This window comes from Malurus melanocephalus, unplaced genomic scaffold (assembly GCF_030028575.1).
Source record: "Malurus melanocephalus ecotype Western Australia unplaced genomic scaffold, MMel_1.1 scaffold_92, whole genome shotgun sequence".
NCBI lineage: Eukaryota > Metazoa > Chordata > Aves > Passeriformes > Maluridae > Malurus > Malurus melanocephalus.
The window spans coordinates 337054-405847 of NW_026623324.1; the positions used below are offsets into that span (position 1 = coordinate 337054).

General features: G+C 43.2%; 2 protein-coding genes across 5 annotated transcripts; one reads left to right on the forward strand and one right to left on the reverse strand.

Moving 5' to 3' along the window:
- Positions 1-17174: 17174 nt before the first annotated feature.
- Positions 17175-31660, forward strand: CCSAP (centriole, cilia and spindle associated protein). 3 transcript variants are annotated; one of them, XM_057368421.1, is made up of 3 exons: positions 17175-17551; positions 25828-26129; positions 27999-31660. In XM_057368421.1, exons 1-3 carry the CDS (start codon positions 17257-17259, stop codon positions 28170-28172), a joined length of 771 nt encoding a protein of 256 aa, XP_057224404.1. In that variant the 5' UTR covers positions 17175-17256; the 3' UTR covers positions 28173-31660. The 3 variants fall into 3 exon arrangements, with proteins under 3 accessions (XP_057224404.1, XP_057224405.1, XP_057224406.1); XM_057368422.1 differs by having other exon boundaries at positions 25834-26129; XM_057368423.1 differs by having other exon boundaries at positions 25840-26129.
- A 53-nt stretch (positions 31661-31713) lies between these two features.
- On the reverse strand, positions 31714-51580 carry RAB4A (RAB4A, member RAS oncogene family). 2 transcript variants are annotated; one of them, XM_057368426.1, is made up of 8 exons: positions 51424-51580; positions 43326-43406; positions 41995-42109; positions 40764-40826; positions 39427-39581; positions 38443-38538; positions 36330-36490; positions 31714-34532 (listed from the first exon to the last, which is right to left on the reverse strand). In XM_057368426.1, the coding sequence occupies exons 1-7, from the start codon at positions 51452-51454 to the stop codon at positions 36375-36377; spliced, it is 657 nt and encodes a 218-aa protein (XP_057224409.1). In that variant the 5' UTR covers positions 51455-51580; the 3' UTR covers positions 31714-34532; positions 36330-36374. The 2 variants fall into 2 exon arrangements, with proteins under 2 accessions (XP_057224409.1, XP_057224408.1); XM_057368425.1 differs by having other exon boundaries at positions 31714-35026.
- Between the last annotated feature and the right edge of the window lie 17214 nt (positions 51581-68794).

Here is a 68794-nt window from a genome sequence, read left to right on the forward strand (position 1 = left end):
TGACATCAGTACAGCCTCACTGTGTACTCAGTTGACTGTGTGTCTCCCGTGGGCATTTGGCCAATAATATTTATTCAATGAGATTTATTAAAGGGACAGAATAGAGGCCACTTTTCACAGGAAATGTCTATGCAAAAAAATTTCTATGGCAATCTTTATTTCTCAAAGTGAGGCATTAAAATGAAGCCCTTCAAAATTTCAAATGACTTTCTTTTATAAGCAAATTTGGTGCTGTTCCTATTTTCCTAATCCACAGAAAAAAAAATTGAATTGAACATTTCCTGTTACGGTTTATCTATTTATTTAATTGCTTTTCAAACAAACGGGCATTTTTCTTTAAAAAAAAAAATTAAAAATAAGGAGATATTGAGTTGTATAGATTTTCACAGTGCATCTCCTGGGGCTGGAAAATGGAGTGCAGAAGGGTGACCATAATCTATTTATCAGCCAATGGACAACTGCGGGCAGTGCTGGTGTGCAGGGCTCCCATGTGGGACAGATGCCAGTCAGGGTGGGCTGCTTTAGCAGCAGGACCTTTCAGAATATCCCCCAACCTTGAACACTTTCCTTGGCACTGGTGACAGCTTTGGGGATTCCCTTCAGACCCTCATGGCGAGATCATAATTTGAAGGGGCCAAAAGGTTCTGGCTTCAGGATTTGAGAAATAGTTGTATTTGCAGCTGGAAAAAGCTGTGTTTCTCATTTCTCCAGGATCTGAAAAATAAAGCAACTTCTGATTTCTGTGCAGCAGGGAAAGCTGGAGCGGGGCTGGCTCCCTCTAGGGCTGTGTGCTGTGTGTGATGGACAGATGTTGGAGAAACCTTTAATTGCCTTGCGTGTCTCCTTCTTCCCCCTCCGGGGCACCCTGTCAGCCTTGAAACCGCACTGCCCCGGGGCTGGGGCCGGCAGCACAAACCTCCCGCACTGCGCTGACCCCGGGCAGCTCATCCGCTGTGTGCAGGGAGCGCAGCCAAACCCCGGCTGGTCTCGGCTGCTCAAGGCCACGCTCTGAAAATAAAGCTGCAGCTTGGARGCTGCTCTGGCTGTTGATGTTCAGGGCGTGCCACAGGCAGCCCGGGAATGAGCSTCCATGTAAACCCACCTCGAGAGCTGCGTATATATAGATCCCTGGGAGCAGTTTCCTTCCTTGGCACATCACTCCCACCCATAACTCACGCCAAACAAACACTCCCTGCTCCCCTGTGCCCTCACTGCTTGGCTTCCAGCAGCTTCTCCTCTCCCTTCCAGGGTAAACAAGGCTTTAAAGTTGTGAAATCTACTGCTGGAGGAAGGCGAGAAAAGGGGAAAGATCGCCTTGTAAGAGGACTCTGACACRTGCTCAGAGAGGGGCAGCCCAAAGTCAGCATCAACAGGCATCAGCCCTTTACCCTGGCTCAGGAAGGGACCTGGGCTGTGTTTGCAATGGAGGTCATGCCCTGTAGCCCTTCTGGCTGGGTTGTCTGCTTTCCAAAACAGAAGTGCTGTAGGGCTCCAGGTACAGGTGTGTAAGGACACCTCTGTGAAGGTGTAGTTCTGTCCTTTTCCCAAGGGAAGGGCTGCCCCGGTGCCTGGTGCATGCAGGCAGGGACAAGGGTGCTCCCATAGGCAGAGCAAATATGGTCACAGAAGAGCCACCCTTCATCTCATATCCCTGGCTCCTCAAATCYCTTAGACACAGACATCATCTGAGGTGTTTGCKTGCAAAACAAAGTGAATTTACATTGCTGTTTGTGGTGGCCAGTGCTGAGCTCAGGTGCTGGTGTTGCATTGGGCAGGGGGCAGCCAGACAGCAGAGGAAGGGCTGGCAGCCAGAGCTGTGCAAGGGAGGGAGCAGACAATGACAGAACAGCCCTGCCCTTCCCAAAACTCCCCGTGGCTGCAGGGAGAAGGCTGCCTGCAGAGGGAAAAATGGGGGTCCATGCAAGCAGTAGGAGACCTGAAGTAGATCAACCCAAGAGAAGCTAACAAGGTTTGCCTGGATAACTGTATCTGCTTTTAAATTCCCTTTAGCAACGATAATTACCAAAAGATAGTTAAAATAACAGAAGCATAAGAGTCTAAACTGGCTTGAGTTTGGTAGCATCAGACAATGCTGTCACCGGGCTGCCTGCCTGCAGAGCACAGCCAAAGGGCACAGTGGGGAGCTCTGCCCATCCTGCACTGCATTCCATGCTGAAAATTAAGAGGTCCAGATGCTAAAGCTGTCTGCTGTCTTACCACAAGGCTTTTTGAGTAGTCTGTGGGGTTTGAGACACTTCTCCAAAGGAAGGGTATTTTCTCTGTATGGATTTGTTTTCCTAAAAACCCTTGTCCTCAAACCCAGAATAATAAAAATAATAAAATAAAAAAAAAAACCTAAAAAAACCCAACCAACCAAACAAAAAAACCTCCAAACCCCAAACTAAAAGCTACCAGATTCCCTTATCCCAATCATTTTGAAGTAGTGATGCTGTTATTCCTACCTAATCCCAGCAGCACTCCTGCAGGTGACAGGCCATGTTGCTGTGACTGCAGGAACGAAGCCCCTTACTTTGGAATGTTGGTTTTCTGTCTCTTTTCTCCTTTCCCATACAGAGTCTCCATCACAGTTTTCCTCTGTGACCATRAGCAAGTCAAAATTCATAGCTCTGTTTGCTGCCAGCGAAGTGGCTTTTCTATTTCCCATCTCAAATGAAGATAAAGAGRAATAGCTAATGCCCATGAAGGATTTTGAGATGTTGTCATAGAAGGTGTTTGGGGAATGTGGAATACTTATGATCCTAAATTTAGCTCTGAAAGTCATGCACCCAGGTTCCTGGCACAAATACCGGAGAAAGTATTGAAATCTGAACAATTTCCAATGGCAGCCACAAGCTGGAGGCTGCAGTAGCCACAGGTGGTTCTGGGAATCTCTGTCTGTGCCTCCTGAAAGTCCTTTGCCTTGCTGAGAGCCCAGACCTCCCACTTTCTCCCAAGCTGTTCCCACCAGCAGCCCAAAACACCAGCAGTTTCTGATCTTATTCTGAGAGGGATGTCTCCATATTGGGCCTCCAAGAGCCCTGTGTGATAAGATTATTCTTCAAACCTAATGCGAGTGGCAAATTTAGGAGAATTACAGTGTTCRAACCAGTCAGCTCAGGGAGAATATGAGAAATCTTTCTCAGGACAAATATTTTAGGAGAAACATGGGGATTGATTTTAGACCTTCTACTCTGAGATTTATTCCCTCTTTCCTTAATTTTTGCTTGTCCACTGAAGTCAGCCTAGTCTGGACAAGACTGGATGCTCAAGGTGTTATCATGCCTCTGTTCACATGTGATGTGTTAAATGCCAGACAGGTTAATAAMGAAGATTGGTTCTGCTTAGACAGCAAAATATGGCATTAAGAGRAACTTGGAGCTAAATTCCAAAGTCATCTTAAAAAAGGATGTAATTTAATCCTTGACGTGCTTAGCCTCGGCTGACACCTTATTTCATAATTTTATTTAGTACCTGCTGCACAGGTTCCTGGGAGAAAACAATTGTTTGACAGAAAAGTTGATGTAACTCCCATCACATCATCTTGGTCAGAATCCAGAAACCAGGTGTAGCTCTGCCCAAACTGGAGGTACTCGGTTCCCTCACCAGTTGCAGCTTCCCGTGGCTAGGGCTGCAGCAGGAGTGTGGGCAGCCTAGGGAGTGCACCTGCTGAATGTGCATCACAGTTTAAAAATAAAAACGGGAGAGAAAAGAACAACATGGAAAACATTGCAAGGTCAGCAGATGGCAGGGGGAGGGCTCATGCCTGGGCAGGGGGGTTTGGGCAAGGACAGGGCAAATATTGAGATGGAGGCACAGCCACATAAAGTGAAGGCATCTGGGATGTTCTGCAGCACAGAAGTAATGGAGAAAGCTCCCGGGGTGCTGAGGCGATATTACGCTCAGTGTTCATTTCTACTATTACGGTGGCTCTATTTCAGCACTGCAGCACATTTCTGCCCATGTAGCCAGCCTCAGATAYCCTCTGCTGCAGTGCAAACCTGCTGGGGTTGATTAGTCCACTGAAGCTGAGGGAGGAACAGCAGGTTTGGTTCATTTTTAAGTGCTTGGATGCTCAGRTCCCAGATTAAGAAACAAACCAATAGCAATAAAAGCAATCACATTCAGAAGCAGAAGGGAGGAAAAAGGAATAATTAATTTTGCTGCTGTGGCTCCAGAACCTGGCAYRGCTTGAGGCCATGGAATATGTGAGRTGTATGCATTTAATCAGTTKCCTGTTCTGTAGAGATTTTATTGCTCATTTCAGAATTCGCATCTATTTTTCTCTATTTTCTAGAAGAATCCACTGAAGAATCCACTGAACTAAGGAYAGTTTGAGCAAATGAGGGTATAGAAGAAAACTGAAGAGCAGTAACATCCAAGTGTAGACCACAGGTATTCTGCAGGAGTASTAGTTTTGACAAATTAGATACATAGGTGAAAAAAATACGTTAAAGGAGAAAATATTTTATGACWTAATGATCCTGCTGCTGACTTTGTGCTGGAAAAGAGTACTGATCTGCAGTACTGGAAGCAAGGGCAGGCTCAAGCTCCAAGGAGGTATTTTCCTTTCTGACTGTGGTTTATCTCTGAGCTGCACAACAGTAAGTGGCTTTGAARTAGTTTTGGAGAAAGTAACATAAATACACTGACTGCATATGGGAAGGGTGTTTTTTAACATGGTAACTGCAAGGAGGGTTTGGTATTGCTAAATGAATATTTAAAGTGAATGTCTGATAAGTTCTTCACTGGCAGTTTGACTYGTGAGTCATGTTGCACAGTCCCCAACCATGCCCCTCTCTATTTATAAAGTCATGCCTTGCTATATCTGGCTCGCTAAATAAGCCTTTCAAATGGTGGAGGGGATTCTAATGGCATATTATGGGAACCAGGGAACAATTCAGAGGAGTAAGGGAAGYCAGCACACAACAAATTGCTGCTTGTTGACTGCCTTCTGAAGAGCAGAGCAAATGTGCTGTTTGGTTTTCTCACCATGAAAAGGTCCAGGAGGTGAGGGCAGGTGGCTTCAGTCGGCTGGGCACAAGGATGAAGAGTAGAGTGAAGGTTCGTCTGAGGCGAGCCCCTGTGGGTGTTCCAGGACATGAGGAGGAGCAGGGAGCGAGAGCGGGGGGCTGGTTGCTCCAGGAATGCATGCCAAAAACCAAACAGCCAGGGGTTCTCTCCCTATGCACGGTGCCTGGAAGGAGGGCGTGAAGCTGCTGGAACTGCTCCCTGTCACAGCTAAGGAGTGGAGTCTCAGTGGGGGTCCCTGTCACACACGGGAGCTGTTTCCGGGTCACTGCTGGCCGGCTGGCTGTGGCTGTGGGGTGCCTCGGTGCTGACAGGGCTCAGACATGCGGGCCGGGGACAGGACACATCTCCAGAGCTGCATCCACATCTCCAGAGCTGCATCCTCCTCCTCAAGGCTCTGGCTGGAGCTGCAATAAAGTGTGTTTCGGAATGTTGGTAACATAATGGTTATCCAGTAGGTGCAGGACAGGGGAGATGAGGCAAAGGCATGTGGAATGCAGTGGAAATTGTACTGGGAAGCACAGCAGTGGTGCCAGTAAAGGCAGAAGGAAGAGTCCTGGCCTGTTTGGTCCATCTCTTCATCACACACCACAGGCAAGGAGGACAAACACATCCAAATTATTTTTAATGGACGGTTTGGATGAATGCATGATCTTATTTTTCCCTGTCAGTCATTTTTCCATGGTAGYCATCTGCAAATGACCCGGTAAATGAGGGACAAGGGCTGAATGTGGGACACACGTGCATRCCATGTCTGCCTTCAYAGRAGCAGAGYCCATCATGTGTAATGGTTACTTGGGAAGACAWATGCCATCACTCCAAATGTCCTCCCCTTTCTTATTCTTCCTCCCATTTTACATATTGATGYGATGCCATATGGTCTGAAATATCCCTTTGGCCAGTTTGGATCACCTGTCCCACCTGTGTCCCCTCCCAGCCTCCCGCATACCCCTAACATCCTCACAAGCATGGTGGTACAAAAAGCAGAAATTACCTTGGCTCTGTGTAAGCCCTATTCAGGAATAATAAAATAATCTCTGTATTATCAACTCTGTGTTCAGCACAAATCCAAAACACAGTCCCAYGCCAGCCTCTGTGAAGAAAATTAATTCTACCCCAGCCAAAACCAGCACACRTGGAAAGCAGACCGGTGGAGTTACAGCATCACCTTTTTCTGAGACTTCAGTTACTGCTCACCTCTTTCTCCTGCTTTTATTCCTGCTCACCTCTTTCTGTGTGCAAGAGCTAACTACTTTATGCTGGACATGATTTGGCTCTGAAGGACCCACAGGAAGGCAATTTCTTCCCTGTTTGGCTCAGCAGGGTTGGGCTGCCATAGTGTTCATTCACCTTTCTTGAGCTCCTTTCTCCACAGAGGTTTTGGGGYAGATTATGGATCTGAGCACCATGGGGACAGCACCTGGAAGCAGTCAGGGCTCTACAACCACAAATGAATTAGTATTTCATAGCCAGAGGAATACGTTTCTCTGGTCTTGCAGGGGGTGGGGAGCAGGAGTGTGGGGTTGGCAGGGATGCTCACAGAACTGTGGGAATGCCAGGAACACAAGCCAGAGTCCCAAACTCCTAGTCTCGTTTGCCAGGAACAAAGCCACCCCGTTAATCAGCTGCTGCTAGCAAATGCACTTCTCAGTGAGCTTCTCCAGGGAGCCTGGCTCGTGAAGCTTTTTTAATTCTTCTCCCCCAAGTTTCCTCACAATGCTCAGCATCTCTGATCCAGGGCAAGTGGCTGGTGCTGGTGCAGCATGTGAGTGTTGGTGCCAGGGCAGGATCTGACAAGCTCCACAAYCAGCTCCTTTTCTGCTCCAGAAACAGCCCCCTACACCACCCTTGGCCCCCTTAGTGGTTAAACCAGCACATAATTCTCCAGAAGCAGCCCAGCTGATGTTTACGGTGGTGTTCTGGACACGGATGGCTCACTTTGAGTGTCCCTTTGCAGGGGCAAGGGGGTGGGGGCACCATGGTGGAATTTTGCTGGGAGAGGTCTGGTTCACAGGAAGCTCAGGCTGGATTCACACCAGCAGGCTGGGAAGGTGAAAGYCAGTCACTGCTCTCCAGAGCCAGCAGGTTCCCTGTGCTGAGTGGTGATTCATTATAAACAATATATGCAGATGTCAGCGCTCTCTAGGGAACCAGCTCACAAGTGGTGCACAGGTCCTTTTCAAGAGCACCCATTTGTCAAAACCATTCTCAAGATAATTTCTRGTGCCTCAGAGGGATCGAGTGTTTCAAGCCTGGACTTCTTCCACTGGACACAGGTTTTGTTTGCTCCCCATCCTCTGGGAACTGAAGTCTGTGTGCCAAGCCATGTGACGGCAGAATTGAGATCAAKTTTTTGTAGGGATGCTGCAGGATTCATAGCTGCTTTTTGATTGCAGCTGGCCTTTTTGGTGACTGTCCTTGTGAGGGGACTGTTTTGCTGGTGTGGAAAAGCAAAGGAGTGGRTTAGGATGGGGAGCACTAGAGGGGATAAACAGATGTCTGGAGACAAATATATTAAAATTTTAATCTGKAGAGACCTGGGGGAAGGGAAATGGCTGTAATGTTTGTGTTTCTGTATTTTAAATCAGCACTGTGTTTGCRGAACAGCTAGATTTCCTCCCAGGAAGTGAGGAGGAGACCCTTAAAACATGATGGAAGAATGTATAAAATACCCTATGATCTGAGGCACTTCGGGGGGCTGCAGGCACACCCCCTTCGCCCCTCGCCAAGGTAGGCTGGTGGTTTAACTACACAGTCGGAGGAGGTTTGGGCTGGCGGGTGTGTGTCGCCTGCTGGGGTGCCGGGCAATGCCAGACCACGGGCCAGGATGGCTGACATCCGTCCCTGATGGCTTCACAGTGGTGCTGACCCCTGCCGCACGGCTGTCCTGCCACCAGCGGCCACCAGCGGGTCACCGGCATGCTCCTCACCCTCCCCAGCGTGTTTTGCTTTTCCTTGCCTTGCAGCAGCATTTATTCCAGCTCCCCGCGACAGGCAGAGCCAGGGGGATGCCGGGGTTAGTATCCCAGACCCAGAAAGTCCTTCTCCCAAAAGAAAACTGCAAAGCTGTGGAGCGTTTGGCAGCGCTTAGCACGTATGCGTGTGCTCAGATTGCTGGCTGGGGCTGCTAGCAAGGCAAAGGAAGGCATACGGTAAGACTTTAATCTCCCTCCTCGCTGGGGGATAAATGAACCCTGACTACAGCGGCATTTCCCAGCCCGGTAGCCAAAAGGCTGATCACACGCCTCTCGCTAGCTGCCGAGACCTGCTCTCAGGGGGTTCGCACATCTGCAGGCTCCGAGGGGTTAAAAATAGATCCCACCCCGCCGATGGCACATTTTATGTCCATTTAAAGGTGTGCCATGCATTTCCATCCCAACAGTCCTCTGTGAGACCTGAGCAAATGCCTTCATGGTGCTGACATTTTGTTCAAGGCTCTTTCTGCTTCCTAAGCCCGCGGCTGCCCGGGCTGGCTCCCCATTCTGAGTGCTATTTCGGGGGGCTGCTCTTGCCYCCGGCTGCCCTGCTCCGAACCGAGCAACTGCAATGTGATTGCTGACATGTGTGGGGCTCACTGCCGCAGTCCTGCCCCGACACGCAGTCAGCAGATAATGAGTTTATATTTCTGAGCAAGACAGGGAGCTGCTCCATAAATGAGTAAAATGCTCTTAGTTCTTATTTTATATATATATATATATATATATATATATATTTGATAATCCAGAGAATACCTGTTAAAAAAACGCCGTCCTTTCTGCTACTCGTTCATGTTGACCGTGGGGGGATGGTTGTGCTGCTTTTTGGGGTGCACATCCCAGCAGCGTGCCGTGTGGCACACGTGTTCCTCCAAGCGTCCTCCACGTGTGCTATAGGAAACCTCTGGGGCTGGACCTCTGTGCTCCAGCCAGCCCAGCTCGGGTGAGCCCCATCCTTGCCCCCGCACCTTTCCCGGCCCCTTTGGAGCTGCAGGGGTCAGCTCCCGCAGTGCTGCCACCTCCTGCCACGGGTGGGCGGGGGTCTGWTATGTACTGGGCACGCTGCGGCCCTGATGGAAGCAGGGTCCAGCCCTGGTCAGAGCTGCAGATCAGGGAATTCCCCACAACCGGCTCCTGGGGCCAAGGGGGCTGCTTAGGATGCGGATGGGGCGATTACAGCAGACAAGCGGGCACTTGGGCGTATTTAGAAGAAGCAAAAGTACAGAGGAGYCGCTGCGGGTTCTGCTGTGGAGAAGAGCAGTGAGCGGGGGCTGGCGTGGCGGCACTGGTGTGCTGCTCTCCCTCGGCAGAGAGAGGAGAGCGGGAAACAAGGCAGGTGCCCACGGCAGGGGCATTCCAGCAGGTTTTTTCCCGGAGCGATGCTGGAAGGAGCCGTGTGCTGCTTGAAAAGGGGCTTTCTCTGCTGCCGTCCGCCAGGTCACGCACAGACCAGGCCACCACCTCATGCCAGATGAAACCCAAGAAAGCTTGGATAATCTCCAGAGGGTGGATGAAATTCCCATATCAAGCAAGCTTCAYTGCAGCTCTGCTAAAATCCAGGGAGGTTTGTCTTTGGGGGAGGACCTGGGTACTTTTATAAGGGTTTCCATTCCTCCCCTGGGAGCCCCCAGCCAGTCAGTGGGGCTGAGACCATATTAGGGATGCCTTTCCCTGAGTCTGAACTGCGTGTTTCCRCCACATTCCCCATAGGAAGGCTCCCTGCAAAGTTCCCACCTTAAACAGGCAGTGAAGGCAGCATCTTTGGGGTGAGAGGCAAGGACGAAAGTGCCCCACTGCTGATCCTCCAAGCCRGCACTTATCCCAAATGGGTACAAGTGAGGACAAGCCAAGGTGCCAGCTGGGAGAGAAGAGGGAGCTGTCAGCCTGCTCCGCGCCTACCTCTTGTGATTTTCCAACTTGCCTTTGCCTTACTCAGCACCATTTCCCAGCTTTTTCTGCTGCCCCTGTGCAATTTTGGAAGCAGTTTAGAAACTCAGCTCAGCAGCTGAGCCCTCCCCTGTTCAGAGCTGAGCCYTTGACTGGCTTTATTCGGGACTGGATCTTGGCAGGGTGTAGCACTGTCTCACCAAGAGGCTGGGAGTTCCTGCTCATCCGCAGGGCACTGCCGCCAGCAGGCAAACCCTTCTTGGAAGCTCCCTGCATAGTCTTCCTCTTGTCCCCATCATGGCATCTTCCACCACCCCATTCCTCATCAGGAGCCGGGGGGGCCTTTGGGGCTACTTCTCTAYGTGGTCTGGAGAAGAACTTTTAATATACTCGTTTTTCTGAACTGGTGCTAGAGATGCTTCAGAAAAAAGTGAGAGAGCTGTGGCAACCTTCAGTGAACGATCTCAAAGCCCATGGTCATGGCACTGAAATCCTTAAAGGGAGTTTAGGTTGGGATGAAGGTTTTTTTTTGTATTGAAGACCAACTTGTTTACAGGGGGAGGATCAATGTGATTTGGTTACAGAGTTTTCATGAACTGACAGAGTAATCAGCCCAGAGTCAGCACTGAGCTGCCAATAATTTGTTTGAAAACAGATTTAGAAATAAGAACTTGAGCTGGCCTTGTTCCCAAGCCTCCTCATTGCAAATTCTGAAGTTTTTTTCAAGCATTAAATTATTTTCTGCAGATAATTTGTTATTACTCATCAGTTTACTGCTTGGGAAACAGATCARTCATTGTGCAGGATGCTGTCAGGTGCAGGACTGGCACTGGGCCACCATATGGGGAATTGTGAGGCATGCAGGTTCCTGTGCTAGAAGAAACATCCCAAAGCCATAGAAACAGCTTCTGTCCCCACCACCTATAGGCTGACTCTAGCCCAGTGATCGTCTGAAGGACTGAYCTTTCAGAGCTCATCTTTTCAGCAGTGCTCCCTTACTGCTGTGAGATAGGGAGCAGGCTACAATCTGTGTTTTACCCCAAAAATTTGTGTTCTCTCAGTGGCAGGTGGGCTCTCAGAGGTAGCCATTAAATGCTGGAGATTTTGAATGCCTTGCTTGTGGCAAATGCTGTACCAGCCTTTTGGGTRTCATCCAGGGCCAAAAGGAGAGAAGAAGATGTGTCTGGAATTGAAAAAGAATGTGAGCAGAAAAAACAGCAAAAATGATCCTGAGCAGTGGCCAGATGGCTGCCTTGGAGCTCCAGAGGAAAGGGAGCATGAGCCGAGAACAGCTTTGTGTAGCAACAGGAGCTTGAGATAAGGCTGGAGGAAAGTGTGTGAGCTCAGACACTTCTCCATCACCTGTCTCATCCTGAGTGAGCGCACTCAGGCTGCCTCGTGCCTCGACTCGTGGAGGTGGCATCCTGCAGGTGTGACTGAGACCATGAACATGGCARTGTCTTGCATGTTCAAGTGAATGTGTTGGACTCTACCACTCGGAGCATGATGCAGGTCTGCCTTGATGACTTTTTGGAAGTGAGGTCCCACCACATGGGGAGCTGCCTTAATCCCTGTTTATCCTTTCTTTCAGGGGAACTGATACCAGTGTGGATTTCATTCTCTGCCACTRTAATAATTAAAAACTGGGAGCTGAGCTGTGTTCACACCATGTGGTGAACAGCCAGCCTCGCTGGGTGCCCAGTCCAGGACTCAGAAATGCAGCAATCAACCAGAAGACACTCAGCAGTGGGAAATGTCTCTGCCTGTTCCTGGCCACATTCCTAGCACCCAACCCAAGGAGCAACATCTTTTATTTMATCTTTTAGAAAGGTGGATGGAGAGCACAGACTTTTGACAAGACTCAGAGGAGCTGCTAAGGTTGCTGCGAGCTGTGCTGCTGTGGGTRCCTGGAGGCACAGCCACTCAGCTTTGATGCCAGAAAAGATTCAAGTTTCTCCAAGAAAAACRTGAGATTTGCACAAATAACAGGATTTGTGATCAGAGCTGCCAAAAGAGGGGTTGCAGGGCTTYCCCAACAGGTTGTAACTCACGATGGCCATGGTCAAGTTTCCCAGAGCTCTGGATACCAGCATCAGACATTTCTGGGAGACTTCTGCAGCCAAGTGCAGTACTGCTGACTAACCTACCCCTAAGAGCATTTGAAGTGATCCTTCTCCCATGACAGTGTTACCCTGTGGGCAGCTGGTGCAGACCTAAAAAGGATAACCCATGAAACCAAAGAACCTGCATCTGCAGGATTAACCAGGCTACCATTAACAGCGTGATGGCTTGTTGTCTGAAGTGGTTGGACAGCTACCCCCAGTATTTGGCAAAGATTCACTGATCTAGGTGAAAGCAGAGTTTTACAAGGCTAGGAATACTGTGGGTTTTTTCCCCCCATCTGGCAAAATTTTCCCCCTGATTTGGATTTTATGCTGTCAAATACTTTAAAAATGCATTGCTCTTTGAGAAACATCTTATTTCTTTTCCCTGATCTCTCTCTCCTCCAGACTTTATCCAAGCAAACTCAGCAGCCCAGCTTCAGATTCAGACAGTTCCTGATTCAGCTGGAAGACAAGTCTGTGGATCTGAAAGATGTGTTGACATGTAATTTTTCCACTCATCCTGTGTATAAACTGTCCACTATTCCCCCTTATTGGCTGGAGCTAGAGAGAGGTGCAAGAGCAAAAGACTGCAAGACAAAACCATGTGTAAATTACCCACGTGATTACCCTGTGTTTTTCTGCACCACATTTTGTAAAATARCATCCATGCTCATTTTTCATTACCTGCTACTTTTTGCATAAAAATCAGGCTATCTCACTGCTGTTGACGTTACTGCACTTATGTCAGACAGAAATAATAAGGCTGTTTCCCAGCCCAGGCTGCTGCACTCCCTAAGGAGAATGGTGCTCCCATTCAAATGGAGGCAGTGGAGGAAACTGGGACTCCTGGGCTTTKTCATCAATCAGTCATCTGTCATGGATCTGGTTAGAAGCTCTTGACCTGCCTGGCCACCTGGTTTCTTCATGCAGAAAAGCAGTAATAAGGATTAAGAGGCATAAATAAGATCCTCAGGGAAAAGGTATTTTAAGAGAAAAACACATGTTTAGAATTACGGTGTTATGATTCAAATGGTGTCTTCATTTCATTTTTTAATGAAGGCAAAAGTGCAGCAAAGTATGCAAGGGAGGAAATTCTAATGTTAGTATCAGCCTCATAAATATTGTACTTCCTCATTTAGGAATCATTTAATARCTGGCTATTCTCAGTACATGGAAGCCTCTGCCATGAGGTATTGAAGCCAAAACTCATTAGGATTAAATTAATAATAATGTTTATACAGCTACACTGAGAATATGCAGAGCTGCTGTGTCGAGGACGGGGAATGATTCTTGTCTGGCACACACAGAGCTGCTTGGCTGTAGCTGGAGGGGTGAGGGAAGAGTTGTTCTTCACCCAGGACAGTCTCGTCATCCTGCCCCAGAGCTGCCAAATGTCTCTGGGGYTGGTTTGGGATGTCAGACCCCGTTGCCTGGCGGTTGCACTGTGCATGTCAAGGTTAGATTGTAGCAGGGCACGGGGAAAGTGCCTGACATCTACATTCAGTCTTCTGCTGGCATCAGCTTCAGGTAATGTGTGAATCACASCATCAATGCTGCTGGCTGTCTCTGCACACTTCTGTTGCAGTTTTCCTACACGAGTCATTCCCCAGTTGCTTTCCAAGCCTTGCTGCTGCCCCTTCCCCAGGCTGTGGGATGTACGTGCAGCCTGTTGGATGGGAGGGTTGCACTGCAAAGTGAAACTTGAGAGGAGGGGTGAGAAGGTGCAGCTCACCTCATAGCACACAGGCTAGGTGCTCATTTTCATGTCAGCAAGAGTACTAAAGCCTGTGAGGTACAAAGGAGAGGAGGGGTGGAGGCAGCTACTGACAATACTCTTACTCATGAAGCATTGACACCTTGCAGGCTGCTGTGAAGATTAGGTGCCTCCTCTGAAGAGTGCAGAGTTTAGGGAGAAAACTGCAGAAAATGGGAATTCACAGACTGTGTGTCAGGATCCAGAGCTTGTCATACTGGCATTTCCTGTGTGATGAAGGAGACACAGATTAATGACTGGGCAGTGGGTTTATGAGCACTTAGGAGAGGTTTGGTTCTGCAAAAGGTGATCCATTCCTGATAGAGAAGCCATCAGAGAGTATCCATGTATCTTTGATGCAGCTATGTCTTCTTAAACTGGTGCTGTGGTTCAACCCCAGCTGGCAACTGAGTACCATGCAGTTGCTTACTCACTCCCCTCACCCCCTGGTAGGATGGAGAGGAGAATCAGGAGAAAAGAACTGGTGAAACTCGTGGGGTGAGATAAGAACAGCTCAACAACTGAAATTAAGTAATATATAATAATACCAATTACAGTAATAACAATAATAACATATAATGATAGTAATAAAAATGAGAGGAAGAGAGAAGCATACCCAAGAAAAAACAGTGCTGCACAATAAAATTGCTCACCAGCCAYGGAGTGAWGCCCAGCCTGYTCCTGARCAGCAKTCAGTGGCTCCTGGGCAACTCCCAMYCWGTTTATTTACTGGGCATGATGTTCTGTGGTATGGAGTATCCCTTTGGCCRGTTTGGGTCAGCTGTCCTGGCTGTGCCTCCTCCTGGCTTCTGGTGCACCTGCTCCCTGGCAGAGCATGGGAGACTGAAAAGGCCTTGATTTAGAGTAAGCACTACTGGTCAATAACTAAAATATCAGCGTATTACCAATATTATTCTCATACTGAGTCCAACACACAGCACTGTGCCAGTTACTAAGAAGAAAATTGTCTCAGCTGAAACCCAGACAACAGGGGTCAGAAGTTCTTTGGGAAAGGATAGATTGTAATAAAATATGTGGGAAAAAACACCAGCATTTTAATAACCACAAGTGACCAGCTAAAACTGTGCAGGTGGGTTCAAAATGACATTTAGTGCAAAATAACATTTTATAGAAGGAAAGGAAATTTGGCAAACCCCAGACCTTGTCTGTTTATGTAAAATCCACTTATGTCAAATGCTTGTATAGACTGAGCAGAGTATCAGAGTAAGAACCCCGAGTCCTGGTTAATTGGGGAGCAATCTACTCTCCTCTCCAGACAGCCCTGACACTGCTGCTGTCTTCAGTTACAGATGTTTTGATACCTATTGTTCCTTGCTGATTTCCATGAAATGCCCTCCATTACAGCAGGTGGTGCTGAGGACACGGCTGGACCCCAGCGGGACCATTAAGGGCAAAAGGAGAAGGCSTCAGGGACAGCACAGATGCCACTGGAGCCTCAGGAGTTGTAATAAATGAGCGAGGCAGCTCCCAAATATAATCCAGGATAGTACTGGGTGGGTGTGGGGGGAAYATGCTGCCTCTGCCTGCATGTCTGCTTGTGCAGGGCACCGTGTGTGTCGCAGCGTGGAGAGAAGRAGCTCTCAGAAGCAGCTCCACTTTCGTTTTTGAGGCGGTCGAGCTATTGCTGTGTCTCTCTTCCCAGGAAATACACTACCGGGCTCCTCTCCCTGGCCGTCCTATCACCACCCACCCCTGAGAGCAGCAGGCAGAGCTGGGGAAGTGATAATGGGTTTTTAAATGGATCTTAACAGGTTTATGGATGCMGATGCACAGTGTGCCTGCCTGCAGCACCAGGCACTGAATATCACTGCAATTGGCCTCTCCTGACTGCATTTTCCTGAATCGCAGAGGGTCCTCCTGGTTTTGCCCAATATTCTACTGTCACCGGGATGTTAACATAACTACAAGGGCTGGAGAGAGATGTCCAGGTACTTCTGCAAATGTCGGGCAATATCTGTGTCCCTCTCACTCATGCCTGGACACCACGGGGTTGCAAAGCCTCAGCCAGCCCACGCAAAAACAGAGCTAAATTCTGCTCGATCTAAGCATCGATTAAACTAAGTCAATTTGGTTGTGCCAGCTGTGTCGAGGATTGCATCACTCCGCCGYGCAGGCAGAGGTGCTGTGTGTAACACCCGCCCCCTCACCTTAAAGCCACCAGCACTTTTGTTACACTGGGAGAGTCTGGGCCAGCCTTTAGCATCCCGGGTACCTGTGACAGCTTGTGTTTTTTTCATTTGTGTCAGTCAGGGGAGGCGCAGGGCAAGGCAAGGAAAAATACTGTTTGCTTCCTTACTAGTAAAATTAAAAAAAAATAAAANAAAAAAAAAAAAAAAAAAAAAAAAAAAAAAAAAAAAAAAGGGAGAAAATAAAAAAAAAGCCGTTTCCTAGAACGGTTTCTGCAAATCCGTCAGTGCCCCCGTGTGTCGGAGCGGGGGCTGGCAGCGAGGCCGGAGCGTCTGTGTGCAGAGTCTGCGCAAGGCAAGGGGAGTCAGGTTTGCAGGTGTCCAAAATAGGGCGCTTGCAGCCCGTGGGCCAGCGGGCGGGGATGGGCGGGRGGATCACGCTGTCCCCTCCCAGAGGGGGGCTGTGAAGTGTGCGCGATGCTGTGGCAAAGGCTCTGCAGCAACGCTTTCCAAGGACAGTCGTGYCCCACAGGGGCATGGTTCGCTGCGATGCCCTAAATACGGTGTGTGAGTGAAGGAAATATCCAGAAGCCGCTGAAGAGCCGAGGCTGCCTGTCCGTGTGCGGGCAGGCAGGAGGGCGSCTGTAGAGGCCGCCCCGCTTTCTGCATTAGTCTCTAAAGCGCTTCGTATCCCAAGAGACGGCGACCGCCCAGCGCGGGGCTGGATTAGGCGAATCCTGCTCTGGCTCTCWCTAGAGACAGGTTTTTAAAGCAGATTAGAACAAAATGGAGAGGGGTTCCTGTAGCTGCAGCGGCGTCCGTGTCCCTCCGGCGGGCCCCCGGCTGCTGCCCATCCTTGCGGTCTCCCTGCAGAAGGGGCAGGAAAGGCAGCAGCTCCCCCGGGGTGCCGCGCACGGAAGACTGCTGCTGCTGCTGCCCCAGTTCTGCCGCACTGCACGGACCCGCKGGGTTTCACCGTGCCCCGATAGGCGCCGCGCAGCTCCAGGCTTCCCCTCAGCCGGGCGGCGAGGCGGCTTTACCRGAGCCTCACTTGGTGCAGGTATCACCCGGGCTCCCGCTCCCCTACTGCTGGGCCCAGGACTGAGGTGCTTTGGTGTATTTATAATTTATTTTATTCTATATTTAACTTCATTTAATTTTCACTCTATCCCATCCCTTCCGCTGTGCCTCATGCCCCTGTCCCCCCGCTCCAGGCATCCCTCCCCTCGCTGGGCGGGCGGGGGCGGGCCCGGACACCGCTGTTTGGATTTAAACGTTGCAGCGGGAGGGGGCGGGCTCGGCCGGCGGCTCCCGGCTCCCGCTCCCGACTGCGGCTCCCGGATCCCGCTCCCGATTCCGCCATGGTGGTGCCGGCGCGACGCGTCAAGACGGAGTACATGAAGCGCTTCAAGGAGCCCAAGTGGGAGTCGTGCGGCGCCTGCTACCTGGAGCTGCTGCACTACCGCCTGAGCCGCCGGCTGCTGGAGCAGGCGCACCGGCCCTGGCTCTGGGACGGCTGGGAGCAGGACAGCGGCAGCGGCGGCGGCAGCACCGCCGGCTCCCCTTCGCCGCCGGGCGCCGGCAGCCCCGCGGCCGCGCAGGAGGAGGAGGCGGCGGGAGCGGCAGCGCCGAGCGAGGCGGGACGGGCCAGCCCCGGTAAGGAGCGCGGCGGTGGCGGAGGGAGGGGACACGTGTGTCCGGTGCGGCCCGAGCTCCGCTCCGTCCGGTGGGGCCGCCCTGCCCTGCCCTTCGCCGCGGGGCTCGGCAGGGATGGCTCTGCGTGGGGGCTGATGCCGGGGGTGCTCGGACCCCGCGGGGTGACCGTGCGGGGGCACCCGGCCCCGCCTGGCCCGTCTCACCCGCCCCCAGGACATGGCCCGGGGRTGGAACGGCTCGTCAGCCGGGCCTCGCTGCCGGATCCTGGCTAGGCCTGCGGAGAAACCATGGCTGCGGCATCGGAGGTGTCTCTTTAAAGTGCCAAGTGGTGGTAACTCTCATCCTGAGTCACAGCCACTTATGTAAACTGTTGCCATGGRAGCCGAGCATCTCTGCAATTATATAAGCAGGTTCTCCGGCAAAAGCAGCGGCACCTTGGMCTGTATGCCACTGGCTGGTACTTAACGCAATTGCTTTCTTGGGTCTGCACATGTAATGTGTCTCGGCTGAACGCTTAATGCCACCTGAGGTTTGATCTTGGGCTCGCAGCTGAGTGCAGGCAACTTTGTAGTCTGAACAGATGCAGAGTTGATAACATTTTGTTCTCTTTTAGCATGGAGTAATTGCTCTGATGTCTCAAGATGTAACTACGCACAGTGGTTGGGCAGATAGTTACACTCTCAAGATTCCCAAGTTGGTATTTTTTTTTTATCCCCTAAGATACGGTTTCTCATCTTCAATAACAGAATACTGTATCTGGCAGCCATTGATCGGTGTTTTAAATGTCTTGAATAAGCTGGCTGTTGTACCGTAGCAGGGAAAATCCTTGAGAATTGTTCAGTTAAGCCTTATATTGCCTGTTTGTTTTGTGTTTATTTTGTGTTTATTTTTCTTCCCCTCGAGTTAGATGTGCTTGTTTGGARTGGGGAAACTAATCTGATTCAATGCCCTTTGGGGCTTGAGCTTTCCAGAATGATCAGAATTCTGATATTCAAGACTAAACTACATTTACTGACCTTAAGAATACCATATTACACAAAAGCTCTAGTCACACTGTCAGCTGTTCAAGAAGCTTGGTGTTTCAGAGCATATTAGTGATGTGGGGTTCTGCAGTGAGCTGGGGGTGTCTGGTACCAAGGCCTCATATGGGGATKCACACAGGTGCTGGGGTAATGCACTTCATCTCCCCAAAGCTGCTGTTCTGATTTCAGCAGGGATGATAATTTTATGCCTTGTAGCTGGTACAGTGCTGTGTGTTGGATTCAGCTTGAAAGTAATATTGATAACATGCTGATGTTTTTAGTAGTTGCTTGGCAGTGTTGACTCTAAATCAAGGATTTTAGTTTCTCATGGTCTGCCAGAGATTAGGTGCTCAAGAAGGTGGGAGGAAGCACAACCAGGACAGCTGACCCAAACTGGCCAAAGGGATATTCCGCAGCCAGAACATTCYCATCAGTAAACTAGGGGGAGCAGCCCAGAAGCCACCAACTGTGCACCACTGGTTTCTCTTGGGTTTTATTCTTCCTTTTTCATTTCTATTACTGCATTTTACTTTATTTCAATTACTGTGATGTTCTTATTCCAACCCATGAGTTTTTCCGATTCCTGTTCCCATCCCACTGCAGAGGAGGGAGTGTGTGACCCTGTGATACCTGGTTGCTGGCTGAGGTTAAACCACAACAGCTGTGCAGGGATGGAAGCACCGCAGCTCACCAGTGTGTAACAAAGTATTAGTGGGCCTTATCTTACTTTCTTCCTTCCTTGAGGAGGGTAGGCCAGGAGTAGGTGTGGAAGGAGTTCACAGTAACTCAGTGAGAAGAAGCACTAAGGAATTGCAAAAGATCAGGGAGTGGCTGCATGGGAAAAGGTAATGCTGTCTAAAAGCTTGGCTTTTAATGAGAGGAGGTGGAAGCTGTCAAACGGGACGAAGTCCTTGGTATTCCCAGCTTTTCAGATGTAGTTTGAACAYGTGCAAATCTAGGGCAGTTGTGGTAGGGACACCAATTTGTTTTCATTCTTCTCGTTGAGCCTGTGGATAGCACATGTAAATCTGCCRCAGTCTAGTGGCACTGGCAGTTGCCAAGGCTGGAGACTGCTGGCCAGGGTGCTCTGGTCACTCCTTAGCCTGCTCCCTGATACCCTCCCTGACTCCTCTTAAGGGAAAGATCCAGCTGGAGTTATTTGGTGGCCTGGTTCTGGTTGGGATTTSTTAGGGAATAAAAGCTTGCTAGCTGTGCAGGCATTTTCTGTGGCTAGTGATGGCCCGTGTGACCACCCAGAGTATGCACAGTTGAGTCCTCAGTCCAGTATCAGTGGAGASGGACTTGGAGAAGCAGTGGCCTACCAGGCAGCAGGGTTTAGGGCAATTGTGCTTCCGTAGCTGATACAACTTTTCCATGGATGCTGTRGGGGAATGCCTGATGTTCTGCTAGGTCCTTGGTTTTTTATATGTAAAGTGGGAGAAAAATCTGTCCTTAACATTCACKTCTTTGCCAAATGGCTTTGGATAAACATTTTTTAAGTTCTGCACGTATTTAAGAGCTTTGCTAAGCCCTTAGCGAAAGGACTGAAAGCTGCTCCACTTAGGCAGCTGGATACAGCGGATATTTATTATATCTTAATGTTCATACTAATATATAAGCCAGTGACTGATTCAGTGCTGGACAATTAWAAGGATGTATTTTTCTTCTGCCTAGTGGCTGGCTAATTAAAGCATGTGGAGGAGATAACATAGAAACTACCACTCTACTGCTTCTACTATTAAGCTGCCTTTCACAATTTTTTTTTTTTTTTTTTTTTTTTTTTTTTTTACTCTGGAAGAACTTAATTACACTGAAGTGCTGTGGGGGTAGCAGAGTGTGCTGATGTTGATGACATCTTTTGTCTTCTGAATCTGACATCCACTCACATGCTGGAGCATCCTAGCTGTTACCTGGCTACTGCTGCTTCCTGCTGTTTTGTGGGGAATCTGATTTTTGCCTGAGCRGTATTGACAGTGTTTGCTGCCAAGTATGGCTGGCCAGCATTAACGTTGTTAAATATCTGCGCTAAAAACAATTCATGATGACATGTGTGGCCCTGCTTTCTTCTTTCTTCTCATTGAGATGAGCCTCTGTGTGCTTGTACAAGTTTGTGAATGCTTCTGAGAAAGTGGATGGAGGCAGCTTGGGCTTTAAGGTTCAATGGTGTTAGTCTAAAGCAGTACCAGAGTGAACCCCTGGGGTGACACGAGGGACAAAGGGGCTTTGTCACTGTRCCTTGCACTGCAGGCTATGGCTGAGTGATACCAAGGTGTGCTCAGAGGCAACTTTGGGTTAATTCCTTCTGGCCCTCCACTTGATGCAGCTGTTTGTGGGATTGTTCTGCGAACATGCCCATGTGCTTTAAACATAATCCAACAAAATCTTGACCTTAATCAACTGGTGTAGTTACGGTGTAGACACATCCTCAAAGCTGTCAACAGAACCCAGTGGGTGATAAGCAGAGGACAGGCACTCTTGGCAGCAGTGCTGCTGTCAGACCTGTTGCTTGTGAAATGACACTGCTGCACACACATGCGGGATGAAGGCGTCTTTCAATCCTCATTGCCATTTTGCCTTCAGCACTTCTGTGCAGTGGTCTTAAGTGAGAACAGTGACAAGCTGCCATCAAAGGAGTTGAGTYAACAGTATTTGGAAAGTGACTGATTGGGATTAGTGGAACTAAACAGAAGATCYAGTTTCAAACTTGTCCCCTTTTCTTGTCTGTCATTGTATTGCAGATGCATTTGCTGGCCTACGGATATGGGAAGGAGCAGCTTGTGTTGGGGAAGAAGGCAAGGGTGTCAATTCAGGGGGTTACAGTACTTCTATTTAAAGTTGCTCCAATTTTTTTTTTTTTTTTTTTTTTTAAACTTTTTTTTTTTTTTTTTTTTTTTTTTTGGAAACAAGCTTTACTATCAAGCCAATCCAGTAATTACTTTCTGAGCTCTGCTGCAGATGAAGTATCTGAGAATCTAATCTAACTCTGAGCTGCTGCATGGCTGCTATCTTCATTATTGCCACMCTCAAGGTCTGCCTTGAAGAAATTATGTTGCAATCTGTTTCATCTGTAGTTACATACTTTCTTCCCAGCTGTATTTTGTTGATGCCACAACTGGTTCTATAGCCCCTTCAAGAGGTGTGGGAGATCCGCCGCATTCGGGGAGATGTTGGTACGAAAGCAGGAAACTTCGAGTTCTGCCTGCAGCAATTCAAGCACAAAGCGCTTCTCCCGATTCTGAGGTAGTGTTGTAAGGAGCCAACATCTCCATATGAGATAATAGAGATAATACCACTGAGCCCTAAGACCTGGCCTGTGGATCTAATCAGAAGGCTGTTGGCACTCATAGTAAGTCAGCAGAGCCTTTGAAATGGGGGTCCTGTCTGCTCCCCGGGACGTGCAGTGCTGTCGAGAGAGTGGCTCCACTGGAGCTGTTCCTGCTTGAGCCAGGAGCGAAGCTGTGACTCGAGCAGGGCGATGCAGCTGGATTTAAGTGACCTCTCCTGGGCAGGAGCTTGCAACAGCCGTGTTGGGTGGGCCTGACAGATTCGTTCTGCCTGTTAAGCACTTAATCCCCTCCTGTCCATCCAGTGTGTTCTGCTTAGCATCCATGATGCAGTTTTAAATGTTTCCAGCTTTTCCTCTCTCCTGCCTAATCCCTGTAATGCTGCAAGCCAGTCAGTTCTGAGTTTCCTGTGTCTGCTGCAGCTGGTGCCCTGCATGGGAAGGAGAAGATGGGGAGGTGATGCTGGTGCCTGGACTCCCTGAGCAGCTGGGTCTAAGTCCTGCTGTCAACTGCTGCTTTTCTGACTTCCTGTGAAAATGTTGCCTAGAAAAATGGCTTGGATATAAACTGTAGTTTTAAATAAAAGGCTGAAATGATGGTTAGAGATCTTGTGCCTTCACCAGCTGAGCTGTGTGTCAATGCACTGCAGGAGCGAGTTTTGGAAATACCTGCTCTAATAGCAGGTTCTCATAAGCACTGCAGTGCACTGGGGCACACAGCGTTTGCTGTGAGGCTGCACAGGGCTCTGCATGCCATTCACCCATATGCTTGTATTGCTATTTTTGGACAAGCTGGCTCAATCATTTCTGGACCAGCTGGAGCTATATCCTAGTGACAAGCATCCCCAGTGATAAACTGTTGCCTTATTTTTTAAAAGCTAAACTACCCAAGTAATTGCAGAGCCCCCACTTTCCTGTATTTTTACGTCTCTAAATGCCACTTCTGCTGTAAATGAAGTCAGTGTTGCTCCATCCTCCTTTGCAGAGAAGGAAGATGCCATTTTCCCTTGAATGGAGGGTGGAACAGCTTTCCAAAATGAAAGCACTCCTGTTGTGGAACTGACAGCAATATGTTCCTGTTCAGTGTTTCATTTTCTCAAAACAGCACTTCCTTCTGATAATGGACCTTGGCAGTCCCTCCTTCAGAATGGCTGTGTAGGGAGATGCTCAGATAATATTTTGTAAGGGGATAGCTCTRTGCTGCCTGTGTGCAGCCATAATGAATGAGCTGCCTTATTTCARAGGTGAAGCTGTGTGTCCCAGAGCTCAGGACAGTGCGCAGAACAAGGTTCTTACATCACGCTGAGGTCACTGCTGCTGTATTTTATCCAGCCTTGGCTACAGTAACTGAAACTGTGTCGAGCCAATTTTTAGGTATGTAAAATTCATCTGGCCATTTTTGCTCTCAATATACTACTACTTTGGCCTTGATTTTTTTTTTTTTAAATTTTTTTTTCTGTTTTGTGGGGTTAGTCAACTGAATTCTTAACAAATACAGCTCTRAATACTTTAACATTGCTGCCCACTCTTGACCAAATACTAAGCTGTACCACACAGTATCAGCTGCAGCTGGATGCTTCACCTGCACAGCTTGGAAGATGGGTATAGGCAAACCTGAGCAGTGCCCAGCACCAGAGCCCCTGTGCTGGCTGGCAGCAAGCAGAAAGTGTGCTGGCAAGGCTAACAGCTAGAATGAGATCATAAGACTTGTCTTAGGGCAGTTCTGGGGCATGGAACAAGCCTTGGTATCTTTACCCTGCAAGTCTGAAGTGAGTGCAAGAGTAAATGGGAGCCTAACCGGTGTGCCAGGCTGGTAACTCCTATTTCATCAGAACTGGATAGAAGCAGGATTGAAATTAAAGCAGCATCAGAGTGGGCAGGTATGTGCTTGAAATAATAGCAGCTAGCAGGAATAGTCACTCTTTTGTCACAGGATTGGCAAGCCCTTCTGCTTTTGATGGTGAAGACACTTGGGTAAAAATTGCACTGGTTTTCCATGGTCAACCTGTCAATAAGTAAGCAAGCCCTAAGCCAGGTCAACTCTCTATGGCAGTGAAGGAATTCCTTCTGAGTATTCCAGCGTGTGCTGGTGGTGGCTGAAAGCGCTGAGACTTGGAAAAGAGGTGGCTTGGAGCTGGTCCTTACCAGAAACAGAAATAGATGATGTGGTAGAACACTTGCACATTTGATGTGTTTGYGTCAGCAGAGTCTGAGTGATCACAGTGTGTGTTTACCAAAAAACAACATCTAATGGTCAGAGTTGGACACTTGAAGGGAATTGGTTACAAGTGGGCGCTTAGGTGAATAAAAGGCTTTAGTTGCCTTATGCATGAAAGGCATGGCTGGCCTAAAAATCATGGAGATGTCAGRTAGTGATGTCTGCTTGTGCCTGCCCACAACGTTTAGGGACTTTGTTCAAATGTCTAGCACATACTTCCAGTTTGTCCGCACTACTGCTAGCCCTAACCCTACTGCTGAAGATTTGCAAGATGGAGAATGGAAACAGGGTTCTTTGTATTTACTTTTTTCTTGATGTTGTATTTTACTTAATGTACTGTAAGCAGCACATTTGATTAATTTGYTCCTTATAGAGCAATGGAATTTTTTAGGTTGGAAAAAACCTTACAAATTGAATCCAGCCATTAACCCAGCACTGCCRAATCCACCATTAAACCATGTCCCAMAATGATTGATCTACACRTCTTTAAATACCTCCACCCAGGGGGACTGCCCACTTCCCKGGGCAGTTCCTGACCACACTTCTGGTGAAGACATTTTTCCTTGTATAKAATGTAAACTTCCCATGATGCAACTTGAGGCCATTTCTTGTTGTCTTTTCACTGCTTACCTGGGAGAACATATTGAACCCCATCTTGCYACAGCCTCCTTTCARGTGGTTGTAGAGAGTGGTAAGGTCTCCACTGAGCTTCCTTCTCTCCAGGCTAAGCAACTCCAGYTCCCTCAGCKGTTCCCTACAGGACATGTGCTCCAGACCCTTCAYCAGCTCTGTTGCCATTCTCTGGACTTGCTTCTGTACCTCAGTACCTTTCTTGTAGGGAGGGACCCAGAACTGAACATAAGATTCAAGGTGTGGCTTCACTGGTGCCACAAATAAAGGAAAACCGGTTCTTCCCTAGCACTATAGTGCAAAAGGACTAAATCTTATGGAACAGTTCTTCCTCTGTGTCTTTATTAATTAATATTTAACGTAACACTGATTCAGCCTTCAGCAATGATCTAAAACTGCAGTTATTCAGCCTTTMTTCTTCCTCACAAACCCTGCTCTCCACACCTAGTGCCTGGAGGAGGAGGCCTGTTGCTGGCCCCTTGATATGGAAGGCTTGAATGRGTGGGAGAAATAAGCCTTGGAGAGTAATGCCTGCAGAATGTGGTACTTTAAATGTGCAACATAATTCATGGAACAGGTAGCAAGGGTGATGACTACCACTTTGTAGATTTTTGCTTCATAGTTGCTTCATACTTTGTCTTCTTCTCCATAAATAGAAAACCACATCAGAGATATATGTATAAGCAGGGAGCTTGAAAGTGAATCATTTTTTCAGCAGAAGCTGATAATATGTGGGATTTAATATTACATGTACTCTTATCAGACTTCATCTCTGACTGGCTAGCAGCCTCTCTGTGGCATTCAGCAATCCATCTGTTTGCTGTCTGAGAGATGGAAGGATGAAATAGTGAACACAAAAGATCACTGGAAACAATGTTTAAATTCTGTATTCTATCTGTAACCTCACCAGTGAAAGGCATTTTAAAGTATGTGAAAGCTGTATTGTAGTCACTAAAGAAAGAATGAAGACCTTCAAGCAAGGTATGTGTCTGTTGCTAAGGGAGTAGTGACTTCTTGCATTTCTAAAAAAAGCACAGCTTCAGTGATGTATTRAGAGACTGCAAATCAGACATGAATATGTTGTTATTGGGAGCTTAAAGCTTAACTTTTTCTTTTTCTTTAGAGAAAGAGAAAGAAAAAGAAAAAGAAAAAGAAGATCAAGAAAAGCAGGAGAAGGAAGAGCAAGAGAAAACTGTAGAGCACACTTCTGTAAAGGAAACAGACAAAACCAGCCGTACAGGACGACGTCCAAGTCGAAGTGCCTTGTCCAGTCGTAATGATCGAAAAACAGCCAAAAGTCCCCAAAGGACAGATGCACCAAAGGAGAATAAACATCCATTTGCCCTGTATGGGTGGGGAGAAAGACAGACGGATACTGGAAGCCAGAAAACTCACAATGTCTGTGCTTCTGCTTCAGTGAATGAAGTAAGTAAAAGCTTCTGTTTCATGAAAAGGCAGTGACTACATAGTGCCTAGATATCTAGTGTCTTAATATTTAGGTAAAACTTCTCAGGAGTCCCTTTATTTGAATGCATGGAGATTCTAGCAGTAAATTTTAAAAACTCTGAAGWGTTCTGAGATATTCAAACAAAAGGGCTCTTTACTGTTAGTAGATTTAGAAACTTCCCATGTTTGACTAAGGCTTTCAACTTGTAATTGAACCGTGGCTGTGGTGTTTCTGGCTGTTACAGTGTTACCAGCAAACTCAGCTGTTACAAATGTATTTCTGCATTCTGAGCATCAAGAAAACAAGAGAAAAGCAGGCCATTAGCACCARGCAGGTACATAAACACTGGGGTAGCGCTTGTGCTGTGAAAGAGTGACWTTTTGCGGGGGTACTTTCTAGACTAGGAGCCTCACTGAGACAGTACAAATGCTCTTCTGCTAAAATGYCTTGTCTAGCAGCCTGTTCTGGTGYGTTGCCAGTAGGAAATGCTGCTTGCAGCAGAATGGTCTATCAGATGGCTGATGGATTACAGGGCTGGTGAAAATATTACCAAAATAGCCCAAATTAAATTCATGTGGTCATGGAGGGCACCAGGATTCTGCTGCACTAGGGCTCTGTTTCCTGGTCTAGAGACAGCAAGGGAGTGTTACAACAGATTCACTTCTTCCTTCCTTATAACTCTCCTAGGCTGGTAAAACATAACCATAAATGTGTCCCTGCCAGGATCTTCCCCTTCTCTTACCATCAATGTAGAGTTTGAATCTACAACACAAGGTACCTGAGGATTGAGTGGTGGGTGGTCATGAATGTGCAAGACAGAGCTAGCCCTTGATGGGCTGTTTTGGTACAGGTTTGAAGCCCAGTCTTTTCCTTCCTGGACAGCTCAACTCTCTGAGCAAAATGAGAAACTTTGGGGCTTGCAACTTTGGAAAGAAGCTGCCTTTCCTGATAATGGACACTAATGCTGAATTGATAAGCTTTGGTCAGTGCTCAAAATAGTTGAGTGGTGCTTTGTGTTGAAGCCTAGAAGAGGCTGAAGCCTGACTTGAGCAGATACCTTTATACTTTATCTTAGACTTCTAACATTTCTAATGCTAGAAACAGTAACAGAACACCTCAGCTCAGCTTTTGAGTCTGAACTGTATGGCAGAACATTTCTGAAACACTCCCAATCATATRGCATTTGTCATTAAGGATATTTTAGGTATGACCTGACTACTTACTGCCTGGTGAGGTTACTTTTTCTTGAATGTCTGAAWGGTGTTTACTTTCCTTTAATTAAGATGGGAGACAGAGGTTTCAATCTGGAGATAGAAGCAAGCAAACATAGAAACTTACTCTTCAGATTACATTTTCCGGGAGAACTATGATAATTTATTAATATAAAAAATGTATGTAATTCTGTATTCAGCAGCATGTTTAAAATTAAGATCTTTAGTCTCTGGTAAGGAATCTCTAGGGTTTGGTCTCACTAATACGCCTTAGGTTTTAAGGGATGCTTGGGCACATTGAGGGGTGTTTAGGATTTTAAATGWCAGAAATAGAGAATTGAAGGGTTTAGAATATATCTGAATAAGACTACGAAACATTTGGGATTTTTGGAATCGTTTAATAGTTCAAAGTGTCAAAGAATGCAAAACAGAATTTGAAGTACTTTACACAGAAAAAAAAAAAATCTGTGCTTCAGTTAGGAGTACAAATTACAGAAGAAAATATAACCTTGTTCACAATCTCTGTTCCTTAAGGATGGGGCCTGGGACAAAGAAAAAACAATCCTTGTCATTCTTGAGGGGTTCCTTGCCATTTTCCTTCTAATAAGGAATAGTAATACTAACTCTTTCTTTTAGATCCATGAATCTGCTCTACGAGCGAAGAACAGGAGACAAGTAGAGAAGAGGAAACTTTCTCAGAGACGAGTGCGATCAGCAGAGGCAGAAAGCACCTGGCGAACAAAGCCTTCCCCAGCAGATAACCCTTGGATGACAGAGTACATGAGATGCTACTCAGCAAGAGCTCTCTGAACCTGGATTCCCTTAGGCATCCTCAGAAGGAGTTTCRCTTATCAGGACACTAGTGCAAGGAACCAAACTACTTATGCAAGGTTTTTATAGGGAGTTTCCAGCTGTTAAAGTATTTGTTACAATGTTTTTATCTTGGCTACCTACCTCACAGTGGGGTGTATCCTTGGAGCCATAACATTTGAAGAGGCTTTTAGATATAACAACCCAAACTTTTAAACAATTCCCCTTTTGGGAATTTTTCTAATGCTTCAGTTAGTTTGTTTGATGGTGGGAGGGGGAACCTTAGCATACAGGGAGTCAAAGCAAATATTTTTCTGATCATGGTTACAAGTAATGTTTTCCCTTATTTAAAATACAAATCATGGGGAGTCGGTGTTGGGGAAAGACTTTAAAAGAGTGATGGAGGTGCCTTTGTATTTATAATACTATTTGATGTGACACTTTTACCARAATAAGTATATGAAGATGGGCAACGGGAAATCAGTGTCTGGTAATCAGCACTAATAAATACAGATACTTTAGGCAGGCAAATAYCAAGAATAGTCTGTATATAGAAACTTTAAAAATTACTACAACCGCCCCTCCCCAAACAAAAACCAACCTTGTTTGATTAGTGAATCCACTGATGTTAACTTTTATCGCTGTTTCTAAGGTCATTAGAATAGAMGCTCATTTTCAGGGCAAGAAGCAGCTACAGGATTATTTTTCTGTAGCTGTTCCTGTTGTACCAAATAACTAATGTAGACAATCATTATCTGATAGCTGCCACTCAATAAGCAGTTACTTGTTCTACCAATATAGACTTGTACCACTGTACTAACCTTGTGGTCACATATAGTCTGTACTTAATCATGTAAATGCATTTATTGAAGGAGAGGGCTGGCTCCTTTCTGGTGAGGTCTACTTTTAACACTTCAGAGTATCTATTATGCTCAGTGGGGGTCAGAGTGCAATAGCATTCCACTTGGAGATATTATACAAGTATATTGTTAAAGAGTTTAAACTTGAAAACTGTGTTGACAAAACCTGTAGATGAGGTCCTAGCAGCTTTCTGCCTCTCAAAATTGGTGCAGAACCCCTCATTTATAGGGGGTGGKGACAGAGTAAGGGCTAGGGAAAGATGGAGGGGTATATCCTTTAGTAAACAAAATGTAATGAAGTTTGAACACTTTTGTTTTGTAGGTCCTAATTCTACATAGTATGACAGTCATTGTGATATCCTTGGTGGTTTTGTTTCCCTCAGGTGGCTGTAAATTATCCTTTTTTCAGTTTGCTAACTAYGCTTTAGGCAGATTATTGCTGTAGTTGTGAGCTTCAAAGTTTTGTTCAGATGTGTGGTTCATAGTTACATATGTTGGTTATCTCGGTTTAATTGTTTTGAAGCTTGTGTTTTACAGGCTGGACACTTTCCCACAGGACGCATACTTGCACTTCTGCAGCAGAAACCTGCACTAGTTTTAGCTTCATTCCACAGTCTCAGTGTAAGCAGGGCTCTAGAATTACTGTTGCAACACAGAGGATACATGCTTAGTGAAATGTCTGATTGTGTTCTTGAAGTAATTGTGCCAAGGGTCCAAGCATTGCTGCCTCCTAGTGTCAATTCTATCACATCACTAAAGGTCTCATTACTCACAATTTTAACTTCGTTAAGATGTCCTAGAATCCATGAATCTACAGTCTGATTTTTTTTTTTACCTGCCTTTTAAGCATAAAGCTATAAAAATACAGACAACTCTTGTTGAAGGCTACCTATTWAAGATCTTACAGCTTTTAAGTCTGGGAATGCACAGTATGATTTAGACTGTTTTGTACACAGCAAAATCCCGGTCTTAMGACTGCTACACCAACCACACGCTAGAACTTCCTGAAACTTTAGAACAATGCCCAAAACYGGGGAAAACTATTCCAGAGGATGCCTTTACTCCGTATGAAATTCTTTTAGTTTCCTTCTATGTTGTGTTTTCCTCTTTAAATAGCTGCTGTAAATATTCTTAATTTGCTTCTGATGCTGTTTCAATTACAGAAGCCACCCCAGCTTTGAACAGTGTTGAAGCACCAACTCAGTAGGGTTTAACAGCCTTATTCAATAAAAACTCGCCTRTTCCTGCTGCCCACAGGCTTTGTAGGCTTTATGTAACTACAGCAGATGGACTGTGCCCTCAGTGCATTTTGTCACATTTAACAGTTTCSTTGATTGTGTAGGGCAGGACTCATCTTGCCACGCTTTCAAAGACAGCTTCTACAGTTCTCTCTTCCCACAGAGAATGGAGGAGCCAGGATGATGACTGTGTGCCTGCCTTAAGTACCCATGTATGCATAGGATGTATCTCCCATTAAGGTGTTGGTGTTTTCAATAATTATAGGAGGCTTAATTGTCTTCTGCCTTGGATACTGGGAACCAAACTTAAAACATCTCCAACAGGCCTGCTCAGGTGTTCAACAGAGCATGAGAATTTTCAACAGCATCAAGGCTGCTGTGTACTAAGGAAATCATCTGTACCTAATCCTTGTCTGGTCAAGAGCTGKTCCCCACAAAGACTATTAACTAGAAGACAGCAGAGACACTAGGAAGGTCTTGTGAGTCATAGTGCTTTTCCAAATGGTCTGTAGCTAAAACAATCCTGGGTGCTATGTTGGTACTATCTGGGTTTAAGTAATACAATGCCTGAAGTAAGGGGTAAATGATTCTGCAAATCAGGTAGCCTTCCTCCATTTGGGCATTACTTGACTAAAAAGCTACTATTGTGCTTAGACTATATTAAATTGTATAGTTCTGATCACTGCAAGCTCTACATGTCAAGTATTTGGTCTGGAAAACTGCTGGTATTTTGATGTTAACAAATGAAAAGCACTTGAATTGTAAAGCAGAACTTTTCAGAYGTAAAAGCTTTAACTGTATTCCATAGATTCCTAACGGAGGTGACCATTTTGCTTCAAATTGGACTCACTAAAAAGTAGAAAACCTAGCGAATGAATCCCTATCAGTTAAGGAATTTCTGAACTCTGTCTTGCATGGATTCTTGGATTCAGCCATCTGGTGAACACTTCTCACTCCYGTTTTAGAAGTAGAACTTTTTGGCAAGAACATAGTAAATAATCAATTGTCCAAAGTCTTCATTAAAATTRCTGTTTATTCCTTTATGTTTCTGAAAGTACTTAGCTAAGTGAAGCAAGAATTCTACAATGTGTAATGCTGCAATTTAACTATAGTRTTGTGGAGACTAGTGTTTACAGTGTAAAATGTTATTATGGATACTGCGTAAGAACGTCCTGTAAAATACAGTAGCATGCCTGTTCAGTCACTGCTGTCACATCTTTGCAACTATGAAATACAGACTTTTCCACAGGAAGCTGAGATAGTCAAGGTGATAGCCAAACTTAGAGCCAACCTTAACAAAACTGAGGGACAGAGTTGAATTTCTGGTAAGAATTTTATCCAGGTAGCACATGCACATTTAAACTGAATTTTTAGCACACAGGCAAGTGCATCTGTTCTTATTTTTTAAGGTATAATGTAGTGTCACTAAACTATAAAGGCCTCTTTTTTTTTTTTTTTTTTTTTTTTTTTACTGTGATAGGAACCAAATGCTAGCAATCCGAGGGCCTAAGTGTGGTAACCTGGATGGTCCGGTTTATTTTCCAGCTCAGTTAGTGCACTCAGCAGCAAAGCCATAAATTGAGCCTGACTCGAGATATTGCCAGTAGCCCTATGAAATTAGGGGTACAAGTGAATGGGAAGCTGCCTCAGCTGTTGTTAGCACYGAATTCACTTTAAAAACAATAGGGAAATACCATCTAAGCTTGAAGCAATATGTGTTTTTTAAAGTTTTTAAACAGTATTTGTTTTAAATGCTTATTGTCTGTAATAAAAGTGTAGTGTCAACTTATACATGTGAATAAAATGAGTGACACAAAATGCCTGGACTGCTTGTATTGTGTTTTGTGGGGTCTCAGACTTTTTTTTCCCCCTTACAGGGCACTTCAGTCCCTGCATGCAACTGTGGCTTTGGCATGTCCCAGATATTTTCTCCTGGAATGAAAGCAACAGGCTTTGGTAATGACTAAGGTGGGGTATGAGGKTAGATTACAGCCACCATTCTACTCTCTTCTGTTCCTCCCCATAACTCTCCCAGAGAGTCTTAACATCCTCTTCCAACCTGAATCACATTTTTYCCCCTACTATAACAAGGAAAAAACTCCAGCTATAACAGCTGTCTGAAATACTATGCCTTTGAGAATATAAATTTAGAACTTTAGAGGAAAAAGGGTAACAGAAAAATCAGGAAGTTGTATCACTAAGAACAGAAACGCAAGAAAAATTAAGCTTTAGCAGCTGGCTATACTGAAGTTCTGTATGCCATGGGTTCTACAGTAAATGAGACTATTTTTACTCTGTGGATTTACAATATATTTCTTGAGATATTTATAGTGTTAATTCTTTCAGCATCTAAAATTTAATGGAAATGAGTTGCACAGAATAATCAGGTTCTTCTATGGCATTCACTTTTGATTGGACGTAAGAGAACTCTTGAGCCATACAGCATACCTAGTAGAATGCAAAGAATGGATAAGGTAGGGCAACTGTAAATTCTATGTGAATTGCCTAATAGTCATGCCGTTGAATTCACACAACAGATAAAGCTTGTACAAGTAAATAGGATTTGGTGTAAGACACCTAGAAAATCAAGGAAGATTCTTTATTTGGTGCTAGATACAAGCATTAAAGGAAATAAGTGTAGGCCAACAGACTCATTAAAAGGCAAGACAGAGGCTTTAATAAGACATTTAAATCTCTTAATGGGCTGAACAGCTGAAAGTCCACATCCAATGAAACCTCAGATACAGGTACATGGTGGTATTTCATGTAAAACTCCCAGCCATCTTCCTTTGGTAAAATAGGACTTTTACCCGAAAAACATACATAACCTCCTTATCACTTACTGTTCAGGTGAGCTAGGTTTGATTTGCTGTGTCAACTATAATGCTAAAGCTTGAAATCTACTCCAGGGCTGATATTGGCATGATGTTTAYTTTTAGAAATAAAAGATCCTCAGAGGAGCAGTAGTAAACAATAGTCTCCACTGCTTAGAGCTATTGCTTCCAACAGTATTTCTCCAAGGAGTTGCAATTTTAGAAAATTTCTTTTTAGAATGCCAGCAAGATATTCAGCATAAAAGACTGAGATACTACAAAACATGCACATTAACCAGGTTAATGTGTATACAGTAGGAGTATACATTAAAAAAATGGTAAAAAYATGTCCAAACTCATTAAAATGATACTATTCTTTCCTTCCAGGGAGGAAGGGGACAGCTTAAGACAATTAAGAATAAAACTGCTTACTGCTTTTTAAACCAGAGACACTGGACCAAAATTATCATAAGAACCAAGTATAAAAGAGCCAAGTCTTGTATGTAAAAGGGACAGAATGTAGAAGAAAATCAYGGTGAAACCCCTGAAATTTCTATTAATAAGCAACAGTCCTCTGCTCCTTTCAATTGCTACTGTAATAAAGGAAAGAGGTTTTTATCAACAGGCAATACCCCTTCCACCACTGTAACAGTGACAGGAGAGGAGCCTTTGGCTCTACTTGTGCTGTGTCAGTGTTYAGCTTTTGTCTGTGTGCCAAGAAACCTGATTGGGTTGTGGTATGGTGTGTGGTGCAACAGACTACCCAGTACCTCATCTTTTTCCAGTATTCCAGAACTGTTTTGGGGTTTCAGAACCAGCACCCTCCCCAGCTCTGGCACCCAACATATTCCAGTTAATAACTGGTTATTTGGACAGGTGGAGGAGACAGCTCCATGCAACTTCCTACTCCAGAGGACTTGCTTTTGGTAAGCATTTGCAGTTGTGAAAGCCAAGATGAACTGAGTGAGGATTAAGACAGGTAAGTTTCTTTGGAGTTCTCTGATGTTCTTGAAAATGCAGTTATGCTGTTTCAAAAAACACTTCACACTCCTACCAGGAAGGGAATACCCCTTGAGAATAATTGTTAGCAGTTCAAYCCTAAATACAGCAATCAGAGAAGTGACACAACATGAAAGGTTTTGGACCCAACAGCCTTTTTAAACCTAAACCCAGGCTTTTACGTACAAAGCATGCTTAACTCCATTTAATTCAGAAACAACCTAAGGTGCATACTTTTCAGATAAGCATCCATTTGAACCAAAAATGTCAGGACAAAGGGAATAAACACAAGTCTAATTTGATGAAAGATGGTAAGCTCGKTGTAGCATTCTTCCTCTGCTCTTGTGCTTTAACTTTCCTTTTCATCTTGATACATCMGGATACAGAAGTATGGGTCATAACCACATGTTAAGAATCGATCCTGCCAACAGGTTGTTAGAATGTGGCAAACTGAGTAGGAAAAAATAAACCAACAATCTCTCACTAACAGTTGCCAGTGGTTTTATAATCAGGTTGTGAATACAAACTATAGTGCAACAAACAAATGTGACAAAGCCTACCTYGGTTAAATTTGTTTATATGATAAAAAAATAAAATATTAAACTGCTTATAGTGCAACATTCTAATAGCATATGTAAGTATACCATGCTTTTTAAATTTACTGTTATATTATTTACAGTACATTGCAATGCTTTAAACTAGAGGTGAAAGAACAAAAACAGGTAATGGAAAACATTTACATACAGGTATGAGTCTTAATATTGTCCACCAAACTACCAAGTTTGCTTTGCAGACTYGTGTGTTGTGCACATTCCTGCCCCCCACCACCAGACACCTTTCTATCAGCAGTGGTCTGCTCTGGCATGTAGATAGTGGAAAGATTTTTTAAAAACTGCATAGCCTTCAAGCTTTTCTGTTTCTTCAAACACCATTTGCAAAGACAGCTGTAAAATATATAAGAACTCCATCAATTACCCATATCTGATCAATCTGAAAACTCAGCTTTTGAAATAAGATCAATAAATATTCATTTCTGTAGAGCCATAGCAAAGCTGAAGCAAATTAAAGCCCTTTTCTAGCAGTCKCTTAGTTAAAAAATGGCATTTTATAGGAGGAAAGTAATTCAGCGATTCCTATCCATTATTTAAAATTCTGATCTCTAATTGGGAGCTAAGCTCCCAGAATACAGAAGAAAATATGAGAATGTAGAATTATGTGCTACCTTATTTTATATTTTATTAAGCCTCTGCTGGTGTGCACTGCTCAAGCTGATGAATGAATAAAGTAAAAGTGATGCAGTAACTATGCCTGCAGTACTTATTTAATTTGATATCACTGTCCTTGTATTGGAGAAATAATAATTAATTATATCAGAATTAATTAACTACACAGGAAGWAAGGACTGTCCTAACAGTCACTGCATACCACAAGGAGTTATATAAAATCCAGTGAATACTGAGAGGTGTCTTAAGGACAACTGTTTGTAAGAGAGAATAACCACAGAGCTATTCTTAGCAGTTTATGTGATTTTTATGTCTGTTCCCCTACAACTGCTAAAGGCAAAAATTTTTTTCTCAYTTTCCCTGAAGAACACCTCCGGAAGACTTTAGAACACTGCACACCTGTTTCCTAGGATGCAACAGCCCCAGAAAAACCACTGCAGATGACACCACTGCTTAAGCAGCAAATACTACTATTTCTGCTAATAGCAGACAGGCTAATAGCAATCAGAATAGMTTCAGGCTGCTTTTAGGTAGGGGCAAAAAAAGTCAGTGGAAGTTTGAAATTTAGTGTTACCCTTAATTTCTAGACCTCGTGTTTAAGCTTCGTATTTTCAGAAAAGACTGTAATAGCTCAGGACAAGATACTGTATCATACATCATACATCAGTTCTACTAATACTTGTTCTCAATACAACAGAACTGATTCACTTTCTCTRCAGTGCATTAGCTAACTGTTAGGTCTATAACGCATTTCAGGAATAAAAAATTTTAAAATGTTTTCCACAGCATTACTCAGCGTAAGCTAAGATCTAGAAAAATTTCAGTAAGAGCATCAGTCTTCCTTCAGTGAGCAGATGAGGGAAGAAAAACCAAAGTATAAAACCCCAAATCTATTCTATTGTGCATTATTTCAACAGATTCTCTGTAAATTTACAGGCTAACTGCAGAAAAGCCAAGCACTCAATACAGCACATTCATGAAATATGCTAATTTGCCCATCACCCTGAGAGTTTTGTAACCTTACCTTCAGTATCTAAAGTAAGTATTTGGGATTTTGTGTTTTGTTTCTCTAACACCCACATTCTTGAGCACTTTGTGCTTGTGCTCTACGTGGTGATCTCAGCTGTCTCAAGGCAGCATCTCCATACTGAATGCCTGAGCCCATTCTCTCTGGATCCAATTCTCCTGATGAGAAACAAAATGGTCACAAGATTATAGATAATGTACAAATAATATATTCCAAATAAACTGATAACATTAGATTTAAGAAATGCATAATTATATTCTGATCTGTTTATGGAGAGATTATCTTAATTCTGTCTACTTTTAGGCAATTGGACCCCGAATCATTTTCTCTTCTAATTTAATATACGCCCTTGACCATGATGACAAACCAATCTAAGTTAGGCTGCAAACAAGAAATGCATTTGCACTACTTCAAACAAAAGAAAAGTCTAAAATGTTTTCTGCAAACACAGTTAAAAACTTACTGCCTTCAGAGGCTCATAAGCGAAGAAAACAGTACTGTAGATACCAAGCCAAACAAAAATGGATCAATCTGGTAGAAGGATGACATGAAGAACTGTCCCCAGGGAAAATKATCAACCTCCCCAACTTCTGGTATCCATTTCTGACTACTTCATGACCTCTGCATTCAGAACTGTTCTTACGGCTGTATGGTGGTCTGGCTAAGATTAGAAATACTTAAAAAAACAGCCAAGAATCCCTCTGATTAGCTCTCACTTATTCAGGTTCAGTGTRCACACATGAGCCCTTTGTTAAGTTAGCAGAAGGCACCATCTTGAAAGGACCAGTGGACAGCTTCAGATTTGAGCTGTCATGCATAAAAGACTTTGGCTGAGCTACAGGAAGAGGCCAGTAGGAACCTCATTAAATCAGCAACTACACATGCAGTGCTCTGTACCTGTGGTGGAGCACAGAGATGCACTGGGATGGGCTGGGGACTGAGTAGAAGACAGTAGCAACTACTAGTACTGGACATCTTACCCAGAGGAGCTGTGGAATCTCCATTCYGGGAGCATCTCAAATTGTGCCTGTCTGGCCCTGGGCAGCTTGCTCTCATTTTGAATTCACAATTTTGAACCTGAATGTGCTTTCAACATGAGGCTGGACTAGAGACCTCCATGGTTTCCTTAGAGTCTCCATTTTTGCATGATTTAATGGATGTGTGCTGGCACAAAAACCCTCATGAGCAGTTCACAGAACAAAGACTTAATTATGTGGTGGCAATGCCTCTTTAAAGCAGTCATGGAATTACAGTATCATGAGAAACAYTGCTTTTTCATTTGGGTTTTGGGTTTTTTTAGGTTCTTTTTGTCTGTTTAAAATGAAAGCTGCTGTTTGACATTGATTTTATACAGTAATCAGAAAATTCCAATGAAAATATATTATTTTCATCTAAAAATTTGTCATTCAAACACATAACTAGAATCTATGTAATTTTCAATGACCAGTACTCAAAACATTGAAGATATCAAGCAGCTAGAAAAGAGGAAAACTGGAATGCAAATTAATGTAATGACATCTATCACACAGGAGCCTGTCCCCAACAGAAACCTGCCCACTTGCGTTAGGAAGCTTCTGGTATATTTCTAGAGCTGCAAAAGTAAAAATGATTTCAACTGAGAGTCAGAAAGGTCACTTCAGAGAAACACAGTTGCTAGGAAACATCACTGAAATTTTTAGTATTTCTGTTCATATCCTCTTCACTGAAATTCTTGCTACATATGAGAAGTAGAATTAAAAGTTATGTCTGCCCTGATATTAGGTTTTTRTTCTGGACTACAAAAACTGACAAATATAAGGCTTGGTATTTGTAGGGGTGCACTAACCCACAGAACACAGAACCTACACTCAGACCTTACTGTTAAGATAAACATCACCCAAAGTTCACACAACCATCCCTTTTTGGATATACAGCTCTCACTTAGACATTCATTCCTATCAAAGCATATGAGAAGCAGCTTAAAAACCAAATAGGTTAYACTACCACAATGAAATTTTGGGGGSTTTTGGGTTAATGATGTTAGAGGACTTTGAATGGTGATACTTCCATGTGTACTTTTATTAGTTTTCAGACAAAATAAAACATTTTGWAARTATAAGACTTAATTTACCTGATTCAATTTTATTGAGTATTTTCCTTGCACACTGTACAAAGGCCTCTTCAACATTTTCTCCTGTTAGAGCACTTGTTTCCAAGAACATCAGCTCTGCATTTGACACCAAAAAAACCATCCTCAAAACAAGTCTGGAATACTAGGTATAGAATTCAAAGCATGAAAGCTAGGAGCAATAAAAGTATTTTTACAGMGATCTACAGTCAAAAAGCATAATCCAGAAAAATTAACTTTTGATAGCAAAACCACAAAAAACATCCTCTGAAATTTACATATGAACCCTAGAAAGCTGGAATCCAAAGATACTGACCTGGGTTGCGCATACAAAACAGCAAATGAACCCAAGCTTCATACAGTTTCCCATTAATAGAGGTTATATTCAGAAGCAAAGCTGGTAGTAAGAGTTGGTAGAAGATATTCATTGATTTATAAAAGCAAAACCAGATTTTGCTGATGGCAGGACTGCAGCACAGAAGCTCAGATCAAGACTGGCTTTAGCTGATGCACAAGCGTGTCCTCAGACTGGAAATTCTGAATATTACAGACCAGGTAATAGTCCTCTGGATCCATGCCTTGCACTGAACTCAGTTTTCCATAAGTAAAACTCATTGCTTTGAACTGCAGCACACCCCAGACAATCTTGTCTATTATCTACAGAGTCTATAAGATGCTGAAAAATACAAAATCAGGTTCTTTATTTTCTCCTCAGCCTTTTGGAGGCAAGGCAGTGCCAGAAGTTGTATTTCCTACGGAATATATTTCCACACAGAGGGTACTCATAAAGCAGCAGCTGTGACTGGAAGAATCACTGGTAGACTTAAATAGTACATGCAGTTTGCACTGCAGGTGCTGCTTCTCTGGGCCTTATGTACTGACAGAACTCTTTTCTGTAGTCAAGGTACAGCCTAACTGCACAAAAATTTAAGTGATTTGAAGTATTATGCATCTTTGAATGCTGCCTAAAGGTTTTGTATGACTTACCATTTTCCTGTGCAAACCGGGATGCTTCTAAAAAAGTGACTTCACGATCTGCATCAAGATCCTTTTTGTTTCCACACAGGATTATCACAATATTTTGACTTGCTAACATTCTTGCATCTGTCAACCAATTAGTAAGTGCATTGTAGGTTTCCCGGCTGTGTAGGAAATGACATCCTTTATTAGGACACACTCATTGCTCATGAACAGACCATGGAACAAAAACTCAGATGGCAAATCTGTGTTTGTGGCAAACAACAAACTGCTGGTAGTCAGGCAAGGCACCTACACATCTCAACATGCCAGTGATGAACTGGGAAGAGTATCAAATTCCTTCATGAAACTATTTACAAGCTTAAGTTTTTCAAAAGCAAAATTAAAACAACCACAATATATAAACACAATTATAAAATACTGTGTTAAAGTGAGAAACTAAAATATTAAGCTGTAATCTAGCTTCAAGCTTTTGTGCATGACATTTCGGGACAACAGAATAAGATATTGTTCCAGTCGGAATTCAACTGATATTTAAATTACTGGTGGGACTGTAAGAATTTGTGAGGCTTKTGTATGCCTGAACTTTTCCATTGGTGGCAGGACCTACACTGCAGGCAGTTACCMTGCACACCATTCATCATGGCAGCAGTGGTCAGAGAGAAAGCCTTCCAGTGTAAGACTGACAGATGATGCCAGCTGACCTTTAGCACAGAATACACATTTCAAAGCCTGCTGAGAGAACCCTTCACTCAAAGGACAAAAAAAAAAGCAACAGCCTAGTGAACCACCATTAACCAACACAAAATTCATTTGACAAGTATCAGCCCATGGTGGCAGGAAAAATGTGGACGTGTAATTTGTAGGGGTGTTTTATTGTCTGCCTACAATATTACAATATTAAAAGATACAGAGATGAATGGAATTTTGGGGTACAATTACTTGTAGGCAGAGCTAGATTCTCCAGAGGATGACCTTCTATCCCAGCACACTGCTCTGCAGTTTCCACAAGTAAGGGTGCACTGCCTTGGTTAAGGGTGGTTGAAGTCTGCTCTYGGTTTCTATGGCAAGCCTTGCTGAGCCAGTGGCTGCATGGAGTTCACCATGATTAGATGAGCTACTGGTGGGCCAATGCCCACATATTTGTGTAACCCTTTAGGACTGTTCACATTTATGACATTCACATTATCTCAAAACTGAAACATGCACTGAAACAGAAGTATTTCTTATACTTACTTTCTTTTCTTCCTGCCTAATCTTGATTAGCATTAGGTACTTGGGGAGCAACCATTATGCATTAACTGGATCTGGCAGTCTATGAGCAAAAGACCTGCTGGCTTTCTTACCTGGTTATGTCATAGACAAGCAAAGCACCTGCAGCCCCTCTATAGTAACTCCTTGTTACAGATCTGAAACAGAATTACAAATACACATTTCTGTGGTGCCTTCATTGTTTACTACCTGGGTTAATATAACACAATCTGTATTATGAAACTGAATTCTCATTAACATATTTAAACAGGTTTTTAGACAATGTTACCAGCTGTGCAGCAGCAGACTAATAAGACCTAGGGTTTTGATGAAGCACTTTCATTAACATAGCTGTACAAGGATTTTCAAAGACCATTATGATCTGTGTGGTCTTGAAAGTGTACATATCATCATAATACATGACCAGATACAGAACTGGAGGCTGGTATCTGGCCAACACACTGAAGTGACCCCATTAATGAAGACTACGTATCACGGCCCAGCTTTATGTAGTCAGAAATGTATCCAAAAGACTTAACTAATAGAAGAAATTTACATGGATTGCTGCCCATTACTCCGACTTCTATCATCATACCCAACTTTGTTAACCAGCTCCTCTCCCAAAACRAAGAAACCTCAGACACACACTGCATCCTCCAAAAAGTATTTTTAAAAATTGATGTCCTATTTGATGGTGAATATATTACAAAGGAATACATTAGATTTTTACTGAATTTGATCTATGCCTCAGATGTAGAACACTGTTAAAATACTGTGTTAAAAGTATACTGGTGGTTCTAAGCTGATTGATTGCTTCTTCTCTAAGAAACTAAAGAGATCTCAGTTTTTCTAGAAATGTATTTACCCCAATGAATTTGATTTTTTTTTCTTCCCTAATTAAACTGCATATGGAATTATACTGGGCAATTGTTTTCATGCTGATTTTGAAGAGCTCACAACTTCCTGACATTTACTTACTCAGTCATACTTCTATACTACACTATACTATACTTCTTAATAGAAGGTCTTCTAAACAGGGTTAATCACATACACTTAGTTAAAAAACAATTATGAGTTTGGCTGGTGAGCAAGATATTCACCCAGTGAAAGAAAGGGCAGAAACTCGGATCCTGCAAGGCAGCATTGCTCTACTGAAATCAAAGGATCTGTGTCACTATGCCCAGGTTGGAAGGCCTGGCCTAGTTAATACGAAAGCAGACAAACAATTCCACTGACCAAGAAGCTTTGCCTGCTTATAAGCAGGGAAAAGTCAGATCCACCAYACAGCAGCAATTTATTAACACTTAAAATGATTGAAGAGCATACCTGAATCTCTCTTGTCCTGCTGTATCCCATATCTGCAATTTTACATATTTACCACCAACATTGATGATTTTTGAACCGAATTCCACTCCTATAGTATGATTTGAGTCATCTTTGACTACAAAAAAAAAGAAATAAAACCAGACTTACTTGAAAAATATTTAGAGTGAATAAATAGCTTTTACATAAAAGAATTTAGGTATCATTGAAACTCCTCAGTGTTCAAATTACAAACTACTTCCTGAACCATCAAATTCAGTGCCACTCATAAGCCTACTGCCACCACACAGAAATAAATTTTCTTACCATTTTTGACAGCTTAGTCAATTCAAAATTACTACTAGAAAGGTCTGCTTTAAATTATTTCCAGTTCACTTTAAAAAGCAGCAAKATACTTTTTTGTACACTTTTTCCAAGTGTGTTTTCTAATAGTTTGATTCCATTTAAAATTAAAATTCATGGAAATGCAGCACAAAAAAACCCAGAGTCTTGTCCATAAATATGCAAGAGCCAATTCTTCATTGATGCACCAAGTTAAGATACTTGCCCTATGCAGGTTGTTGAAATCACAGATTCTCAGCAATTTACAGCTGCCCTTACTAGACGCCAAGGGCTTGTTTCAAGTTTAGTCAGAATCAAGCCATGTTCTTTAGTGCTTACACATTTTTATCCTTAAATATTCCTCAAGAGATAAGGTGAATTATTATTTGGCTGAGAAAGACAACAGTTACCTTAGGTTTACAAACGTCTCTAAATGCGTATTATTTTTGTTGTCTTGATGCCAAACGTACAATCCAATAGAAATTTTTCTCTTATGTTACCTGCTCATCTCTGAATAACATTCACAGTGAAATCTCTACCTGTATTCATCACAGAATACAGACCTTAATAAAGAAAATGRAGTTACTATTTATTTAGAAAGATGCGACAGGCTTTCTAAATCTACTCAAGCAAGTCAATTTTCTTTCATCATTTTTTTCTAAAAGATCCAAGTCTCTACTATATATCTAGGGAAGATTATAACTGCAAATTATAACTCCCAGAAAAAGTAAGTCTGTATTTTCACCAACATTCTGCTGTATTTATTTGAGAGCAATAGTGAATAATGCTCTATATTAGGCTTTAGATAAAAGACAAACAGTGAGCAAAGACAAACAGTGAGCAATAAGGATTTACAGCACGGTTCTTAAAGTTATTCTTTGCTAAAATCCTCATCTACACAAACAAGCAAATTAGAGGAGCTTCTACACCAATAATAGGAAATCATGTAGGCAGAGCCTTTAMCTGCGGTACAAAGCAATGGAGAACTCTTACTGTTCTTCACGTGTACTTACATTTCTTTTCAATAAATTGGTGTAGCAAACAGGATTTTCCAGTTCCAGCATTTCCTATGACCAAGAACTTAAACAGGAAATCTGAAAATTGAAAGAAAATTAAAAAAAAAAAAAAGAAAAAAGAAAAATTGTTAAATTTTAGTATGGACTCACACTTTTGTTACAAGACCAAGTTCACAAGCCAGCTATTCTCTACTAACTCTTATTTCAAAGAGAAGGGAATAGATGACAAAATAAGCAAAACAATAAATCTGAAGAATAATCCAGTGTCTGCAGTACTGAAGTTACACAGCAAGAGCTAAGAATTCTTGTTTATGGAAAGGCAAGAAAGACAAAATGAGGTGGAAATGGYTGAATTACAATTCAGTTAAAATAGTCTGAATCACAGGTAAATGGTTGGCTTGTATTCCAGTAACCTGTTTTAAGAGTATGTAAGCTATTAACTATAGTCAACACAAATACATAATGATGCAATTTCTTAAAATCCATACTTATGGGATTTTTGCAGGTTTTTTTATTAATTTTGTAGGTTTAAAATTTACATTAATTTGCACTTCTCTATTAACAGTTTAATACTTACACTTTATTTTAATCCTTATACAGCTGGCACAACTACAGTATTTCTGTAAAAAATGTAGAYGGAAGAAGCAATTTTTATTCTGGGATGCCTACTTTCACATTTCCTCCACATGTTAAATTAATATACGTGTACTTCTGTAACCTATTTATGAGCCATTTGTATCAGTGCTCATAGATAATACACATATTCAAGATTTATGGCCCATTTCTATTGTTTTAACAGTGGCATATAATGCTTTAATGCTACCGCTCCAAATCTGCTTTCAGTTTTGCTAATGACCGGAGAAAGCTTCCCTGTCTTACTGCTCTCAAAATTGATAAACTGATTGGAAAACTTGCAACTGCTTCCCAATTGCCACCAAGGCAACCTTTACAGCTCATGCAAGATTCACTATGTATTTTTCTACCAGCAGCGTATTTTTTACTCTTTATTATTCAGTTTCTCTAACAAACACAGCAGGTCTCCAGAAGGCATCTGAAAAGCATGCAAGGAAAATGATTAAGTTTGCTATATCAACAAAAATAAAAACATTAATTTTGTTAAGAGTGTTCAAAGCTGTCAAATGGGTTTCATGGGTATTGGYCTAAGGGATGGCAGAATAAAAAGAAAACTAAATAATGCTAAGTCAAAGAACTGATAAAATCCTCTATCAGGACCTCATTTGAGTATTTAGTTTTAAAAATTGAATTTAAGAYGCACACAAATCTATGTGCTCATTCCATTCCACTTAACACAGGAGTTACTTGTTGTGGTATATCATAAAGATCCCCTTGCAATGGCAAAAGGAATAAGCAAGTTTCCCAAATGCTGACAGAATTCCCACGGTTAAAAAGTCAGTAGCAAAACAGAGGGCTATGAATCCTGGAAATGTCTATCATTCTTTGTCTTCACCTGTCTTCCAGATTTTATTCATATTTAAAATGAGGTAATGTTTTACTACAGATTTTTGCTTTTTTACATTTTGCCCTTGCATGATTTATCTTGTTTCAAATGCTGTAACAGGTTCAGTATAGATTCTGAATTCTACCCATCTCAGAAGATGGCTGTTTCTTGCTGACAAATATGACCATTTACATGCTCAAGAATTTCTGTTTCAAAATCCTCTTGTTCTTCACGCCCCCACCCAGCTGCTCACGCTTTCTGGATTAAAAAAAAAAAAAAAAGGTACAAAAAGGATTTCCCTCCAGGTTGTGAAAATTTCATGTTATCTCCTGTAAAGAAGGGCCCTTTGTGTCATCTCAACTGAAAAAAACGCTGAAGCTGAGAACACTCGATCCTATCAAGTCTTCAATGTTAGTATGAAATGTAGCTATCATAAATAGCCCAAAGTGTCAGGTTAAGAAAAAAATCATGTCAAAGGAAGCCAAGTTTCAGTTTTTATGGATCAAATATCACTGGTCAGCTGCCTTGTACACCATTTTCTGTATTTAAATGATTCTGTGTGTGAATGTATAATCTCACTGGTTTTACCACTGTCAGAGTACCGCAAAATGCAAGATATTCTGAGATATAGACACAATTAAAATAATCTGGTACTGCTGTTTTTCCAAACAAAAATCTGAAATAAAATTAAAACTGGTTCTATTTTGTATCTGGTGAATCCTGTTTGTCAGATTTTCTCCTTAAAAACAATTAAAAAATTCAAGTTTACCTTCCTTTCTTTTTCCACAGAAGACTCATATTATTGTCAGTAGTACAACAGCTACTGTAAACCTAAGCCAGGAAAAGACTAAAACCAGAACTCTCTTCCCCCACTAATTTGCTCTGTAACTGCAAGCACTGGTTGTCAAAAGTGGCTCATGAAGGCATATTTCTGCAACCCACAAACCTACACTGAGCGCAAATTTAACGCTGCTTCCTTCCGCACAGAGAGGCTGCAGGACAGTGAGGCCTTGGAACAATCATGTGGCTGTCAGGGACTCATCTGGAAGAGCATCACAACATCAGTGTATTTCTCCCTAAGGTGTTTTAAGTTGAAGTGCTCTATAGCTATATCTATAGCTATATTTATAGCTATATCTCACTTTTGCTCTGAAAGCAACAGTGATGTTTGGGGACTTTATGTTCATGACTTTAAATTGATAATACATTGATTCTAATAGCATTTTACAACAGACTCCCAATTCCTATCAAGATTCTATTGTGCCAGACAAATTTAAAAGGGAATCTTCCCTAAAAATAACCCACTTAGATGCCAGTTCAATGACTGCATACTTAGTAGACAAAAAACAAATTTCCCTCTGACAAAATGGCAAATGGGCTTTTAAAGATGAAACTTGAAACTAGGTACAATTCATTTGTTCATAGTATGAAACTAAGAGAAATGTGTTTTATTCCACCAAACTAAAAAAAAAAAAGTGTTTTAGTCCACCATGAAATGAAAATGTCACAATCTTCTGACAAAAAAAATCAAAACCTTTCCACACCAAAGGCAGCAATGTTTCCAAACATATGTAGACTCATGGAGTAAAAGACATTGTCACATTCACAAAATGCTTCTATCATTTTAAACTCTAATTGCTTCTATCATTTTAAACTCCAACTGCTTCTATCATTTTAAACTCCAACTTAATGCAAATTGTTCAAACTAGCAAAAGGCTTTTAGACTTATGTTATCAGTTTATCCAGAAGCACTGGGTAGTATGGGTCAGGAAATAGGGAATACTCTGCACATTTAATCAACTGCAAGGAAGGACAAGAAAAAGGCTGTGCCAATACCAAAAGTTAAAAATACTAAAAAGTTAAAAAAAAGATTTAACACTCTTTTAAGTTTACAGACTAGTACATTAATGAGTAATGCAATACCAGGTAAGAACAGGGACAACATTTTTCATTTTGTTATTCTGGAACTACTTTCTGAGAACGTCATTTTGTATGATAACTAGTTCCACATCAACTACATTTTTATTACTTATTTAAGCAATTTAGGGCATTAAGTGTTTTCTTTTTAAACTGTACTGATGTATGYAAAAATTTTGGAAGCACAGAAACCAAGTGAGATGGGGCAGATAGCTTCTTTTAGAACAACTGTAACATCACTGTGGACTCAAACTTGGTAAGAACTTTTATATATTCATTCTTTGCAACTTCACCAAATGCAACTCACATTCTACTGTTTGCACTACTGCTTAATTGCTGCAGTTTTTCTTTTTGGTGTCCCCTTCCCAGAGGAGTTAATTCACTTCATTTCATAGCATTTTCTTTTTTTTTTTTAATCTCCCTTTTTTTTTYAATTGACAAAGCAGCTTAGAGCTCCAGCATTCCAGTCAGCTGCCAAGGCTGTCACCCTAGAGAAACTTTTCTTTTGAGTTCTGTTGTTCCTCCTTCATAGAGAAGCTGAAAAGCAACATCATTCAGATGTTACAAATGCTTGCTGCCATGCAGGCTACTGAAAAGGTCTAGAAAAGTTAAAGCATTTTAAATAAGATCATCTTTATACAGGAGGGTTTTAGGATGAAAACTGAACTCTGTGCTAAAGGGAAAAAAGATTACAGGATATGCACTACAGAAACTATAAGGAGATGAAACATAGCATAGCATGGCTSTTTAAAGAAATAAGGCAATATAAAGAATTAGCTTACTCCCCTCTGAGGGCTATATGCATCACCTGATCCCAAACTGGGTATGGGGTATAGGAAACAAAACTTATTTTCTAGCACAGGTGAAAAGGAATAAAATTGTGGCTTCATCCTAAAGATGCACCAGCAGCACRAGCTGTTAAACTACATGAATTACATTATGTCTTTTGTGTTTGTTTTTTTCTTTTGGGGGTGGTGGTGCAGTGTGAGCTAAGGTAAAAGGAGAAGAGAGACAATTGTGGGCTTTGACTCAAGCATCAGCAAAAACAGATGGTTGATGTGGCAACCACCCCCAGATATCCAACCTCCTCCTTTGACTGAAGTCTGCTCCTGCAGAAGGAATAATTGAACAGCTTCTGAGATCCTGTAGCTTAGTCTTTAAAATGCAACGAGAATTCAATTGTTTCTTTTCCACTGCTAATACAGTAGSGTAGGGGGTGACCAAATTATATCCCCAATCTCAGTTTGATCTTCTTCCAATTCCTTGCTATTAATGGAGTAGAATTTACAATTCACTAATGCCGACCCTTTGGAAACTCTTATTCATGCCAGAGGGTAGGAGCAAAGAGTGCTCTGAAGCATTCCTACCRGCATATGCTGCCTCTAAATGAAAGGAGGAGCAATTCCTTCTGCTTATTCCTTTCTCTAGCAGTAAGTTAACATGAGAAACAGATAGAACAGATCAACCTAGTTCTATTCCAATTGGCACAAAGAATGCTCCAAAGAGGGCAGATCTGCAAAAGAGCTATGCTCTCTAAGAAATAAAATTAGATTTGAAACAAATGGAAGACCAGGGTCATAAATGCAAATACCATCAGGTAAATGGAAGGGGATGGGATGGTAGGAAAAGGATGAATCAAATTGTCCACTCCAGAAAGAATTATTTTCAAGTGGATGGAAACACTACACATTCTCTGACAATGAGRGAGATTGGTAAACTTATGTGTACTAGATGCAGTGGAGAAAACACAAGGAACTAAGGAGTGAAGAGATTTGGCTTCAATCTTACACAAAGCATTTACTCAATGGTCRCACAACTTCCATCCTTCTACCATTTAAAATTCAAAGGTTGCTTCTCATTTACTTACTAAGGATAAGCAATTTTTATGTCAGGCTGCATTTAACACAAAGACATGTATATTTTCCACTAGGAAGTAAGCTAAAACATGCTTGTGTTTTTATATGGCAATTATCTACAGAAAAGCCATTACATCTCAGAAACTTGAGTTAAGATAGCTTTTATATAAAGAAGAGATTTCTTTCCAATATTATATGTTAAACTTTTTAAAGAATGACCCTTCTCTCCCAAAAGCAGCAGAAAGATTATTTTTTCTAAACCCAGTTTCAAAATTCATGGAGGTAGCTTGTATTCATGTTTGGTTTTGGCACTTTGTAAGGGAAATAAATTGAGCACATAAGAATTGAATAGATATGGAACACATAAATAATTGAWCAGGTAAGAAAGCTAAGAACAGAAGATACACAGCTGAGGAAATAGAGCTACAGGAGTGAAAAGATAATTATAAGCAAAATTTAGTGTCAAGACAGAGAAGCTACAGAATTTTGTTTGGTAAGAAGGAGGAGACAAGAATCTTGGTAGTGGGCAGAAAGGGTTGTGAAAAGTGAGTGAACAGAAAGCCTTCAAGAAGACAGAATTTGACACAGAGGAGGAAACTCAGGGAGGAAAAAAACCAAGAGACRTGAAATTAACAGCAGTGGCCAGAGGAAAGGCTCTTTATTCCCCATGGATTGAGAAAAATATTGGAAAAAAATCAATCCCCTTTCAAAGGAAACAGAAGTTGAAACCTCACAGCAAAATTAAAGTAACATAAAAGTCAGACAGCAAAACAACATTGGAAAGAAAAACACAAACCCAACCACCAACCAGTTTTCTGAGCCTATCTGTATGGGATGAGGTTACATAATTAGAATGGGTCCTAATTCAGGTGAAAAGAAAAATCTAATTCATGACTAAGCATTTACAATCTATAGGGATTCCAGCAGGAGGATACAGTGACCCCCGGTCTCAGTCACCAGAGGGAAACTGACCTAATACTTCCATCATCGATGGTCATGTTACAGCTGGTCACAAACAAGCCACTCTTTGTTAGGACAGTGAGCACATTAAATCCAGAGAGTTCATCAAGCACAGAAGACATAATTTTATCATGTTGTATTTTTTACTTTGATCTGTCAATGGGGCTGCTACATATGTGAACAGGAAACTGCAACGTTAGATRTTGACTACTGTTATGGTCAGAGATTGTAGAGACATTAGTTTATATTAATTTTATGCTATAASTTAGCTTTTATTCTTCTACGTTCTGTAGAACTTGACCCTCTCAAGCATTCTAGCTCGAAATCTTTTGTAGCTTGTGTGTGCATAGGACAAACACGGAAGCTCCAAAGGGWAATATATCAAACAGGAATTAAACAAATAAAAGGAACAACGCACAACTACAAAACTTCCATTTCAAGGGCTTGTTTTCCAAGGTACCAAAATAATTGGAAAAACACTATTAACAGCTAGACTGGGCTTACTATCCTTATTCTGCATTGCTGAAACAATGCAAAAAATAGTTTAAATGTCATGGTTTCAGATAGCAATCACCTAGYTTGCTGATCTAGGATTACAGCATGAAAAGAGGAGCACCACTTAAATTCTGTCATCTCTGGTTTTCTACAAACTTCTTTTGCTCAGAGAGCACCATAAGCATAGCCAGAGTAACCCCAGTTCTTTATCACAAAAGCTCAGAGCATGAAGAACTTGTTCATGCTCAAGTCTGGATGGACAAAGCACGCCCCTCTGGTTTCTACATATAAGTTTTACATGTTTCTAGGACATGTGGACAAAATAATCAGGGTCTTAGTATTCTAATATTGTCACATCAAGGGCTGCCCCATACTCTTGCCTCATTTTGCCTTTTAGTTCTGTGTATTTGCTTACACCGCAGCACTGACCAGTAGGAGAGGACATCAAGCATTGATGAATATTGAAAATARACTGACTTACACAATAGAAACAGTCAGGTCAGTTGACCTACTCCTGATGGACATTCCAGCATCCCTAACARTTTCTAGAGTGGTTATGTCCAATTTTGCTTTAACATTTAGTATTCAATTCTGACCTTACTCTCATGAGCTATGAATATGAATCTATTACATGGACTTAGAATACATTCACATGTACAACAGCAACTTTCTACTGGAAAATATTACAGGACTGTAYGGTATAGAAAGGGTAGATATCTATCTAAGCAGAGTTTTAAGCAAAATTATAAAGAAAAGAAATTAATACTATTCAGTTGCTTCTCATCTCCTCCACCTAGCCAGCAATACCAGCTCTGCTTACCTCTTTGGCTCCTCACTTTGATGCTTCCCAGCGAGGCACTGACACACTGTCAGTGACACACTGTCAGTGCCTGCACTCCGACTTACTCCATCGGATGTTTTCCTGCTTAGACATCTATGCCAACACAGGGACATACGAACACACCCACTGATCTTTCCCACCCCAACTCTCACAGTCAACTCTTTTTGACGCCTGCATGTCGAACACAACAGGACCGAAACCCTAACTTGACCCGCAGAAGTACACACCATCACTAAGYAGAGGAACGGGCAGCTTCTCCCAGAGGACATGCAATGCAAGTTTCCTTCTGGACTCCCCGGACCATAACAAGCAGAGCTCAAGCCGGTCCCTGCTCGCCCTGAAGGATAACTGAGAGCGCTGCTGCCGGGCCGGCCGGGCAGCCATGGGCGGAGCAAGCGCTGCGGGGCTCAGGGCAGCGGTGGGCAGGGCGACCCTCCCGAGCCCGGAGAACCCTCACATCACACCGCTCCTTCCCCGCTCCTCAGGGGGCACTGACCGGCCCCGGGCCCGCTCCCCCGAGGGTAGAAGGGAGAGGGGGAATCCCTTCACCCCGCCCCCGGATCCTACCGTAGGTCTCGGACATGACACTCTGCGACATCCCGGGAGGGGTGACCCCCGCCGCCGCTGCTCGCTGCCCGCCCCGCCCGGGCTCGGCGCTGACGGCGGAGGGAACCGCACAGGCCCCGCCGCCCGGGCCCGGCTCGGCTCGGCTCRGCCCAGCCCGGCCCCGCCCAGCCCCGCGCAGGCGTGCCCAGGCCCTGCGCTAGCCCCGCCTTCCCGCGCAGGCGCGGTGGCTCGCGATGGCCCCGCCCCCAAAACAAGGCGCACGTGCGGGGCTTCCCCGCGCCGGGCCGCTCCCGGCTCCGCTCCCCTCGGCTGGCAATCCAGGCTCTGGGATAAACTCCCCGAGCGATGGTGTCGTCCTRACCGCAGGCTCGTTACCGGGTGCACAGCGCCCATTCACACACCGAGGCGCTGTTCCCGCCCTACTCTCCGCTTTATTCCSGTTCGCGCCGAGCTGGGAGCCGGGCGGTGACCCACGAAAGGCTGCCTGCCCTGTCGTCAAAACGTTACGCTATTTGTACATTTTAACAAACGAGGGCGTCAGCGTTCTTTGGTTACAAATTACATACCTTTTCTGTCAATTAACACTCAAACCCCTATTTGCTGGTTATTCCTCTCCTCGTGGTAATTTTTCCACAGATGCAGTTCTGCTCTCCTTTSGAGTCTGGGGTCTGTTTTGAGGTGGTCTGTGAGTCGGTGGTCGTGATTTCCCACTGCCGGAATTACCTTTCCCTCAGGTACTGCTCAGGCCTGCTGACTTCACTCCTGGAAGCTGCTATCCAGACAGCCCATTCATCTTGGGATTGTCTTCCCTTYTCCTTMAAACAAAAGATTAGCCGAGCATACAATGTTCACAATGCAATTGCTTAGTTGTAACTGTACAGCTAGAGCTACTGATAACAACTTCAAAAAGCTGCAAATTTTGATTCAAATCTTGAGGAGCTCGATACCAACAGAGCCTGGCCTATATTATTCTTTATTGGGTATCTTAACTCCCCTGCCAACCCTTGTTGTTCTGGCAGCAAGGGCTCCTACAGCTCCCACCACACAGGCCTCTTCATTTACTCCATTCCTAAATGATACTTCCTGTGTGTCCTTCACCATTCTCTGTTCTGCCAGTCCCAAAAAAACCTCCTCTTCTATCCTCTTCTGTTATTTCTGGCTTTTTGATCTCATTGTTTACTGCTTCCCATCCTTTCCAAGTCTACTTGATCTCCCAAGATGTAGGAAAAACTGCCTCTGCCTGTCCCAGTCACCTCCTTACCGAGTCCTTGCTGGTCAGAGGTCAGCTTTGAAGTTCCCATCTCTAATCAGCGGAACAACACATGCTGAGCCAGCACCAAGAACTCCTCAGAGAATCTGCTGATTATTCTTGTTGTTGTGAGTACATATAGACAAAGAAACTTGCCATAGTTTTCAAAGAACCTATTCCTTAATGAGTTCATATTATTTACAGTAATTAGAGGTTGTATAAACAAGTCCCCAAAGTCAACATAGCTCTAATGCACAGAGGATATTGAGGCCTAAAATGTCACAAGTGAACATTTCTCTGGGGTATATGCTCTCCATATGCTGTGGAAAGCCAAAGAGTCTTCCCATAAGATGCACAGATCTCCATATGTCTCAGATGTGAGCTTTGTGTCTGGAAGGTGTCCCCCAAAATGGTACATTCTGAGGCTTAGGTTGGGCTTCAAATAAGTTTGGTCTAACATCACCAAATTCCTACCAGATGTTGGTTATTTTTGCTCAACTCCCCTATCCCTGCTCCCAGAAAACAAAACCAACCAAACAACCAAAAAATCCCCACCAAACCCAAAACCCAAACCAAATGGGTTTACCCAAAAAATCCCCAAAGATACTGAAGTAGACAGATTGTACTASATTACTAAAAATATGTAATATTATATCGATAAAAGAACAAGGAGATTTAGACCTCTTGCATTGTGCAAACAATACTTTAGGCTAAGAGGTAGATTTGTCTTGTTTTTTTTTTTTTATTATGTGCATTTTGCAAGATGACCTTACTGGTATGGAGTTTATATTTGATAAATTTGATTTGTGTTAATGCCACATTCTTTTGCTTCCAATCACTCCTGATTAGTTTACGTGCACCTATCAATAAAGTACATGAAAATTGTAAAGGTTTCTGTAAAAGGTATTAGTTTAATACTAAAGAGGAAGGTGGAGGTTGGAAGAATGTTGAAGCAAAGACGGGAGAACATGAGAGATGAATAGGACTTGGTGTTTTAGAAATTTTGCCTTGAAGAAGAAATTTCAACAAGGAGTAAAAATTAAGAACTAATTAAAGATTGCACTATGCTAGAAAATATATTGATGGTACCTCAGGAATTTGAAAATGTCAGGTCTTGTATATTAATAAAATCATTGTTTCTGAGTAATAAGCAACAAGTAGCTACTTTTGACCTCATCAGTGTCCATCTTGAGTAAAAAGGTGAAAAAAAACCTGCAAAGTCAAATGTTTAATTCACTTGATTTATGATTTCTGATGATTTTATCTGCTAGAAGCTTTTGGCTTATGTAATAACAGATGTATTATGCCAGCTTGGATCTGCACATCAGGCACTTCCTCAAACTGGTTTCACCACAGTTATTGTGCCTATAATTTGCTATGGTTGTAAAATTGCTGCTCAGAARGTCATGTTAAGGTTTCTCTAAAGTGCTAATCTATTTTTTTTTACCTAATTTGCTAACCAGTGTACTATAATAGGAGTAGCAGAGGACCCACAAGATCTCATGACAGCCAAACTCAGAGTGGGGTATTCTGTGAAATACTTTCCCAAATAAAATAACATGACTCAGGACTTTGCAAATTTGGACACAGCTTTTGATGACCTAGTTCTGCAAGTGGCCAGATCCTTCTGTTTGCTTTTGCCTTTTCTTTCGTTTGTATTGCAGAGGAACAAAGCTCAGTTTGTAGCTGAAGCTGAGCTGTGTTTTGGATTCTCCTTTACCGTAAGCTGCTGTCTGGAGGGAYTGGAGTGCAGCTGAAGGTGGGATGGGCTTTTCCTGCAGGAGTAGTAGGAATGCCTTGTTCTGATCTGCAGGTGGCACTACAWGGCTGCATATGGAAGGCGCCACAGCAGTAGGACGCCGCTGCTGTCTGTTAAAAAGTCATGGCTGTGTGGCACGCAGTCCATCATGGGATTCTCAGCTAAAATGTGGAATGATGCAGTTTGCTGCTCTTCTCCGTTCCGTGCATGCTGAACATGGAAAGCAACCCAACATGTGCGGACACTGCTGAGTCTGTCTCATTAGATTAGGACCATCCTTTTAGAAGAACCTCAATCCACTTCAGCAGGCAGTCTGAATTCYTGATCCTCGGGGATCCAAGGAAAACCCCAGAATCCTTAAAGGCCAAAGTACCTAAGAGGTGTAAACTGATTCAGTCCCACTTGCCACAGCAACGCTGAGGGGACGAACATACACGCCGGCACCACACCAGGGAGAGGGTCACCTCCCACTGTATCAAGGCTGTCACCTGCTCATGGTGATGCTGGGGCAGAAAACGAGAGCTATTAAACCAGTCTGATATCAGAGAATCACCCTGCTGAGATTASCAAGGTAGTCTTTGAAGACTTACAAGTACCCTGAGTTATACCACTAGAAATATCACAGACGAATATAATGGTAATGTATGGAAATGTGTGGGCTGTTGTGAGGAGCCATTTTAATCTTGGTTTGCCTCAACACTGCTTGTCAGAAGCATGTGGGGGAAGGGGTGCACATGTGCAGCCTGCAGGAGGCAAATAGCAGATGGGTGAAGCCTTGTCTCTGGGGTGACTTCGCCTGGCAACACGTCAGATGGGCACCAGGAGACACTGCCCTCCCCAGAGACATTTCTCCAATCAGATGGTGGAAGGGCTCCACCAATGGAAGAAGCTTAGACTGGACCAATGGTCTCCTGGTCAGCAGGCAGACTYTGGGAGAAGCCAGGGGGTATAAAAAAAATCARCTGCGCCAAGAGCCTTTGGGGGTGCCGAATTCGCGGAGTTGAATTCGGGGGAGCTGAACCTTAGCAGCTGGACTTTAGAGAGCTGAGCCTGGGGTGYGGAGTTTTGTGGGGGTCTTTGCTGAGCTGGAGGTGGTCTTCTGTCTCTGTGCGTGTGGTTGGGTTTTTTTGTTTTTTGCTCTTTGTTGCTCACTGCTGGTGGGCTTGCTGCTGAGGGGTCCTTTTTGCCCCGGCTCCAGCCTGCCTCGATTTTTGCCCTGGCTAGCTCTCGCTCACCCACCACGTATCCGCCTTCCCTCCTCCTGGGCGCTTGGCAGGACGCCGGCTGCTCTCCAAGCCTCAACTGCAGCGTCTGCCTCGCCCCGCTCCTTCGCTGACTCAGCCRCCGCCTGTCCTGCTTGAACCACCTGCCTGCTTCCGACCCCGCCCGCCGCCACGATCCTCACCCCGACTCCACCCAGGATCCCGGACCTGCCCGAGTGTCCACTCACCCGTGTGTCCAGCAGTGCGCTCACCCCCGTCACGTGGACGCCGATGGCACCCCCAGGTCCTACTGGTGGTAACGCCCTCTCTCTCCCTCTGTCTCCTGTCTCTCTCTAGCCATTCCTTTTCAATTTTCCTTTCTCTCTTGCTGTCTTTTTCAGCCCCCTTTAGTGGGTAACTACTTCTTCTCGGTTTTCGTTACCAGTAAATGGTTCTCAGATACGAAGTTTGTCTCGTTTAACTTAATTTCGTTCTCGACCACCCATTTTAAAAGAACTCCTCGTAGTTCCCCACGGTTGGAACGCGACAGCTGTGTACTTCTAAAATCATGGGCTCATCCCTCTGCTGTTAGCCCAGAGTGAGGAGAGCTCACTAGCGCTGTAATTGAACTCCTTTATCCTTTCCCATGGTGATCTTTTTCAAGAATAAATATGGAGACCAGAMGATATGCTGCTGTAGTGGCAGCTGGTGATAGGTAGAATCTGCCATGCTATATGCTACACATCTGCTTTATTCTTTCATCATGCTCTCTCCACCAGTTGTAGGGAGAAGGGGTCACACTGTGCAACCTGGTTTGGTGAAGAATCACGAGAAGATGGGAAATGCTTTATGCTATAATACAAATTTGCCCTCATGTCGGATTGAGTACTGCCTCTTTTTTTTCTTGCAGAAACGTGCTTTTAGGTTTTGTGTCTAGGGAGGTATATTAATGCACTTTTACTAACATGAAGCTATTAAAAAAAGCTATATTTAGAAGAGAAATGCACAGAATAGAAAAAAAGTATAGCAAATCAGACTATAGGCCACAGCTTTTAAAATCAGTTAGTGATTTAATTCTTCAGGAATCATGTAAATAGAACAAAGGGATCTAAATACTTATTTCAATGTGTCTTCATTTTCCTGCACATCTCTTGACAACAGAAATTTGGGACATTATTAAAGTACATTAGTCATTGCCAGTGTCTAGAACACTGGCAGATTGATGTGAGACAATGAAACATGAGACACCCATGTTTTATGAAGTTAGCCTCATGGTGTCACCAATTACCTTCCCTATTGGTGAAATAATGATAATGGGATATAATTGGCTGCATATGTTCACTTTTAGCAGTAGGAAATGGCCAAGGGGGTTGATATTTTTAAACATACACTTGAACTAGAAGATTTGTTAACAGATTATTCAGGGACACTTGTGGTCATGTTCATGCTCTCCCTTTCATACTCAAATCAGTTCTCCCTGCACAGGAGAACTCGTATGTAATGAGAAGGTCTCTCATTTGGGTTCTGTTTCTCAAGTGAATATCCTTGAAGACATGATGTAGTGAAGTTAGGGAAGTTAAAAGTTACAGGGTAACTTGTTAGAAACTGCTTGTTAGACAGTGTATATTGCTTATTTAACATTGATTGTGTTTGTCAAAGCAGAAYGAGAAGTAAAAGATTATTGACAAAAGCAGGGRCTGTGACCCAGCTTGTRTTCRTGGAMCCCCTACRCTGGCTRAAACCAGAGTTGTTGTTTGGACTTGGGCCAGGGACTCAAAGAGCATGCGCAAGACAGAAAGGTGAAAAATTCAAAACAAGAGGATGAGTATTTTAGTTTCTCCCGAGAGCCCCGGAGCCCACTACCAAATAACACTGCGCAGGTRTGAGCACATGGAAATGACTTTTGARCTCATTATAATATGAAGCGGGGACAGGTCATGCATATGTRTAGGTGAATTTCGAAACTTGGTGAATGTGTAACATGTAACCAGATATATACCAAGCGATACCCATGCTGGGGTGTGSGCRGCTTWGAGGARTACCTCCYGCWCACCYRGCRCTGCAATAAACATACCTACTTCACAACTGAAAATTATATAAGTTGCGGAGTCWTGCTCAGATAATTTTTGGATCAGTAGCAGTTTAGATTCGGTTCTCCCTCTTCACTTTCATGGAATGAAGCATCAAAAAACAGTCAAGGCTGGCTTTGAACACAGGTGTTGAAGCTGCATGGTTCACCTGGGTGGCTCAACAAGCAGTGACTGTTTGGGTCAGTGTGTGAGCTGCATTCTCAAGGAGGAATTTATCTGGTCTCATCATGTGTTGCAGGTAACACAGTGGTGGATGCATCATCTCACGCTCCCAAAGTTCTTGTGTCCCAGCCAGCTGAATCAGGGAYCTGTCCAAAATGATTCATGATGCCCATGCCTTGCTGGGGGCTGCAAAGAACAGTTTCCTAGCCCTTGGAAGTACTCCCATGTCCCTTGTTCACATGTAGCCTAAACACACACAGGCTTTCTGGGCACTGTCTGTATCAGTGTGGAATGGGAGGCACCTCTGGAGAGGCCTTCAGCCCATGGATCAGCAGTGTCTGTCTGAGGACAGAGTGGATCCCCTTCTCCTCACAATGTAAGCTTTGAAAAACTAACCCAGGCACCTAAAGTAGGAACTGTCAAATCCTGCCCCAGGGGATTTGGTTTCATCTTCCTTTTCCCAGGCTTTGCTTGCGTGAATGGAGACAGCCAGTGAAGAGGCACCAGATTGGTGATGAAAATCCATGGAATTCCCTGAGTCTGTACCCTTTGTCTGTCCCCTGCATTTCTGTCTCCCCAGTGACCCATTGCTGCCAGCATGCTCACAGCAACTTCTGCTCGCACCTGGTGTTGGGAGCAGCAAGGAGGCATGTGCATTTGGCTGATGTTTCCTTATTTTGCAGATTTTGGGCTTGCTACTGTCAGTTTATCATGGGCATTAAATTAAAATGGGCAACCTTTTGTTCATGTTTGGTGAGTAAAGCCAAATTTCAACACACTTATCTTCCTCTCTAAATTGCTACATTCCATTTTACATGTAGTCTGTAGTGGCACCCTTGCCTCTGAAAGCTGCTTTCATTAAACAATCTAAACAGACTGTGAAACTCTTGAAATAAGTTTGTTTTGTTTAGTTCACAGATGTGATTAGAGGGAGACCTGATGGGACACAGGCTGGCAGTGCTAAGCTGTGCTCAGTGGAGAGAGCTCTCTGACCAGCAAAAAGTTTTCTGGTTCTGAGTTTCTGTGGTTTTCAGCCTCAGTGTTGTTAAAATAAGCTGCAATTGCGTGTAATGCTTTCTTGATACTGCTCCCCCTCCTGAAGGCAGTGATATGCAGCCATAAAAGCAGCCACGCAGYCTGGGACAGGCCAGCTTCTGTGTGAAGAGGCCAAAGAATGTCACACTGCACACTCATGGATGTAAGGAGAGTCATGGATGTAAGGAGAACTCAGCTGGGAGAAGAGAAGGCAGTCATGTGTGAGGGGATGTCCTGTGGGTAAAACCTTGCTGTGGTTTTGCCTGTGCCTGGAGATGGGACCTGTGCCAAGATGGTTTGAGACTAGTCTGCAGTGCAGTGTTAAGCCTTTCACTGCTAAATATGTGATCAGTTTCTCCAAARCCCCAGAATGTTTCTGTTTTAAAAGCTGCACAATTAGCATTTTCCAGCTTGCTGGCTGACTGGAATTAAACCACGACATGAGCAAGTGTCTTTCTCAGCCATGAGAGCAGGTATATTCTGCATGACCTCCTTCTGCTTAAAATCATGTGTTTAAGCCTGATTCTTTTGTGTTAAGGTCCCTTTGGATCACTCTGGCAATGTAAATATCCTGGAAGCAGATGCAGGTGGAAAGCTCAGAGGCCAGAACTGAGCTTGTAGCTTTTCTGCAGCTGTGTACCACGTGGGATCAGGGATGGTGCATCCATTCAGTTATGGGCAAAGAAATTCAGAGCAGATTCCCATTAAGTCATCCCAAAACTGATACCTGCCTGCATCTATTTGAATACTTGCACACGCACCCATCTGTCAGGATGGCAGTGAGCCCAGACTAGCTGGATACTCTTTATAGGCGCTGCTGCTGTGCCAGACACGCTGTTTGGTACCTGACCTTCATACCCAGGCAAGGGGCTCCTCAAACAGCTTCCACACGTGTCTGAACAATGGCTTTTCACTCCTGACCACACTTTCCCTGACTTCCTCTACAGTGAGGACTGATGGTCATTTGCCAGATATATAGATTGCCTTGCTGGAGGCAGCTTAAAAGCTCTCACACACCTTCTTCTTTTAAGGGACAGGGAGCATTTGTCAGTAAAGGTCTTGGGCCTTTCCAAGGAAGGTCATGCCACTGTCAGTCCATAGTAACTGGAAAACAATGACTTTAAAAAACAAAAGGAGAAAATAATGCTAAGCTCAAGTGGAAATCAAACTCTTTGACTGTTGAGTGGGTGAAATGTTGCCTGAGAATACAGATGTTCTTGTCCATAAGCAAAAGAACAGAAGAGGTTTTCTGTGCTGGAAAGTAAAGTAAAAAATAAATGGAATGGAACAAAATTCCTGTTGCACCTGAAAATATAAATTGCAACTGATTGTCTACAGGACAAACTCATGATCCTTCAAAGCTATACAAATACATATTTGCAATTGTCAATTAAACCATGGAAGCTCTGAGTGCTGATTTCAACAGTGTTTAGATGGACAAAGTCAATTAAAACAATTCAGTAACACAAGCAAGGTAGCTCAGCTTCTTCTGGGAGACCAGAGAGGATGATTTTCTGACATCACTTTGTTGATGGKATGATGCCCACACTCTACATATCACTGCCTGTGCTTAATATTTTGGGTGAGGATTCAATTTTACTACTGCTTCAATTTTCAATCCCCCTCTCAGTTCCAGAAATCAGATTTAAGTCTGCATAAGGTCCTTAAATATAAAGCTAATGCAAACAGCATAGGAATTATTGGAAATCCTATAAAAGTATAAATCCAGTCGATTTATTTCCTGAAGCAGTAACAAGGGTTAGTTGTTAAGAAGCTACAATTGATCCAGCATCATTGATGAAGTGCATCTTTTACAGCAATATTTAAGCACCCTGTACATCAAGGAGAGTCACACTGATTAAGACAGAAGACTGATTTCAATCCCTCCTTTAGAGACCAATGCAAAGTTTTTTTTGATCATCTCCTWGGTGGTTTCTTCTGCATACATGTAAAAAGATAGTCTGCACCATGGGATAAGGGTAYACAGTGCAAAGCTGCCCTTGCTTCTCATGTGGAAAAACTCCACAGCCTGGGATACWTTATATGTTCTTTCAGCTTCTGCATTTTTTGTGCGTGATTGGGTACCTTTCCCCTGTGAAAGGGCTCAGAATATTTTTATTTATGGTAGCTAAAATGTCACTCCTTCTGATATTGTAAAATAGTATTTTGGGAAATTTGCCTATAGCCTGCCAACACTAAAATTATACTGAAAGGCTGCTAAAAAGATTTAAGATCTTAGTCTGGACTTCCAGTTGTGATCTTCTAATAGGATAGCTCAAATTAAGCTCCTGTTCCATAGTGATATGAAAAGGTCCTGACTTTGACAGCTTGATTTCTGGTTTACCTTKGGAAAATTATTAGAGAAACCTCGAGGTTTCACTAAATTTTGAATATAGAGTTGTTTATATTCTTTATTGCTATCAGCAAAGCAGTTGTTTGCCTGAGCTACCCCAACACAGCCAGGCAGTTCTGGGCAGTTCAGAAGTGTCATCATGATGAGGGTTTAAAAGAGCCTTGCTCCTAAAGATGCTGTTTAGGCCCAGCTTCCTTGAGTTTACACTGCCCCTTTCAAATTAACAATCACTCACGGTGATTAATGTCTTGTCACTCTACAAATGGCTTCCATAAAACATAAATCATGGCTGTATTTTCATATTACCTTGTCTTTATGACTAAACTAAAGGAATTCTAGTAAACTTGTAAGACCAGCACATATTTATTTTCCTTCTGTCTTTCTTTGAAAGACAGGTGCTTGCCAATGAAGGCAGGGACCACCCTTGGAGTGGTGAATGTGACCCCCCTGCTTCCCTCTGAATAATTACAGCTTTGAAAATCACGAGCTTTCAGGCAAGAATATGGGTAAAATGGAATTACAGTTTTTACTAATATGTATAACAAGGTGAAACAAGTTACAACAACGATAGCAACAACCAACCCAACCACAAACCCAATGACAGACTCACACAGAGATACACCCTCCCCTTTGGTGCAGTTACAGTTTCAGTCAGCAGGGGCGCTGTTGGCTCCTGGCCAGGCAGGGCGTTGTGCGATGATTCCCCGGCAGCTGCAGGGGGCGCTGTGGCGCGGGTCCCGGCTGGTTCAGATCTCCCAGTGGCCAGTGGCGGACACAAACCGGCAGAGGTGGATGGCGAAAAAGTTCCTCTGCAAACTCACAGCAGAAAATGCTGATCTCAGTGCTCCTCCGGACAGCAATAAACCCCAGAACGGCAAGATGAGCAAAGAGATGAGCAGAATCCTGCGGCTGCAGACGGGATGCAGCAGAACTCGACCACTGCAGCTGGAATCCCAGGGGTCCCCAGCAAGGGACAGGGGCAGAAGATCACAGTGCAGCAAACAGGAACCAACAACTGGAGATGCTGGGCTCTGCAGCAGCAGCAGGCAAGCTCTGCCCCGCAGGCAGGTCCACCATCCTCTCCCGAGCCAAGCAGGGCAGGAAATGAAGGTACCCCCTGTCCCACACACACACACRCCCTCCCCGAGCCCAAAACCCCCATGAGAACTTCCCTCTCTCCAAAGAGAGAGATGAAAAAACTTGCCAGGCTGGAGAAGTGGCCAGGGAAACTCTTTGGATGGGGTATAGGTTCTTTTGTCTTCCCCAATCGCCCAGCCATCAAAAGGATGACCTGACAATCAGTGTATCCCAGCAACAAAATGGGAAAGAAAAATTCGCCAAGAAAGGAAACAAAAGGAGAAACCTTAACCCACAACACCTTCTTAGCCAGGGGAATGGTTTCTTTTKACTTTTCTGAGGAACATTCTTGCACACTTCACATTAAAATTCACTGAAATTAGGCCTTACCTCTAAATATTCCCAACCCGCATTTCTGAAAAATTAGAGTATCCCTTCAGAGTTGGAAGAGTCCTGGCTGGGCTGATAATAAGATTACACACTGATAGGCAGCCTTTCTTTAGAATTAAATTTTAGTACMTCTTTAGTGTTTGAAATTGTTGGCAACAACTTTGGCCCTGCAACAGTAATCAGATTTTCTAGTGGCGCGTCACTATTAGTTTCTGTTATTTAAGTATTTCTGTTCAATCAGCTGTTAATATTCCAATTTAAAACATAACTTCTGCAGCCACAATACACCTCACTAAAAATCTCAGTGAAAATTTAGAGTAGTTGCTGAACCTTTCTGTTGAGCTTTGTTGTATTTAAACAAATATGCCAATGGTATCTGGGTGTTTTTCTTTGCCAGGTTTTTTTTGGGTGGTATATCACACACCCTTGACCWGAAATTTTCTAATTATTTTTTTCTGATTACTGTTTTTCTCTTAGCTTGCACAGCTTGCCTTTTAGTTGCCACTCTAAATCTGCTACATTTATGTAAAAGTCAAGCTGGAGAGCAATGCTTGTGTTTTCCTGCTATAGACTTAAGAGAGGCATTGAATTAGTCCTTGGTCTTAAATGTGATGGTTTCAAAACTACCTTAAATGGATGATTATACATAAATATCGGCATCTCGTGAATTACACATGTACAGGTAGGACCTCCAGAATGACACAGACAGGGTCTTCTTGTCCCAACAGCAATAACCATGTTTGTATAAAGTAGGAGAGTGCCAAAATGGAAATAATCCTTAAATTATGTGCTACAACAACATAGCAGATAATAAAACTGTGTGAGTGTAATTATATTTTAAATTACTTAAATAAGTAATAAAATTAGAAAGCAATCTTTCATTCTTAGGTTGTAAAACTTTACTATATTATCTTAGCTATTATCAGCTAAGTAAATTATTTATTTCCCTATCAATTTATATTAGGTTGAATAATTATTCTATTCCYCTTTCATTATTCAGATGCTGTATTATAAACTGAATCCATTACGAGTTTGTCTTTTGTGACTGATGCATTTTACACATAAAACTTTGCCTAATAATTTTCAGGAAAAGTTCTTCTTAAACACAAATATATACAACAGCTCCTCCTATCTAAAAATCTTTTAAAATAAGAAGGTTCTATAACTCGAAACCAACCTAAAATGAGAATTTTGTTCAAAGAGCACCTACTGGATGTCTTGGATGTTTTGCCTCAAACTTTTTGCAGGGTTAAAAGAAAACCTGCTCYTCAGGTTTTCCAATAATGAACTTTTTTTTTCTTGTTTCAGGCTCTTTCAAGTATTTCACAATGTATTGGCTCTTAACACATGTTCTTTGTATTTGGCAAAATGTAGGAAGCCCCTCTCTTGCTCCAGTTCATGCTGAATATCTACCTTCCAAATTCTAGATCCCTATTTCCCTGCCTTGGTGACTTTGATCTTCACAGCAACCATTGAACCATGGAGCTGGACTAGATGATATTCAAAGATCCCTTCCAACCCAAACTATTCTATGAGTTGATGAAATTAAATAAACTTAGGCTACCCACTAACTGCTTCAAGTAACCATCACAGAAATCCTTCAGGCTTCAACATGCAACTCCTTCAAATATTCTAAACCAACATTGCCGTGGCCCTCGCTATCTTAGAGCTGTGTGTGGGGGCTGRGCTTGAAAGCAGCCTGGACTCAGACATGGACTAAACAGCGCAGACTCGATCTGGGTGACRCAGCCAGCCACAGAGATGGACGGGATTGAACAGATGAAACTTTTTACCAATCACAGACTAGAACATGCTACATGGACATTGGAGAGTGCCYGGCTGTGTCATCTAGCTGGGACCTGTGTGATTGGTGTACTTGGGAAGCAGGGAGATAAGAAAAGCATATATAAAGTGTGCTAATAGCTAGTAGAGAGAGCTGAATTCACTATAGAAGAAAGAGCTGAATCACTATAGCTAAAAGAGCTGGAAGAGAAGACTAATAAAGAAGAACCTGGATCTGCCTCTYGGAGTCTCGTGTCGTCTTTCCAGCGGTGGGCGCTCACACAACATCATTATGAAAAGAAAAATATTTCTTTATTTAATTCCTATCAAATTGTATAGAATTATAGTCTAATTTCACTGCTGAAGAMTAAGCTTGCAGCAGTAATTCACTCTTCAAAATTTCAGCACTTCCAGGCCAAGTGGCTGTAAATCATRGTGCATGGGGGCTGGGCTGGCTGAGAGGGGCATTCTCCAACTGATATTGTTGGGACAATTAACATTGGAAACACTATCAATACCTGGATACAAGTTCCTGCTTTTAATAGTGCTGCTTGGATACATGTATGCCTCATCCACTAACAACTCAGCTAAATAGAATCATTTGTGGACATTTCAAACTTCAAACTACATAAACTGGTAATCATACAAGATCCTTAGCTTTCCAAGCATTCTCCCACAAAAATATGTCAAAATAAATATTGCTTTGGCTTCTCAGGTTTAGCAGTATGCCCATGTTGGATAAGAGCAACTGCAATTAATTATCTCACTCTCYCTGGACCAATGCCCTGTGCTTGCAGTCATTGGTTTCCTCACCATTGTTTTAATATTACAATTAATTTGATCCACCCTCTGTAAAATAAGGATCAGAGAAAACAGATAATTTACACTGGGTTTCCAGTAGTTTCAGACATCTGGCCACTATGGTTGGAATCAGGAATCATTGTTGCCATCCTTAAAGAAAAGTTCCTCAAATGCTCCTAATCATGCTCCCAAACTTTTTTTCCAACAGTGCCTCAGCTGTGACCAGAAGCTGATTTTAAAGGCCAGGCTTGCCTTGTCTATGTATAAAACATRCAGAACTCCTTGTATGGATGCATATAATTACACATCTCTTCTAACAACACTTCATTTTCAAGTAGAAAAATAAGAATCATATTATCAACCTAATAATCCCTCATTAGCATCCTAATAAACTGAAAAATGTCTAATGACATTATATTTATTAAGAACAAAAGTGCTGCTACCTCAATCTTTTGCTAAATATAAATGTCTTATACAGGACATCCTTCACAAATCTGCTGGGTCTTGCTTTCTGAAAGGTTTATGGAAATGTAAGAAATGTAAAGGTWTTTTTTTATTGTGCTTAATGAATATTTTCTTCATGTGCAAATGGAGAAAAGTGTTGAACTACAGTTTACCTCTTATTTAATGAAATTTCACTAATTAAGAGGAAGTTGTGAAATTTTGGAGTAAATTTTTCTAGCCTTTGTGAAAGCATGTACAAACATATGTACCTGTGAAATCCATAAAGGGTTTGTATTTAGTCAATGTTAGTAATGCCTCAGAAGTGAGGCTGTGGGAAAGCACATGAAACCTGCTCCTCCAGAGTCATCCCCACCCTTGGCTGGCCAGCTGCTGAATGGTGACCAGAAATCAGGCTCTGAAAAAGAAAAGAAGTAGCAGCTACCATAGTGTGGGAGATTAAAAAAAAAAACTACCACAAAAAACTCAGCAATTGTCTTGGATCATCTATAGTGGAAAATGTTAATGGGTAAAACAAAAGGCTGTGATTTTCTAGTGGGTTATTTTCTGCTTTGCTGTATGAGGAATGTGTTCCTGGCAGCCCAGAAGCACAACCTTCCTCTTTGGAGAACTTTGGGGACTGAGTGATAACTTGCTGTCACATGAGCTTGCAAGAGGGAAAACGAGGCCAACTTCAGGATGCTGGACACTCTTGGGCACTCTAAGCAATCTGAATAATCCAAGCAGATTACTGGGGCAGAGGATGAATCATTTACAGCAAAGCAGAGGAAGAAGCACTGTGGCTTTTGACAGATAATTGTTTCAAAGTCTGGATGTGGGTCAGACAGGCAGAAAGGGCAAGCATCTCATTTTACAAAGTTTTTTTCTGGTGAAAGTAGTATTTTCTTAACCACAGCACATGCAGAGCATACTACCTGCTAGAAGAACCCAGCACCTCAGTGCATCCACCACTAAGACATCACCTGACACTGCAGATCCTGCTGGCATGAGGCCACCAGACTCTGMAATGTGGGTGTTTCTGCAGCACGACCTTTTACAGAAAAAAAGTAGCAAGTGATTTCTCATCTTCTTTCTTAGGGGAGAAGAACATTGATTGTTAAAAGGTGTTATTTTAACAGTTCTGGTATGTCTTGCAAATTTTGGTTTTCAGAACAACTACATCTGTTCAGCTGGCACCATGTAAATGCTCTACCATTTTTCACCCAAGCTGAAGTTATTGGTCTGTGACAACTTCTTGCTGTGAGTACATAATCATTTTTAATGAAGTTTATTTTAGTTTTTATTCACTCCTATCTGACACTTCTGTCATTATGTGTATTCTGTTTTCTCATTCATGTTTTCTCAAGAAATAGAAAACATCATAGTATCTTGCAGGAAAAATAATTGGTCTGAGTAAAGTCCACAATGAATGTAAATGACAGGTATGTGCTGGAGGAGGACTTGGATATGTTAGGAATGCCATAAATTATCTGTTTCTTCTATTTCGACCCAGGAGGTTTCAGTGATATCAAAGCACAAATTCTTGAGGGTTTGAGCCACAGTTTTCAGCTTTCTCTCATTCATGGTAATAAGAATCAGGGTTCTTTCCTGCATTTATTTTAATTCACTGCACCAGCCTGAATTATACGTCTGAGCATCTAGTTTTCCAAGGCTTGGAGTTCCTAAAGATGAGTGGAGGAAATTTGGAAAACATTATTGTTCCAAAAGTCTTGACACCAAATGAAGATAGACTGTCTTTGTATTATCCCACCTTCTAGTAATGTATTACAGGGAATGAAGCCAGCTGCTGGAAGAAACTCACTGCGTAAAGTCAGTGAGGCAAGAAGCTGCTTTTCCTTTTTCATGAGAGCCTGGAAAATCAGGCTGAACAGAGCAGAGGCAAAGCTGGAATATGGGGTCACAAACACATGTCCTGGAGCAAGGCTTGTGCTGGAATCCTGATCCCACCTAAGGACTCTCATCCTGAGCAGGGGAAGCATGAGACTCTGGGAGGGACTCTTCCTCAGAGGCAGAGTGATGCCAAAAACCAGGACGGGTATTTGTTCCATGTGGCCTGATGCTTTGCATGGCAGAGCTCCAGCTGCTGTTTGGGCCTCAGGACACTACARCACTTGTCAAATAAAAGGTAAGAATAATTTTTTTCCATATTCTGTCCAAAGTAAAGATTTCCCAGGAAGACTTCTGTGTGATGTGAGGAAGAAATAAAACAATGGCCTGTAGTAGCATAGGAGGACTCTCTCACAGAGGTGTGAGTGAACGCACTGACATTCGCATCCAGCCATATTTGTCCTGGCCCAGACAGAGCCAGTGCACCACATCCATGCTCGTGTTCACTCGTGTRCACCCCACATTTAGATTAGTGTCCAAGGAAACAGGGTGTGACCTCTTAACTGCTCCAAAGGGATTTCTTCATATTCTCCCCTTGCTCTTACTCATGTTTTTTGTGCTTTGGATGGCCACACACTGAAAAGAAGTTCTTTCAGTCATGTAAATCTCCTCCCTCTCAGTTCCCCGTCTCCTCCTGGAATGTGCTGGGCCACACATTTGGATAAACTGTGTGGAGGGGTTTTCTGTGTTTGCTTTCCGACATTCTCTGAATACAAACTCATGGATTCATAAAATGTACTTTGTGAATACGTACACAAAACATGCTGCTGACACCATTGTTTTGGCCAGCAGCCCTTTTCCCATGACAACGTTAGGGACCTCTCCCTCTGTGTAGTTCCACTTGAACTTTGCTCACTACCCTACATGTCAAAAGCAGGAATGTTCACTTCTGTGATGAAAGGAATGAGCTAAGACACAAGCCAGGGGAGCTATGCTGATCTGCATGAGGACACACTCTTGTGTAATTTAGGGATAGAACAAATACATCATTGACCTTTACTCTGATATCTGCTTATTTATCTGCATTAGACAAACAGCCGATGGCTATATCTCAGCCTCATCAAACAGCAAGTTCTGTCAGCACTGCACATACCATTGGATGCTTTATTTTATGGGAAGGGA

Excerpts from the sequence above, each read along its gene's own strand:
- CCSAP (XM_057368421.1), top strand. The coding sequence starts at position 17,257 with ATGGTGGTGCCGGCGCGACGCGTCAAGACGGAGTACATGAAGCGCTTC. Across the intron at positions 17,552-25,827 it reads GGCGGGACGGGCCAGCCCCG|AGAAAGAGAAAGAAAAAGAA; the intron begins GTAAGGAGCGCG and ends CTTTTTCTTTAG. Across the intron at positions 26,130-27,998 it reads CTTCTGCTTCAGTGAATGAA|ATCCATGAATCTGCTCTACG; the intron begins GTAAGTAAAAGC and ends TCTTTCTTTTAG.
- RAB4A (XM_057368426.1), bottom strand. The coding sequence starts at position 51,454 with ATGTCGCAGAGTGTCATGTCCGAGACCTACG. Across the intron at positions 42,110-43,325 it reads CCAATTTATTGAAAAGAAAT|TCAAAGATGACTCAAATCAT; the intron begins GTAAGTACACGT and ends TTTTTTTTGTAG. Across the intron at positions 39,582-40,763 it reads CTTGTCTATGACATAACCAG|CCGGGAAACCTACAATGCAC; the intron begins GTAAGAAAGCCA and ends TTTCCTACACAG.